The sequence below is a fragment of the Felis catus genome, chromosome E2, assembly GCF_018350175.1.
Source record: "Felis catus isolate Fca126 chromosome E2, F.catus_Fca126_mat1.0, whole genome shotgun sequence".
Lineage (NCBI taxonomy): Eukaryota > Metazoa > Chordata > Mammalia > Carnivora > Felidae > Felis > Felis catus.
The window spans coordinates 28,956,941-29,017,888 of record NC_058382.1 but is presented as its reverse complement, the minus strand read 5'-3'; the positions used below and the strand labels follow the sequence as shown (position 1 = coordinate 29,017,888).

General features: G+C 49.3%; 1 long non-coding RNA gene across 2 annotated transcripts; it reads right to left on the bottom strand.

Annotated features, from left to right (window-relative positions):
- Positions 1 to 11,499: 11,499 nt before the first annotated feature.
- LOC123382327 lies at positions 11,500 to 26,828 on the bottom strand. 2 transcript variants are annotated; one of them, XR_006590549.1, is made up of 5 exons: positions 26,768 to 26,828; positions 21,347 to 21,562; positions 19,199 to 19,293; positions 16,903 to 17,011; positions 11,500 to 16,457 (listed from the first exon to the last, which is right to left on the bottom strand). It is a non-coding gene; the product is annotated as an uncharacterized LOC123382327 (long non-coding RNA). The 2 variants fall into 2 exon arrangements; XR_006590548.1 differs by having other exon boundaries at positions 11,501 to 16,435.
- Between the last annotated feature and the right edge of the window lie 34,120 nt (positions 26,829 to 60,948).

Here is a 60,948-nt window from a genome sequence, read left to right as displayed (position 1 = left end):
CCGCTAGCCCAGTGCTCTTTCTAATGAACCGGCTCTTTCCGGGAGGTGTCCTTGCCCTCTGGCAAAGAGGCTCTCCCACCTCTGAGTTTGGAAGGTTCAATTCAGACCCAGCCACAGCACAGGCTAAAACAGGTTAGTTTTCCCCAGATCTACATGGAGTTATACACAGAGAGCGATCTCTAATGAACCACTTACCCTTAGCCTCCCTTCCTCTCCTCCCTCCCACCTTCTCTCGTTCCCTCCTTCATCAGATGGTCATTAAAGCTTATTAAACTACGAAGCACCTCTAAGTGCCAGGCAGTTTGGTGAGCCCCAGGATTGCCCTCTGGTGCTCACAGAGGAGTGTGGAAGCCCACGAGTGCAGTGAGGTGCTCTGGGAGCCGGCACGCAGGACAGCAGAGTCTGGCCGCAGTGGGAGGGGAGCTCGGAGAGGCCTTCCCAGGCGCCGGGAATGTGCCTGCTGCTGGGTTCATTCATTTACTCATTCATTCTGTCAGTCGGTCGGTCAGTCGGACAACATTCAGCGAACGCCTGCTCTGTGCTGGGCACTTGTTCTGGGTTCTGGGACACATCAGTGGCCAAAAGCAGAATGCATCTCTGCCTTCAGGTTGCTTGCACTCAGCCACTTTTCTAAAAGCTGTTGGACTACCCAAGTGGTATATTACCACGCCCTCACCACACCAACTGCCATAGAGATATTTGCACCCCGCATTACTAGGGCACAGAGAAAAGCAACAACCAGTGAGAGAGGGAGGCCAAACTGCCATTGGCTACGCCCTGAGTGACTGCATTTCCTGGGGCCTCTGCTTCCGGAAGCCCAGAGGACAGGAGAGCCCTCCCGCTAAAGAAGTCCTACAGGTGTTGGGGCGCCTGGGTGGCTCAGTCGGTTGAGCGCCTGACTTCAGCTCAGGTCATGATCTCGCGGTCTGTGAGTTCGAGCCCCGCGTCGGGCTCTGTGCTGACGGCTCAGAGCCCGGAGCCTGTTTGGAGCCTGTTTCGGATTCTGTGTCTCCCTCTCTCTCTGCCCCTCCCCACTCTCACTCGGTGTCTCTCTCTCAAAAATAAATAAACATTAAAAAAAAAAACTTAAGACGAAGCAAAGACCAAACGAAATCCAAAACTGTATTCGTTAGGAAAGTGTGCAAGACAGAGGAATTTTATGGGGTAAAAGAAGAACACGTAGATGTTCGCACGAAGTAAATGATACACGTAAAGTATTACGAAGCATCCCGGGGAAGAGAAAGAGGGAACACGAGAAAAGATTTATGATTGTCAAAAATTAATGACATCAGTTCTATTGATACGATAGTGTTTGTATTTCTTTGCCACACATATTTTTAAAAATATTTGTACAATACTAGTATATCATAATAAATATTTATGCTTGGTTGCTTTAAGAAAGAACCTTTCCGGGGCGCCTGGGTGGCGCAGTTGGTTAAGCGTCCGACTTTGGCTCAGGTCACGATCTCGCAGTCCATGAGTTCGGGCCCCGCATCGGGCTCTGGGCTAATAGCTCAGAGCCTGGAGCCTGTTTCCGACTCTGTGTCTCCCTCTCTCTCTGCCCCTCCCCCGTTCATGCTCTGTCTCTCTCTGTCTCAAAAATAAATAAACGTTAACAAAAAAAAAATTTTTTTTTTTAAAAGAAAGAACCTTTCCTCCCTTAAAAAAAAAATCCAGGGGCGCCTGGGTGGCGCAGTCGGTTAAGCGTCCGACTTCAGCCAGGTCACGATCTCGCGGTCCGGGAGTTCGAGCCCCGCATCAGGCTCTGGGCTGATGGCTCAGAGCCTGGAGCCTGTTTCCGATTCTGTGTCTCCCTCTCTCTCTGCCCCTCCCCCGTTCATGCTCTGTCTCTCTCTGTCCCAAAAATAAATAAAAACGTTGAGAAAAAAAAATTAAAAAAAAAAAAATCCAAACGGTAGGGACGCCTGGTTGGCTCAGTCAGTAGACCATGCGACTCAACCTCGGGGTTGTGAGTTTGAGCCCCACATCGGGTGTAGAGATTATTACTCAAAAATGAAATCTTAAAAAAATAATAAAATCTCTGAAATCAATAAATCTAAATGGTAGAATAATTTTCAGTGTGTCGATTGCTCAGTTAAGTGAACCTTTATAAAGCCAGCAAGTTCAGATTTCAGGGTTTCCTTCGTTCAGACACTACAGTTCACTCCAAAGAAGATTAACACAGGCAGAGCCTATGACAAACTTTTACTCTGACTTTTTCCCCGGGGCTTCCTAATCCCAGAGAAAAATGATGGTATGATCAGGTATTTTCTCTGTAGAAGGTTTATTACGATATATATGGCACTGGCTTAAATCAGTGCTCCTCAAACTGTCCCACGTATTCAGAGGGCTCGTTATGGTGTTGAACTGCACATTCAGATTCAGTGCATCTGAGGAAGGGCCTGAGAATGTGCATTTCTGAAAAGCTCTTCGGTGATGCTGATGTCGCTGGTTCATGGCCCACACTTTGGTACAAGGCTCGGAATTAGTTCCTCACGACCTCTGTCAGAATCGGTCCCACAATTGTTGAATAAAGTGAATACTTGAGAACCGCAGTTCTCAAAATGTCCAGTGCATCTAAATCACCGTGAAAACTTGCTGTGGGGACGCCTGGGTGGCTCAGTCGGTTGAGTGTCTGACTTCGGCTCGGGTCACGATCTCACAGTTCATGAGTTCAAGCCCCACACCGGGCTCTGTGCTGTCAGAGCAGAGCCTGCTTCGGATCTTCCGTCCGCCTCTTTCTGCCCCTCCCCTGCATGTGCACACATGCTCTCTCTCTCTCGCTCTGTCTCTCTCTCTCTCAAAAATAAACACTAAAAAAACTTGTTTTGAGTTGCGGATTCCAGGACTCCGGCCCCAAAGATTCTGATTCATTGCCTCCACCCCTCAGTGCACCTACACCTGAGCCTGGCTGTATAATCCAATACCAAGGCTGTGCAGTCAGGGTCCTGCCAACTTTCCAACCCAGGCTCCACCCGCTCCCCTCCTTGCTTGCGAAGCTCCAAGCTCAGTGGCCTTTCCTCTCTTCCTGGAATGTTCCATGCTTGTTCCATGTGTTTGGACATAAAAGTTCACGCTTAAAAAACTGCCCCTAGATCTTCCCATCTTCCCCATGACTCTCTTCTCTTGTCCTGCACTTCTCAGCTCAAATGTCACCTCCTCCGTGACGGCGTCCCTGATTGCCCTAAAGTAGGGCGGTCTAAAGTAGCCTGAAGGCGTGCTCTGCCCCATGTTCTTTTGCTTAAACACATCAACGGGTTGTAATGCCCTCACAGCTCCTATTACTATCGGTAAGGATCTTGTCCACGTATCTGTGTTTCGGTTTAGTGTCCGTCTGCCATGAAGCCAGGGACCTGCACCTACCTTGTTTCCCCCTGGATTCCCAGCACCTAGCCCAGTACCCGGGTACTGAATGAATGAATGAGTGAATAGATGAACCAGGTTGAGACACCCAGGCTGAGAAGCAAGGTATAAAGCAAAAATAACGATGCCACGAATTCTGGTCTTAGAGGCTTAGGACTACAGAGTCAAGCGGATGTGAGGGTTTAATGAGTAGAAGATCAGATAAGCAGAAAAGGAGTCACTACGCTCGCTTCAGGGTGTGGAAGAAAATGAAATTAAGAATACAGGATGGCAGTGTGTTTGCAGCTTTTTGTTCCCGTGCCTTTATAACACCAGATCCTTTGTCCTTCTTCTGGGTCTGCTTTAAAATGATAAAAATAGATGCTCATGGCCGGCAACTTGGGAAAACAGAAAACTTTAAAGAAAAAAATATATATATACCCACAAACAACAATGGTTTTCATTTTGTGCTTTTCCTTTTAGAATATTTTCGGTATTTTCAAATACATACATCTGACGGTATGTGGATACGGCCACAGACTCTTATATTAGTTATCATTATAGCCTAATATGCTTCACGCTTAGGAAGTGCCTTCAAAAAGATACTGTTAATGGTTGTTTAATATTCCATTAAACGGATGGAAACCCCTAATTCAGGCTCTTTGTTTCTTTATTTTGTTGTCCAGAGAAGCGCAATAACTTTGTGCCATCTGTCTCTTAAGTGGGCCAGAAATGTCTGATAAATGGCTTTTTCTTTGATGGGAGTAATAATTCTCAAGTGGGGACGATTTTGCCCCCGGGGGGCAATCCACCAGGTCGGGAGGCAGTTTTTGTTTGTCACAGCTAGGGGAACGGAGGAGGGCTAATAACATCGAGTGGGTAGAGGCCAGGGTGACTGCTGAACATTCTACAGCACCCAGGACGGTCCCCTACAACAAAGAATTGTCCAGCCAGAATGTCAATAGCGGTGAGGTTGAGACACTTGCTATCCGGAGCCGTGTCAGGGTTAATATTCAACCACCACTTAAAATTGGAATTAGCATTCTACCACTAAAGCACAGGACTTTGCCCTGGAACTCTGCTTTAGAATAATTAAAACTGCACTTACTAGAATCTGGAATAACTGAGCATTTACTTTCACAGTTTTTATTTTATTAGAAATGCTTAAATGACCACAAAGGACCGGGAGACGAGAGCTTCTATTTTAAAAATTCAGTCCCAAGGATGAACTTCTCGCTCCTGGTGCTGGTCGTCCTCTGGACCCATGCTCCCGTGTAGACACTGAGGCCCCGGGAGTGAACAATCCCGGGCTGTTAGACGGGCTCAGGAGAAAACATTGTCTAATGCAGAGACGTGATACGGCTGATACAGAAATAGAGTTTCCAAATTCCAAAGGGGGATTTGAGGAGCACTTAGTTAAATGCAGATACTGGGATCCTCTCCTCTGCTCCTTCCCTTGAATCGTGGTTTTTACTTCTTGACAGCTTTTGTAATATGTGAACTCATCGAGGACTTCCACATCTAATAAGCGCAACCACCGAAACCGCCCCCACTTCCCTTGTGTTGAGAAATGTGTGCATCCTTTCATCCCCGTTGCGATCTTTGGGACTTTACCCGCCCTTCGCAGAGACAATCGGTGTAGAGGCAGTGTGTTATGATGGATCCCCACGGATGATCCAAATACCACCGGTTCAGTGCAGAACAAAGGGAACGTTTGCCGTTCCTTTTCTCCTGCCCGCGTTGTCTCTGGGGTTGGTTGTGAATGGAAGAGAGGCCTGACCTGGAAGTGTTTGGAACTGTGTTCCGGATATTCGAAAGATGACACAGCAAGCCTTCCCACGCAGGTGCTCGGGGAGACATCTACAACAGCCGAGTCAGGAATCACTTTCTGAGCCGTAGCCATGGAAATGCGATCTTTAGTTAACAGGGACTCAGAATCTGGAGTGGGCGAGCCGGGACCAAGGTCAGTGATTCGCGCCTTGAGATCGATGAGTGCCCCTGACCTGGATCATTTCTGTGTGGCCATTTGTTGGCAGCTTTGCCTTCTGCAGTATTTCCTGTGGCTCACCCAGAGAGCCTCAGACCTGCGGCGGGGGGTGAGCGGAGCTTCACGTGCGGTCAGACCATGTTCCGAGAGGACATCCTCGCTTCTGCTCATCGCCTCCGCGCAGGGTTGGCTGAATCCAAGAATCAGCTCCAGGCTCTGAATCGGCGGCATTAGCTCACCGACAGACTGTATCATTTTAGGAGGCCTGGGAGAAAAGGCAGGGGTGGGGGAGGACCGGGCCTCGAAACCGGAAGAGATAATGTTGGCTTTAAAATAAGTACAGGAATAAAAGAGATGGGTGGGCAGTCAGTTCTTGGGTCTCTCCCTCTTCCAGGTGACGTACAGCCTTTCATTTTTCTGCTCTCGGTCGGCAACCTTTGGTTTCCGCATACTCCTTTTCTTTGTAATTTGCCATTAAAGTATCGCTTCAGCTGTTGAAAATATTGTACCAGCCGATGCTTCAAGACTCACAAGGCTGAAGGGAGGCACCCCTCCCCTAGCAGGAGATATGCCTCTGCAGACAGAAATGACACTCAGACACGCAGGTGGCCACACAGAATGCACATTCGCACACGCACGCGGTGAAGACGGCTGTACACGCAGGCCACGTGGCAAGTGGGATTTTTGCTCATCGTCAGCTGAATCCAGGGTTCAGATCGTTTGGCCCGAATCGTTTGGGTCTGGGGGCGGGGGACGGGGGTGAGGGGGGACAGGTGGTGAGACGGGCGGTGAAAAGGAACGAACTTCACCTTCCACTGCACAACCCCTCCCAACGTTCTCCAGCGCCAGTAAAAGCCGCAAGGTCAGGTGTTGATTTATCATTTCCATCAGTTTCATCTTTGAGTGAACACACGCTCGCACGTCCATCAGTTTCATCTTTGAGTGAACAAACACTCGCACGGCCTGCCAGATACCACGGCAATGCCCCTGAGTCCTGAGTAGGGTATCGGCGCTGCCCTGGAGAACGAGAATCCTGGTGGGGGAGAAGACGCTTTCACACAGAGTTCCAGCTTAAGTTACCATGCCCTGGTTCCGACGGACTTTTCTTTCTTTTTTGAATTACTTCATTAATTTTTTAGTAGGGACCTTTGCCCAAGGTGGGGCTGGAACTCCCGACCCCTAGATCACGAGCCAGCCAGGCACCCCTGACTTTTCAGGGGTGAGTGCATTAGCATTGGCAGCTAAGATTTCTTGTAAGCAATTCCCATCAATGCAGCTGGGCCTCCCGGTGGGCCAGGCGGTCAGGTTGTGGGGGACCCTGTGGCCCGTGGGACCTGTGAGTTGGATTCCTTGTTAAAACAAAGGGAGCTTCCTCATCAGTGGAGTTGCTAATACTGCAATGCTAGCGTTTTTAGCCCTAATTTTGCCTGACGCCACAGGAAACTGAGGCCCACAAAGGGCAAGTGATGTAACCCACAGCTCATTATGCGAAAGGGGTGGGAGTGGAGTACAGGGTTGCACGTTTTCTCCCCATGTTTCTATGTTCTTCCTTCAACGGCACGTTTTATTCGCGCCCAGGAAATCAAGTAAAACCAGGATCTTCGCTGTGTCAGGTGTGTGTGCCTGTACCTGTGTTCTGATCCAGGCAGGGAAAATGGAAGACAATTCCGTGACGAAAAATGATGTGGGTTACGCGTCTGGCTTCCGCTCAGGTCCTGATCTCGCCAGGTTCGTGAGTTCGAGCCCCGTGTCGGGCTCTGTGCTGGCAGCTCGGAGCCTGGAGCCTGGAGCCTGCTTCGGATTCTGTGTCTCCCTCTCTCTCTCTCTCTCTCTGCCCTTCCCCTGCCCGTGCTCTGTCTCTCTCTGTCTCTCAAAAATAAATAAATGTTTAAAAAAAATTTTTAAGAAGAAAAATGATGTAGCACAGGGCAAAGTGCATGTTCTCTGACAGCTCTAGGGACATGGGTGGCCGTCCTCATCACCGTCATCCTCCGTGTTTCTCTCATCATTTTCCGTGCCAGCCTCTACTTCGAACACCGGTCGATTTAGTTCTCAGGAAGATTCTTCACTTTACAAATGCATCTTCCATAGTTTTCATTTACATTTTTTACCTGCCCTCCAAAACATTTACACAAATTGGGTACATTATTATGCAGGGGAAGATCTGTTTACTCTCAACTTGAAAACATATTTGCATCACATAAGAAACGTTAAGTAGATTTTCACTTGTGCTGTCGACCAGACAGGGATAATAAAAGATGTTCATGGAGCCCGGAAATATAGATATTTATTAGTTGTTTTTAAGACTGAAGATGTTCTTGACCACATTATTTATATTTGCCTATGTTCCCATACTTTATGGACATCCTGTAGGTCATAAGCATAGTAAACAAGAATAAATCGCTTGCCATTTTGGAGAAATTCCTAATGTTTTGCGTGCTTGGCTTAAAAAAAACCATACATTTTTATGATGAAATCTATGTGTTTATAAACAAGACCCAAAAAAATTATAGAGAAAGAAATCATTGTGTCTTCCTTACTCAATAGTGGTTTCATAAACCATGACCAAATTATGGCAAATCCCAACTTGAAGGATGATTGAGTATTCTGTTTAAGTGAGTTCAATATGTTCAGGACTGGGCATTTTTTTTTTGTTGTTATTGTTGTTTTCCCTAAATTTTCATCCTTCTCTGAAGTTCTAAAATTCAATCATCAGGGTTAATTTCTCTTTGGCATTCTGAGCTCTACAATATGGAAAATTTTGCTATGCAGGATTTTTCTTTTAGTCTCATTCCCCAGGCACATGCTGGAAGTGAAAACAATTTCATTTTAAAAAACATTTTTTTAACCTAAAAACTACAGAACAGATTACTTTTGAGTTTGGTTCGTCAAATGGTCAGATTATCTGTAGCTATGAGGCTGAACAGAAAACATGACACCCCTTCTTGGTTTTCTGTGCCCAAATTACACTGGTTTTCAGGTTCTGCAGTGACAAAAATCATAGCCCGGGTGACCATCTGCCTGGTCGATAAGTGGCCAGCGTTGGCCTGAGTCAGCTAATTGTGCATAATTGGGATTATGTAGTAGAGATGACACTCCCCTCTCCAAACAAAGAAAATCACATTTGTGCTGTTTCATGTGACCACTGATCTTTTCTGGCCAGCAAAAGCAGAAACTTGGGTGGTTGGAAAGTCCGCGTCTGCAAATGGCCAAGATGGTAGGAATGATCAATTCTGGGACTCGCGCGAAAGCGCGAGACAATAGCGGTGGGGGGAGGGAGGAAAGGGAGCCCCGGGGACAGGGGAATGAGAACAAGATCGGGAAGAGATCTAGCGCTGGAAAAACTACAGCCACTCGCTTTCGGATTCTGAAATGTAGGCGCGTTCAGGGTCGAAGACCTGTATTCAGACTGCGGAGTCTGAAATGGTTATCCAAACAACTTCAGAAGCCAAGTGTGTCGTGGGGTCCCTGGTAGGGGCGAGGCGAGGGAGTTCGTGCGCGCGGAGGTGTTGGAGGTGTTGGGGCCTGTGTGAGGAGGGGGTTGGGTGTGCCTGGGGCGGGTGCGGAGTGCAGCAATGATGCCACTGATTGCAAGCTGGATGATTGATCGATGCAAGCCCTTCCGATGAGTCGGGTGCCTTGGAGGCCAGGCGGGAGCTGGGACAGCCAACCCTCAGTATGAGGGGGACTGGTTGGTGTGTTGGAAGAGGTCAGAAGGAGGGCTTGGGCTCCAGGGGCCCTGGAGCAAAGGCCCAGAGGTGTAGGGGCAGCATCATTGTGGGGACAATGGCTGTCGGGGGTTATAGGGTGGAGGGCCAGAATGAGGTCCTGTTTCCCAGCCATGATATCTATCAAGAGAGGGGCATGGGGTCTCCTGGTCCCCATCCCCCTTCTCCTAGAGAGAGTATCAAAGGCCCTGTGGTTCAAAGAGGGCAGCAGCACGATTAATCCTGGTAAGACAAAAAAAGCCTTGGGGCAGCCTTAGTCCAGAATGTCTTAGTCTCGGCACCATGGTCATTCGGGGTTGGGCAGTCCTGTGCCGTGGCCCCGTGCTGTGCACCACGGGCTACTTAGCAGCCCCCTTGGCCTCTACCTACTAGATGCCAGTGGCACCCAATCCTCCCCTCTCTGCCCAGGTGATGCCAACCAAACGTGCTTCCAAGACTGTATCAAATGTCCCCCCGGGGTGATGGGTGAGGGCAAAATCACCCCAGGTCGAGCACCGCTGTTCTGGGCCCTTCTGCCCGGCTCTGCTGGTACCTGCTGAGGCCGAGTGTCTTTCCCCAAACCCAGATGCTCTGAGGAGGTGTGGCTCACGCACCCGGCCGCCCGTGCACATTTGTTCAGGAGTGAGGCTTTGCGTGGACACGGGGCTGTCCGTGTTTCACTGACCCCCCTCCCCCCGAGAATGCTCTGGGAGTCAACCAGCCCTTGTTGTAACGGTCAGTCCAACTTCCACACGCTCGGGGCAAGGCCACGGGGCCACCTCTGTGGCTGAGTCCGGAGCCTGCAGCTCCAGGGCGGACCCCGAAGCGCAGATCGCTCACCGGATCCCCCTGTCCACGGTGCACCTGTTATGTGACAGGCTCTGAGCTCCGAAGACACAGAGGGAAGCAAGCCAGGCAAGGCCACGGTCCTTCAGGGGGCTTGCATTCCGGAAGGTGGAAGTATGGAAATACGTGGATCTGACGATTTCAGGGGGGGCCTGGCCTTTCTCTGGGTCAGACTTGCCCAGAAGCTGCGAGGGCCCCGTTGGGGGCTTCCGCCTCTCAAGCCCCTCCTCCAGGCCCAGGAGGGACCTCGGCAATGTGTTCCCATGTTTTTACAAAATTTGCAAAAAAGCGCGGTGGCTTTTCTTGACAAGGGCCCTCAAGTTGCATAACCTTCCAGGCCCCCACAAGACCTGCATCTAGCTCTGATTTTTAGCTTCCTGGACGTTCCGGAGCCCAGGTCCTCTTCTCAAAATCTATTAGGAAGGAGGAAAATGCATGCAGTTTTAATTCACGGACAGCAGGGGAAGAAAGAAAACAACATCCATTCGGAAAAAAAAAAAAAAAAACAAAGTAACGAGGAAAGAAAGGGTAGATCACCCATTGGCTGGTGCCCTGGGTTGCTACCTTCAGAGACTGGGGTCATCAGATTCACACACACCAGGGTGGAGGAAGCAGGGAAGCCAGGATGTCCCCACCCCGAGGCGGGTGGCGGGGAGCGAAGCTGCCATTGCTGGTGGGGCAGGGCTGAGCAGCTGGCCAAAGCCTCTTGCTAGAAGCTGACCACGGGGCTCGGGGCGGGAGCCCTCCCCCGCCCCAGCCGCGTTCTCCCGGCCATTGTGCGCCCGTATTGATCAGGCAGGGAGGCAATAGGGCTGGGGCAGCTGAAGCTCTGGGGTGGGCAGCATTGATCCGGCCCCCTCCCCAGGTTATTTATAGGATGCGCCGGCCTGGCAAGTAACCGGGAGAGCTTGTTTAACGAGGGTTCAGGGCGCTCTTCGCTAGCTGGTTAACTTTAAGTATTGGAAATGGGATTGATGCGCACATAATAATATTATGATTCATACAAACCACTTCGCCGGCAACTCAATATATTTCATTACCTCCTTTCTAGCGAATGTATTGATTTCTGTTTTGCGGTTTTATAACACAATTTCAAGGCTGTTGTGGGCTTAATGAGCCGTGTTCTTATGATGTTTAAAAAGATTTGAAGCTATTGTTGAAATAAATATTATGGATCACCCCCTCCCGAGGCACCCCCCCTCCCTGCCCCCGCCCTCCTCCTCGCCCCCACCCTCACCCCCACCCTCCCAGCCCGCTCCTCCCCTGCTCGGGCGGTGCCGCCAGCAGAAAGCAGGGGGGCTACAGCTCTGCGGCCCTTTGTGGCCCAGATCAAAGGACCCGAGCGCCACAAAGGCGGCCCCACTCGGGCCGCGCGGCCACACACAGCCGCACCTGCAGCGCGGCCAAATGTCTTTGTCGCTTCTGCGGGGCGAGCGCGGGGGACGCACCTCCGAGGCGGCAGATGACTCTAATAACGCTTGATGAGAATTGATGGGGAAGGAGGCGCGCAGTGCCCAGGGCTTTTTATTAGCTGCCCCGACTGCCCGAGCCCCAGCCCGAGCGCCTGCACCTGTGGACCCCCTTCCTCTCAGCCTTTATGGAAGTTGACAGATTTTATTAACTTTAAGGAAGAACTTTCCAGCGTGTGGAGGGCCGCAGTTTATTTTGTATTCATGCGAAACGGAAACCGAAAAAGCCATGTTTACATATTTACCGGGCCCACTGACTTCCCTCTGGGGCTCCATAAGTCACGTTCCAGATTAATTTTGTCATAAAATTGACTAGTGTGCTAAGGGATCTTGGGAGTTTGGGGGCTGTCGTTGGATGTGTGAATTTTTTTTTTCAATGGGAGAAAGCTATATTCAATTATCTAATATCTCCGAGGAACCCCCAAAGACTTCCCAAATCGTGCAGAAATTGGAATTCTTTTTCAAAGCGTTTGCTCCTGGGGAGAGAGCATTTGCAAGAACCGGAGCAGCTTTTGCTCACAGCGAGGCTTCCCAAATCTTTTTGATAAACTAGAAACAAAGGCAAAGACCAGAGGCATCTTCAAACTTTGTTAAGAGTGGCTCTCTTTGGGGGCTTTAGGGTGAGGGGCTCATTAACGGGCTGTGCTCCAGCACTGGAGGCTAAGCCCCAACACATTTGGAAGAACAGATTTTAGTTTTAGCAAAATGATACGGTTGGTGGGGGAAATGTTGGTACATAAGCCAACACGGTTTTACACGTCGACACTATTAGAAAGATCCTAACGGGAGGGGGGGGGTCAAAGCAGTAGAATTTTGCTTATATTCCTGGTTGTCCCCTGCTCTCAGGATATTTTGAGGGTTTATGTCTCATGACAAATGGAAGTCTCCGACTATGAAAATTCATGTTATATTAATGGCCCAGTGTTGAAAATTCAGCCACAGAGTCAGCTGGGTATATTGCTTATTAGCTTAAAAGCATAAAGCTTTCTAGAGCTTCCTTTTGTGTGCCAAATAAACTTCAAATGAACCGAGGATCATTTTGCAGGAAACTCTTAAGTTGAACGATAATACAAAGTAGTTAGTAGAATATTACACTTTTCATTTGGGCAAACAGATGGGATGCCTGCTTTTAGATTTAATCAGGGGCTGACAGACAGGTAGGACGCCGGCATATTTTAGTTGGAGTCTCTTTCTTTTCAGGAAAGAATGAGACTACTTAATATTCAGTATATCCTCCCCCCCCCCCATGCCCCGTGATCTCTAATGCCTAACTTTTCCTCATTTCTGATGACATTACAAAGTACAAAGGGCATCTAACTGCAAGTGAATCCGTTTATTAACACATCTTTTACTCTATTCTTCCCTTGCAAAAAAAAAAAAAAGTTATGAGTGTGTGTGTGTGTGTGTGTGTGTGTGTTAAAAAAAATAAAGGCTGTTTAAATCACCGAGAGCACACCCAAATCTCCATTTACATAGACACAGACGTAAATAAATGATTTAACAATTTGGGAGTCATGAGTCTCTGACCTCATGCTTTCTCAACTAACCTTTTTAAAAGATTTTGATATCAATTGTTTCTCTTTTTTCCCCAGAAGCATAATACGTGGTAACCTTAGCATGCGCAATCTGTTTCAACAGAAGCATACAGACGAGTGCAGCCAGTGGCGGATTTTAATATCGTGCTAGAGCTTGTATTACCTTGCTGGAAACCAAATATCCCCCCTCCTTCAAATGCAAGTCCCTGGACACCCCCATCGGAGATCATTTGTTATGCAGAGTTTTGTGAGGCAATCAAAATTAATTCACAGTGATCTTTTCACCCAGAACCTCCAGCCTCGAATAATGGTCCTTCTCAACAGGTGTTCATTGTGGCCGTCTGACTCCAAATTGCCAGACTAAAGGTTTTATTCTGTCATCATTTCTTTTTTAATCTCAAACTTGTAATTTACTAACCTGTAGCAGCTGCCAAGAAGGGCCCAGCTGCTTTGCGAAGAGGGGAAGTAGCTCCAAGAAGGAGGCCAGGGAGAGGGGAGAACTTCACCTCTGGACAACCAGGAGGGCAAACTTGAAATTCACAGGCTGGGCGGAGCCCGGACAGGGGCTCAGTGGCACCTTCCTTCCTTTGAGGCTGACCTAAAATGGGTGATACCTGACTGGTGAGAGCCGACCCCTCCAGAAAGCCTTCAGAGACGTTGTGGGTTTTGCGCAAGTGAGTAGAGGATCTTGACGGCGGCAACACCAATCGCCAGAAAAATACCATGCAGAGAGAAAAGATTTTGAAAACTTGCATATTTCAGTTCAGCCAGGCTAGCATACTGTCTTCGTCAGCTTTCACATCTGCCTCCTTTTAAGGTAACCCTAGAGTGGGGAGGGAGGAATTAAGTTTTACTGCGAAGATTCTTGGACTTCATGGCTCATCATCAGAATCAAGCTGGCTGAGTGTGTGTGAGAAAGCAAGAGACCAGACTCGCCACTTCCAGATTGCTACAACTATAAGTGCCAGGGTTCCGGCCCTAGAGATTCTGATGTAGTAGGTTGGCACCGGGCCTGGGATTATACATTTTAACAAGTATCAAGGGCTTCCGACGCTAGGGGCCTTGAATCCCTTTCATCACGGCTAGCTAGCTGTTTCACTGCCTCAAGTAATCTGATCTCTACAATGGGCTCCCCCTCTTCAGTCTCCACAATCACTTGGTTCCCACCACATGGTTCCACCTCGGAGCAGGTACCCCTGGGGGCCACCGTTCTGCCTAACAGGTGTCTTCTTCCTAAGGAGATGACATCCTGGAAGAACATAGGCCAGGTTGTCAAGCAGCAACCAACTTGGCCGTGTTGCCAATTCTTGGCCTCCTGGGTTTTTTGGTAGATGATGGCTGCAGCTTGTTTATGACCCCTGGGCTGACGTCTTAGAGGATGCAGCCTCGGCTGAAGTGGGTGCTTTGTGCAAAGACCGGAACTGGAGGCAAATCCTCCCTGACGTGGGGGGGACGGAGGCTCACCGAGGGTTAAGAGGACCTCGGGAGGGATCAGTTGCGACTCTCCGCTTGGGTTTTGTCGTAGCCTACGAGTCAGCATCCTGCAAGGGTCGGAAAGGAGGCAGGGTGACCGGCACTGCTCTGTCTGGCCCCAGACTTACAGGAAGGGGATTTGGATTCCTTTGGAATGTGCTGGAAGGAGTGGACACAGACCCAGGCGACTTCAGAGAGGCAAACCAGAAGGCTCATGAGTCCCGAGGCCATGCCTCCGTGGAAGAATCCCCAGTTCGGAAGCAGGACGCGCCTTCCTTTCCGGAGACAATTCTCCTTAGCATTTTAGCTTGGTTCTTCGCGAAGGTTCCCCTGGATCCATTCAAAACTTAATTATGGCTGTAAAAACTGCGAGGGGCGAAGCCGGGTTGACGAGTTTGTTGCACCGTGTCCCCTCCGGTACATTTGTCCGCACGGAAGGCAGCGTAGCCGCTCTGCGCACTGATGGGCATCGATTTTGTAATACACGAGCAGCTCTGTTCTGCTCTCGGGAGCCTCTTTCGTTTCATGGCGGCGTGGAGGGGTTTCTTGGGCCCTGGACGCCAGGGAGCCCCCTCCCTCACCACGAGCCTACGGGTGAAAAATCGTGTCTCCCAGCCTCATTTCTGGATTGCACAAGGCACCATTTCAAGTGAGAAGAGACACCCAGTAGACTCTTTAAGAAAATGTGCTGTGTTTTTTCTTGGCCTCACTGTAGGCCATTGCGGAAAGGCACCCCAAAGAGGTTTCTAAGTGGGAACTGAGATCTCAGGTGCGTTAGGCCGCTTTGGTGACAGACACATGCAAAGCTGCTGGAGATGTACAACCGGGATGGTATTGTGCTCTAATTGTCTGTCCAGCATAAGTCTTATAATGAGTATTTATAAAACACGTAAGTGCAGGGCGCGTGGGTGGCTCAGTCGGTTAAGTGTCTGACCCTTGAGTTCAATTCAGGTCGTGATCTCACGGTTTGTGGGCTCAAGCCCCCCCCGCATCAGGCTCTACACTGGGATTCTCTCTCTCCTCTCCCTCTGCCCAGCACCCCCTCTGTCTCAAAATAAATGAACTTTAAAAAAATACATAAAGGCATACTTCGGTGTAGCCTTACCCCCCATATGGAAGCTCCCAGAAGTGATTGCCTTCATTTGAGAAAGTCAAGGCCCAGAGAGGGAAAGACTCCTGCTTGAGGTCACACAGCCAGTTTGAGACAGGGCATATAGCTCAGAGGGTAGGAGCCGTCTTTTGGCCAGCCAGTCAGAGATTTCAATCTGTTGAATCTGAATCACCCGCTGGTTACGAGAACATCGTACTTTTTTTTTTTTTTGGTTTGGGGCCTAATGTTTCCCACGTGCTTGTATTTATGTTACTGTTTGGTCACCTGAACCATTCACTCGTTCATTCGGTCGCTCAACAAATGTTATTGAGCATCTGGCAAGAGCCAAGCATAGGAGCTGGAGATACAATGGTGAGCGAGGCAGACCTGGTTGAGGCCCTCATGGAACTTTTGGCCTCGTGGGGGAAACAGACATTACGCAGATTGATACACATAAGTAAGAGATCGCCGCCACAATAAGTGATCTGGAAGGAAAGTTCATGGTATCAGACGGAGACCTGACCAAGTGTGGGAGTAAAGCTGGGTGTGTCAGCCCGGTCAGGTTATGTTTTGCTGTGGAACAAAGAGCCCCCGCAAACTCAGGGGTTAACGAGGCATATGGGCTTCTCTCTCACGCGGGCCTTGACCCTGTGCTCGCTCAGGAACTGGCCCACAGAGGCTCCATCTCGACCCGGCTCCCACGATCACAGGAGAAAGAAATGCACTTCCGCGTTCCTTCCCAGAGGCCGCCATGTTACCTCTGCTCACCTTTCATCGGCCAGTTCAAGTCCCAAGGCCACACGCAACTTGAAAGAGGGTGGGAGGGAATCCACCCTGCGTGCAGAAGGAGATCCAGAGTGCCTACCGCCTAGGGTTAGGGACTGCTTCTCTGGTTTTTCCCGAGGATCTGAATCGCGAGCGAGTGTCAACCAGGGAAAGGTTAACATAATGGAAGCTCGAAAGTGCCATCAGCGCGTCTGCAGGCCCTGAGGTAGGGAGAATCGCAGCCTGTGTGAGCAACGGAAAGAAGTAGCTGGAACCCAGTGGGCAAGGGGGACGCGGTTCCCAGGCAAACAGGACATGTGGGGACTTAACCACCGACGGAAGACTGTTAGCCCATACCGGAGAGAGAGGAGGGTGCAGGTAGGTAGAGAGAAGGGTCTCAGGGACTGGGTGCTCATACATCACCACACACCTGTTAGGTAGCAGAGCACCCATTGTGTTGGAAGGAAATCGTGGCCCAGAGAGATTGAGTTGCTTGGCCTAATGGTTGCAGCTCGTAAGCACTAGAACCAAGATTCAAAGCCTCTCCCTTAGACTTGGACCCTCCCTGGTCCCCACTGCCCACAGGGGCCTCCCCCTGATGCTGGAAGAATCCACAACGTGTTACGTCCCCGCCCCCCCCCCCCCAGCCCCTTGTGGGGTAGCGCCTACACTTGCAAGTCTCACGCACGTGTTACGGAGCAGAATTTCTGGTCAAAGCGAATTCCGACGTTCGTATTTCCACTCGCTAAGGAGCTCCTCCGTGTCACGCTTCTGAGAAAACTTCCAAAGGACGGTATCTGCGTATCAACGAGAATGAGACGTTGGAGACGTCAAGGAGAAGTTTCAGCAGTGGCTGCTGGGGGAAGCAGGGAAGCCTTCTCCAAGCTGAGCCCCCATCTCCCAATTAGCATACGGAAACATTTTTAAAGGAAATAACCTTCACGAATAAAATGCTATAATCTCAATAAGACATTTCAGCAGGGGAATTATTAGATATTAATTCATGCCCAGTTGCACTGACAGCTCTCGGCCGTCAATGCAGGCCTAATAGCACACTAGGTGAGAATTAATATACCATAATTCACGCTCTGTCATGCATTATTGCTTAAATAAGATACATGAAGAATAACCTATTCTGGCGAAAGAACTGGGATTCTCAGAGTTCTCCCGGCCAAGTTATAAATAGTTACGTTAGGACCCAGAATTTTTTTGTATTACTAAATTTGAAATAAATTGCATATATGTATCCTCATCTGTAATTACTGTGAACAGTTTTCGTAAGTACTGACATTAAGTTCAGTCATATTCCATGTTTTAAAATTGAACTGAAGCAAAATCACATAATTTTCTTGAGACCAAAATAGAAATTTCTCTCCTCCATATATAATTGTATCTGGTGCTACAGCACGCGTGACGGAGCGTATCCGGACGTGGCTTAGGGACGACGAAATGGGTCTGACCTGGGGGTACAAAATAGAAAGAGTGGGGGTCTGGGGGGGCCTACGGGATATTCTAGTTATGTTTGTGAAGAGTTTGAGTCTCGCCGGACAGTGACCATTACTCGTGATGCCTTGTTTTCCTAACAAGGGAATGCAGTAGGAAGCAATCCCTGTCTTCTGGAAACTTCCAGCCTCCTGAGAGAATCAGTATCGACCCAGGTGATAAACTAACCTTGTCCTCACGGGATAGCACCCAAGAAAATGCCAAGGTGTGAAGAGGAAGGCCATGGAATCCTTTGCAAGGGCTCTGTTGGCAGAGTGGTAGGATCCCAGAGTTATTTTTTTTAATGTTTATTTTTGAGAGGCGAGGGGCAGAGACAGAGGGAGAGAGAGAATCCCAAGCAGGCTCCGTGCTGTCCGCGCGGAGCCCTATGTGGTACTCGAACTCACGAACCAAACCATGAGATCACGAATGGAACCGAAATCAAGCGTCGGATGCTTAACCGACTGAGCCATCCAGGCTCAGTCCCAGGCTCCCAGAGTTATACGATGAATCACTAATAAACCATTCATGTGTTTATCATACGGTTCTCGGGCACCGTACTCTATGCCAGGCCCTGGGACGGACATCGAGCCCACCAAGAAGCTGGCAGCCTGGGGAGGGAGCGGGCACTTAGAGATAACCACAATGTCAGGCGACAACAGCAAAAACCAGGGTAACACAAGGGCTCAGAAGCAAGCAGTGCCTGTCTCAGACCGGCAGAGGGGAATTTGACCACGGAAGGCTTCAAGGAAGAGGTGACCCCTGCAATGAGTCTTCAAAGAGAGGAATTTCGGGCACCTGGGTGGCTCCGTTGGTTGGGCGACTGACTCTGGATTTCGGCTCAGGTCAGGATGCCAGGATGGTGACTTCGAGTCCTGCGTTCGGCTCTGCACTGAGCACGGGGCCTGCTTGGAATTCTCTCTCTCTCCTCTCTCTCTGCCCCTCCCCCTGCTCACGCACTCTCTCTCTCTCTCTCTCTCTCTCAGAAGTAAATAAACTTAAAAATATTTATTTAAAGAGAGAGAGGGAGAGGAATTAGATAACATATTGAGAGGTGTGGGCAAGGGTGAGCCGAAAGGAGATGGAGGTAAATGCAGGGAGAGCTGGCAGAGGGCGGTGAGGGGCTCGTGTGCTGCCCTGACATGACTCGATCTTACTTTGAGACCCAGCCATCAGCGGGATCTGTGAAGTCTGTACCCAGGAAGACACGTGGGGAAGCAAGGAGACCAGGTAGGAAGCTGCTGTTTCAGTTTAGGGGAGAGGGGGTGAGGGCCAGGACGGGAGAAGACAGAGGGGCGGTGCAGGTGGGACAGGCAGGAAGCAGAGGGGACACGTAGAGACTAAAGGGAAAGAGGATGAGTTTAATCGTGGACGTGGTGCGTTCTAGGCCTTGAGCTCGTGAGGGAGAAGTCTGGGCTGCAGGTCAGGTCTTGGGGGGTCCCCCACATCGGTAAACCTGGACCATCAGAGCCGAAAGAGTCACTGGAGAGCATCTTACCCACCCGTTTCAAAGATGGGGCAGCCCGGTTCCAGAAAGGGGAAGGACCTTGTCAAGATCACAACAGACCTCTGAATCCTTTTCCAGATGGATTACTCCCTGCAACAGAGAGTTTTCCACTTTAATCGGCAAGTGACAGAACTGACTAAAAGCAGGGGACAGAAATCACGAGTGGAACGATGGCTTACGACAGAGTGCCCTAAACTTTGGTCATCCGCAAACAGCACTCAGAAATTGCACCATGTCAGTTACCTAGTATTTTATTTATTTTTTAACGTTTATTTATATTGAGAGAAAGACAGAGCATGAACCTGGGAGGGACAGAGAGAGGAGGAGACACAGAATCCAAAGCAGGCTCCAGGCTCCGAGCTGTCAGCACAGAGCCTGACGGGGGGCTCGAACTCCTGAACCGCGAGACCATGACCTGAGCTGAAGTCGGACGCTTAACCGATTCAAGGTTATGAAGTCATGTGACCCCGTATTTCCTAAAACATGGCATACCTTGGGAAATACCGGGCTAGAGGAAAAAAAAAAAAAAGAAACAATATAAGGTATCGTTTCCACATGGTCCGAAGATGGGCTGTTTTATGATTTATCAGAGTGAAAGAGGGGCACCTGGGTGGCTCAGTGGGTTGAGCTCCTGACTCTGGCTTTTGATTCAGGTCATGACCTCGTGACCCCACATCCGACCCCGTGCTGTCAGCACAGAGCCTTCCTGGAATTCTCTCTCTGTCTCTCACCCTCTCTCTGCCCCTCCCCCACTCACACATGTGCTCACTCTCAAAAGAAATAAACATTAAAAAGATAAAAAGTAGGGGCGCCTGGGTGGCTCAGTTGGTTAAGCATCCGACTTCAGCCAGGTCACGATCTCGCGGTCCGTGAGTTCGAGCCCCACGTCGGGCTCTGGGCTGGTGGCTCAGAGCCTGGAGCCTGCTTCCGATTCTGTGTCTCCCTCTCTCTCTGCCCCTCCCCCGTTCATGCTCTGTCTCTCTCTGTCTCAAAAATAAATAAACGTTAAGAAAAAAAAGATAAAAAGTAAAAAGCAAAAAAAAAAAAAAAAAAAATGAGAAAATGCCGAGCCGCCATGCATGCGCTCGATTTTATCAGAGATGCTGTAAACCTATTTCGAAGAACTCTCTGGTGCAAACGCTTTGGTCTTGCCACTTTGGGTCAAACAAGGGGGATTCCCTGTCCTGCCCCTGCCTCCTGGTATAGTCACAGCCCAAATGAGAAGGTCGTACACCCAAGAGCTGTCCTTGTGCCCATGAACTTCCCACAAAGACGTCCAGATCATTCCTGGAGGCCACCCCCACCGCAGGAAGGAAGCAAGGACACAACCATTGGAACAACACCTTCTGGGGAGTTAAGCGTTGCCCGCTGTGTGGGGTCTGCAGAGGGCACAGCACACAGCCTGGCTTCGTCTGGGGCAAACGAGGCGTCTGTTGGTTCTCAAACGTATGTCCTGGGACCCGCTCCCCATCTTTTGGTTTCTCATGCTTCTTACCTTTGGGTCCCCACCCCCCCCCCCCACCCACCCAAAGCACAGCCTGAGAAAAGGACCTGGGTGCCGAGAGTTTATTTGAAAAATGCTCCAGAAGCCGCGAGTTGAAGGAGCAGGGAGAGTGAAAGAAGAAAGGAATAAAAGCCAGAGAAAGCGATCGAGCTGGTCACTGCTGGGGGCCTGTCTGGGAACCGGGCGGGACGCACTTGGCAATGTCCGGCTCACAGGACAAAGTTGGGGTAGCTATCGTCTCCCACCCCACAGGCGGAGGGTCGGCCCTGGCTGTGCCTGCACCTGAGTTGAGCGCTGTTCTTGCTTCCAGGCACACTGAGGCCGAAAAGAGGAGAGGTGGCCCAGGCACGTGGGCATCGGACGTCGCACTGTCCACTACCCCTGCGCTGAAATTAGCGGGGCCACGCGGCTGTGGCTCGGGCCCCCCAAAGGCTAAATCCCACACCGCGTCCTCCCCAGCGCTGAGAAACGTGGCTCGTGTGGAAGCCACTGGAAGGGTGCACCCCAAAGAGTGACGTGCTGTACCTCTCCCCCGCGTGGTGTGAGGGAAGGTGGCCGAGGAGAGGGGCAGAGCCCTGCCTTGAACCCCGCCCCCACGTCTCCCCACGCACCCCACCTTTCTCAAGGAAGCCGCCTCACCTTGTCTTCTGGGAAATGTTCCAGGTTGGAGAAACCCTGCTTGGGCACCCCCCCACCCCCACCTTCCCAGAGCTCCGCTGTCGGTTTCAAGTTGACCTCGATTTTTCGTTCCCTTTGCGGTACTGCTGGCTGGAGGGGGCTTTTCAGGGCCACCGGCTTTCAGGGCTCAGTGGCCTCTTCCTGGGTGTAGTTTGTGGTTTCCACAAGCCGATCTTGCTGCAAGGGAGAAGAGGAGCAGGAGGGGGAACAGACTCAGGGAAGAAATGCGTGAACGTCAGCCTCGGCGGGCCCGTGCCTTTGACCCTCCCCCAGACTGTGGCCAGGTGACCTCTCCACCTTGCTGAAATGGAGGCACAGGTGGAAACTGCAGGGGAGGGGGGAGGGTGAGTTCCCCACCAAGCCTCCCTGCCCAGCTTGTCTGAAAGGACCGCAGAAATGTCGATGGTCTCCTAGCTGTTACTTTGCTAACCCGATCAATCCATATGAAAAGAACAGATTAAATGGACTGATCCTCATATATTTAATGATTGCTGCTGTTTGGTCAGGATGGGTTTCTCAGGAAGCGCTTGTCACAAGCCATTGATAAGAGTCTTTTAATCCCGCCTTGCTGCAGGTTGAAGCTTTCTGGCTCCCCAAGATGGCCAGTCTGGGGCGACTCCTGAGCTCACCCCACAAAAAAATGAGATGGCTCCTCTTTACTACTGGGCGATTGGGTTATTTATTTTTGAGAGAGAGAGAGAGAGAGAGCAGAAGCAGGGGAGGGGTAGAGAGAGAGGGAGACACAGAATCGGAAGGAGGCTCCAGGCTCTGAGCCTTCGGCACAGAGCCTGATGCGGGGCTCAAACTCATGAACCGTGAGATCATGACCTGAGCCGAAGCCGGACGCTTAACCAACTGAGCCACCCAGGTGCCCCTGGAACTTTCAGTTGAACACACATACTGATTGCCCACGTTTTAAAGACCTGTTTTGTATATTCACCAAACAACCATTTACCAAGGACCTACCATATGCCAGCCACTATGCTAAGAAAAAGAAAATGACACGGTTCCTGCTCTCAGGAAATGAAGTCTCATTTCTGCAAGTGCGTAAAGACACATGCAAAGGTAGTCTAAGCCCCGTGACGGGCACTTGGGGTCCTGCGGTGGCCCAGAGGCAGCGTGGGCTGCAGGCTCGGAAGTCTTCATGAAGGAGGTGGCATCTGTGCTAAGCCTTGAAGAGTATGTGGCAATAGCCAGTTGGAAGAGGGCTTGCATTCAAGGATGATTTGGGAGGTTTTTTGAAAGTTTGGCTTTCACTTTCGCTGCGTAGCATTGGTTGGTTGGCACATGGTGGCAGGGCCTGGCAGGGGGACGGGCAAAGATGTACTAGAAAATGAGACCGGAAGGGTCAAGCAAGTTTCACTTCCATCCAGGCATTGGGCTCCGTGGAAGGATTCTAAGCATCCCAGGGATGGGAATCTTACAGCTTGTAGCATAGAGTCTGACCTCAGGCATCCGGGCTGTGGTTCAAGTTCAACTCTCACTTAAAAGCCACGTGGCCTTGGGCTACCGTATGTTTCACCTCCCAGTCCTTGCCAAGTAATACCCATCTCGGAGGGGAGCTGCGAGGCCTCAAGGAGAGGGGCGGGCGGGGCGGGGCGTGTGGGTGAAGTGCTTGTTGAAGAGCCAGGCACATAGTAAGTGCTAAATAAACAGCTGCTTTTGTGGGCCGAGGTGCATTTTATTTTATTTTATTTTATTTTATTTTATTTTTAAGATATTTTTAAAGTGTGTTTATTTGTTTTTGAGAGAGAGAGCAAGCAGGGGAGGGACAGAGAGAGAGAGAGAGAGAGAGAGAGAGAGAGAGAATCCCAAGCGGTCTCCTCACTGTCTGCACAGAGCGCTCTGCGGGGCTCGAACACACGGTGAGATCACGACCCGAAATCAAAAGTGGATGACTAAGGGGCGCCTGGGTGGCTCAGTTGGTTAAGCGTCCGACTTCAGCTCAGGTCATGATCTCACGGTTCACGAGTCAGACCCGCATCAGGCTCTGTGCTGATGGCTCAGAACCCGGAGCCTGCTTCGGATTCTGTGTCTCCCTCTCTCTCTGTCCCTCCCCAGCTCATGCTCGCACTCTGTCTCTGTCAAAACTAAATAAACCTAAAAAAAATAATAACTTTAGGAAAAAAAAAAGTGGATGATTGACTGACTGAGCCACCCAGGCTCCCCCCCTGATTTGCATTTTGGACGGCTCCTTCAGGGAGGGGACTTCAGGCTCCTGTGTGGAGATCACTGATAGGGTCCTGCGGCCAGAAATGCCAGGTGCCTGAGCGAACACTGCCTGTGGCAGGAGATGGGGACGCCAAGGGGCAGGTACTAAGGAGCAGGGATGTTAAAGAGGTCAGATCAGCAGTCAGCAATTAGCAGTGGACGAGGGAGCCCGAGGTTTGCTGACGGGGTAGACAGCGGTGTCACTCTCAGGGACAGTTATTACAGGAGATGTCACAGGCTTGGGAGGGAGTGGAGAGGTGTTGGGTTTGAGGGGCTGAGGGCCCCTCACTGACGCTGCCTTAGAAGGTTCTTGGACTGGCGGGGTCTGGACTCCTGGCAAGGTCCTCCTCTCCAAAGGATTGAGAGCGCCTCACAGCCTGGGGCAGAATTTGTTCTTTTGTATCTTCCAGAGAAAGGCCCTCCGGTCAGGGTTTAGAGAGCCCTGTCCGTCTCCTAAGGATTCCCCCAGAACAGATGATCACCACTTTCTAGAAGCTTCTCACACCACCCCCAGCCCAGAGCTCTCTCTCCTCTTAATTCTTACAGCATTATTACTTTTTTTTTGGGGGGGGGGTCATTTTATAATTGCTGCTACATACTTAACAAATATGTGCCTTGCCTCAGCTAGATGACAGACTCCTAGGTGGGGGACGACCCCTTTCCTGCCACCCGCCCATGCCTGGCTCACGACTGGGGTCTATTGCCAGCTCACTGCTGGATGAGAGAATTCTGCCCCCTGAGAAAGCTCTGGGGCTTTCTGCTTTGTCCTCTGTGTCTGCAAAAATGGGGACCTTGCTCAGCCCGCTCGGAAGGGGACATCTGACCAGGGAGGCAAGGCTTTGCGGGGGCCCCGAGATGTCTGCTTGGAGCTCACAGGGCCGGCTTATGATGTCAGGGAAGCTGGCTTTGGGGGAGCCCCTACCTCCCTCCACAGGGCTTTCAGGGGCTGATGCGTTTTTAGCTCACCCCAACTCCTGGTTTGTAAACACAGCGTCAGAGACCCATGCTCTGAGAAGGTGGAACCCACATAGGGGCCGACTCCTTTTATGGTTTTCACCACCCCTCTTCCCCAGCCATCCTGACCTCCCGTATTTCATTCTTGACTCTCTCCCGCCCCACCACATTCCTGAGCATTTGATCTATGGTCTATAAGTAGATGTAATAAAATGCCAAGTTTCTTTAAAAAGAAAATCACACCCCCCCCCAAAGATTTAACCTGGGGATCGTCCAATGACAAACAACAACGCTCGGCTCACTGGGGTTGGGCTGGGGCCTGTCGCCTGCCTGTAGTCTCAGAGTCCCCGAGTCCCTGCCTGCGGCTCGGGTTTTGCTACTCATTTCTCTCTTAACCTGTATTTATTTTCAGTTTGCTAAAGGAAGCCACAAATAATTCCAGAGTCACATGAAAAGCCTGAGCTAAAAGGCTCTCGTCTCTCCCCTAGCAACTCCTGCTTCAGCAAAGAGACAGATCTGGAGGGGAGTTGGTCCCTTCTGGCTTGTGAGCGTGACCTGTCCAGGTAGCATAGGACAACTCTGGTCCTTTACTTTGGGGGAAGGTGGGTGGGCACGTGGCCCAGGCTCCCCATCAGCCTAGACTGTCTGCCCCTTTCTTTAAAAAAAAAAAAGTTTATTAATTTATTTTGAGAGAGAGAGAGACAGAAAGAGAATCTCAAGTAGGTTCCATGTTCAGCATGGAGCCCAACATGGGGCTCGAACTCATGAATCGTGATGTCATGACCTGAGCTGAAATCAAGAGTCAGACGCTTAATGGACTGAGCCACCCAGGCTCCCCGTCTGCCCCTTTCTAATCAGGGACTTTAACGTCCTTCATTACCAGAGGGCTACTCAGTGATCTTATAGTCTAGTCCCTTGTCAGACCTCAGCCTCTCCTTCTAGAAAGCGATGCATTGGAATAGGATTCCTATCAGAAGGGTGTGCATATATTAGGGACGCCTGGGTGGCTCAGCCGGTTAAGCATCCAGCTCTTGATTTCCGCTCAGGTCATGATCTCACGGTTCGTGAGTTCGAACCCCACCTCGGGCTCCGGGCTGAACTTGGAGTCTGCTTGGGATTCTCTCTCCCTCATCCTCCCCTACTCATGCTCTCTCTCTCTCTCTCTCTCTCTCTCTCTCTCAAAATAAATAATTAAATAAAGAGAAGGGTACGCATCTCTGAGTGGACGAGAGAGAGAGAGGGGTAGTGGGCATCCAGAGCCCTCGTTCTTCTGGCCTGATTCAGAGGGGACTCCAGGTGTTAAGGCTGTGCACTGCTCTGTGGTTTTCCACCCTTTCCGCAAGGACTGCCCAGACCATCGGCCCAGGGCCTCCCTTCACCCACTCTTTGCCCCCACAATTAATTCTATATACGATTCTTTGTCTATAACGGAGCTTCTCACACCTGTGCGCTGTTGACATTTTGAACCAAAGAATTCTTGATTCTTTGCCTAATTCCTTGTGCCTCGTGGGATGCTTAGCAACCTTGCCCTCTATGCACTGGGTGGCCGGGAGCACCTCCCCCGAGTTGCGACAACCCAAAAGCTCTCCAGACATGACCCGGTAGGCAAGGGAAGATGAGCCGTGAATAAATGGACACGTGAGCAAGATAATTTCCAGCAACAGTCAGCTCTATAAGGAGAATGGTTAAAGGGCCAAAGACAGTGCAGAGAGCAGACTTGGGGGGGGGGGATAGGGTGACCTCTCGAAGTACTTCTATAAAGTATTCATCTTTGCTTTTTCATCTGCCTCCTCGCGTTTGGCACTTAGTAGGTACACAATAAATATTTATCGGTAGAGCGAATGCTCTCTCCTCTCCATGCAGAGACAGCCAGGGTTGCAAACACTCACCACCCTTCGCGTTCTAACGGGCAGTTCCGGAATTATCAGCCAGTGAATTAGGATGTGAGCGCAACAACGTTTGTGGACAAAGTCTGAATCAACCCCCGAATCATCCCGTCTCCCCCCCGGTTCTATTTTTTACAAAGCGAGTTTCTCTAAAATAGACTAGACTGTAATCTCCCCACCAAATCGATCATTTAATCGCATATCCATCATCATCATCGTCACTGAAAACCTGAAACCACATCTATACAGTCTGGCCATTTCCCAGCCCAGGTGTGAACCCCAGGACCGACCGCAGGGGGGGAAAATAGGCGAGCTTCCCACCCAGATCTACCTTGCCGATCAAATGTGCTCCGAGGACAGGGTAACATTACCATTGTGCCCGGATAAGAAGGTCCCCATTCCGGCCCCCACCCCGCAGCAGGGGGGAAGGAAAAAGAGCTTAATCATTAATAACACTAACTTGCATTTCTAGAGCCTTGAAAATGAGAATTTTGCCCTTTTTTCCCTGGGAGTAAATTGGGTCAGAGTGTTCCCAGAATTTACATTTCAATTAAAAATACAATAATAACACATTGTGCTAATAGTGAATGATTCCGACTCAGGGGAAGATGACACCGCCCGCTACTTTGTTAATGAAAAGCCCCCTTCATTCGGACGGGCCACACATCAGCGGTCACAAATCTCCTGTCTTGTTCTGGGTCTGGCGGGTGGAATGGGCAGGGAGGGGTGCGGCTGGGGGAGGTGAGTGAGGCATCGCGGGCCCGCTGGGGCTTTCAGGGGAGGCTGTCTGTCCGGCAGGGCAGCACGGCCCCGGAGCTGGGGCGTCCGTCCTTCCACCTGTCAAAACCAAACCTTGACTTTGCCTTTAAATCAAGCCTTTAAAAGCAGGGTTGTTTGTTTCTTTTCTTTTCTTTTCTTTTCTTTTCTTTTCTTTCTTTTCTTTTCTTTTCTTTCTTTCTTTTTTTTTGGTTTCTGTTGTTTGGTTGGTTTTATGTATTTTTTTTGTTGTTGTTTTGCTTTCCTAGGCAATCGTGGTGGCACCAGCAAGTTTGCCACAGACAACCCCCCACCCCAAGGCCTTTGGGAGTGGATTTGACTTTAAAAATATCCCCCATCAGCCTCTGGAGTTGGAATCCGAAAGAGACTTCAGCTCGCTGAGGCTCAGAGCAAAAGCGATCTGTCGGTCAAGGGGCTGCGGGCTGCGGAAGGATCACCACGGCTGTCTTTGAGAAGGCCCTCTGCCTCAGTGAGCTTCAGACTTGGTCTGAAAATCCCCCAGACGTGTCCCTTGATCTAGATGCAGGACACCCGAGGAAGGGAAGGGGGATGTTGCCCTGGCAGGTGCGGGCCTGGGGGGCCTGCTCCCAGGACACAGCAAGGGGGGGGGGTCTGCTTCCCAGACACAGACTGGAGGTGTTCGCTCACAGATTGTTTCTGAAAATAAATAACCCGGCTCAATCCTGTTTTCATCAGAAAACGACCTTTACGTGTGGGGGAAGAGTCGCACTCCGCACCCTTTCTACCGGAGTGGGGGCACCTTCCAAAGCAGGCATGGGAGCGGGGAGGGGGCAGGCGGCAGTTGGGAACCACGGCTATGTGGACACAGAACCCCAACTGGGAGTTTTCAATGGGCCCCTTGTGGGCTCAGCGACTCCCATCTGTGCTAGGCCAGGTAGGGTGAATACTAAGCACATATGCACATGTGGCTTTTTGCCTGGCATTGCATGTTCTTCAAAATCTTTTAGTGGATTAAATATATGATATAATGGGCGCTTGGGTGGCTCAGTCTGTTGGGCGTCCGACTTCGGCTCAGGTCATGATCTTGCGGTGTGTGGGTTCGAGCCCCGCGTCGGGCTCTGTGCTGATAAGCTCGGAGCCTGGAGCCTGCTTCGGGTTCTGTCTCTCCTCCTCTCTCTGCCCCTCCCCTGCTCGTGCTCTGTCTCTGTCTCTCTGTCTCTCTCTCTCAAAACTAAACAGTAAAAAAAATTTTTTAACAGGCAGGCCACGAGGTGATGGGACTTGGTCTCAAGCTAGCAACCCCCACATCTGTGAGGTAACTGCCATGCCCTTGACAGCCCTGAGGCTGGGCCTCTCTCTCCCTCTCTCTCTCTCTCTCTCTCCTGTTTCTGAATCACTGAAGGAAGACAAAGACCATGGAGGTTCAGGCCCGCAAGTGGTGAGTTCCGATAATTACCAAGAGTGTAATTAACATTCCTGATAATAACACTTCGTTCACTGTGATACTCGTTTTATCCCAAAATGTGGGCCAAGGAACGTTGGGTACAGTTAATACACAAAAGTGGCATTCATCATTATTGGTCAGTCATTCCTTTCTCGTTTTAAGAACTCAAACCATCTTCCAACACTCCGCCTGACGCTGAGAACAAGTCACACTCTCCTACCCAAGTGAACGTGACTTTGCCATTCACGGCCTCCATTGGCCTACGTTCCAAGACCGTCCCACGCAGGCAAAGGGTTTGAATGTTCGTCACTTCCCCGAGGACCCATCAGCTCCGGTGAAAGCACACAGTTTGTGCCCTAGGATTCTTTTGACTCTGACCTCTCAATGTCCTTGCTTTGCTGTTTCCACCAATGCCGAATTGAAGTCTCAGTGGATTCTAGCCCCACTTTCCGTGCTCAGAGACACCACCAGAACTGTGCCAAAGGGATCATCTCCTTTGCTGCGGTAACAACGAACTCAGAGTTGTCTGAGCACCAGGTTGTCTGGGTCATGTTTTGGGAGCCCAATCTCCTTTTTACAATAGAGCGTCGGCCTTGAGGGGCAGAGCTCTTTGAACTGGTTTGAATGTGCTCTCTAGTGAAAATGTTATTTTGTTTTAGTTGTGTTCGTTTTTTGATTCATTTAAAAAGTTGTGTCAGAATCATACATCAATATTCCTTAATACATAGACGCAGGGCATAAGGCTTATAATGAACCGCAGACCCCTTGGTCCATCCCCACCCCCCGCCGCAGCCCCAAAATTCAAGATCTCTGAAGCAACCTCTGTCAATTCTTATGGGAATTTCTTCTGGGTTTTTTTTCTCTCTGTACTTTTATTTTTATTTTTTTAAGTTTATTCATTTTTGAGAGAGAGAGAGAGAGAGAGAGAGCAGGGGAGGGGTAGAGAGAGAGGGAGACACAGGATCCGAAGCAGGGTCCAGGCTCTGAGCTGTCAGCACAGAGCCTGACATGGGGCTCGAACCCACGAACCGTGAGATCATGACCTGAGCTGAAGTTGGACGCTGAACTGACTGAGCCACCCAGCTGCCCCTCTCTCTGTACTTTTAAATAGCACAAATGTGCTATTGGCTCCTGGTTTTTCTCACATATCAGGTAGTTATTAATTTCCAAATATGAGCTATGAGCAGTCTCTTAGACCACTTCTTACTCACATGTATTTCCTTTTCCTTCCAACTTCCCGCCATGGGTCTGTTGTATTTTTTTTTTTAATTGAATCCAGATTTAGTGTTTTCATTATGATGAATGGGTAAATATTATTCACAGCTTAGTCGGGTAGTGTCTTAGGATGTCATTCTCCCCTGGCCTTTGCTTCCTTTGGCTTGGCTTTCTTTGAATGTCTGGGTGACTCTTCCCACACCCTCCAGTAGCTCTGTACAAAGGCCCTCAATCCAATTTTACACCCGGCCACACCTGTCAGTTAATCTGTCAGTTCCATTTTTTCCTGGAGACATCCCTCCTGGAGCCATCCCTCCTCCTGCCCCATCTGATCCCGTTGCTCCCCAGGCCTACAGCACAGCTGTCACCTGGGACTTCCCTTGCTGTTGTCCTGTGCAAGAGCCCCTGTGCCCTGGGTCTCATGTCTTCATCTTTCTTGATTTACTCCCTTGTTTTGGTGGAGCACACCCTCTGATATATTGCTGAGAAAGGGTGCATATTTTTGACACCATATGTACCTTTAAAAAAAAGCATTTATTATCTGCCCCAACTTTGGGTTGATAGTTTGGCTGTGTATAAAATTTAAGCGTTGAAGTTATTTTCCTTCGGAATTGTAAAGGTACTATTCCACTGGTTTCTAATGTTGCTGCCAAAGTCTGTTGCTTGTTAAGAAAGCCTGTTGTTCATGAAAAACAAAGAATTCTTAATTCTTTATATATGTGACCCGGTTATGGTGTTGTTTTGTTTCATTTTTTTCTCTCCGGAATGTTTCAGGCTCTTCTATTTCTGGTGCTCTGAAATGTCATGATGATTTCCCTTGGTGAGGTTGTCTGTCCATTCCTTCTGTTGGGTTTGCTGTGGGGCCATTCAATCAGAAAATCAAAGTCTTTAGTTTCTGGGAGATTTTCTTGTATTATTTCTTTGATACTTTCTCCCTTCTGTGTCCTCTGGGATTTTTGTTTGTTTTTTTGTTTTTGTTTTTGTTTTGTTTTGTTTTGTTTTGCTTTTTTGCCTCTATTATTTGCCTCTAAAAATCATTTGCCTCTAAAAATGTCTATTATTTATTTTTTTTAATGTTTATTTATTTTTGAGAGACGGAGAGACAGAGCACAAGTCGGGGAGGGGCAGAGAGAGAAGGAGACATGCATCCGAAGCAGGCTCCAGGCTCTGAGCTGTCCGCACAGAGGCCGACACGGGGCTCGAACCCACGAACTGTGAGATCATGACCTGAGCCGAAGTCGGACACTTAACCGAGTGAGCCACCCGGGCGTCCCTGGAATGTCTATTATTTAAGTGGCAGACCTGAAACAATGCACTTGTTTTCTTATCCTTATTTTCTTTTTTTTTTTTAACCTTTTCCCTCTTCCCTGAGTGTTCCTTCTTACAATTCTGTGTTTCTATGTCGTGGACATAATATCTTTTCTTACCTGAGGACAGCGGAAGCCGCAGTGCCCACAGTGTCCCCACGAGTCTTACCATTTTAGTTCACGCAGCCCCAATACCTAACGATGGTGTACCATACAGGTAGTAAAACACTAAGGGTTTGTTTACGTTGTTAGTTGCATTTTTCAACTTTTAGAATACGTGCCTTTTAATGAATGGAAGGGCTGATTTTATCATCAGCCTTCCCAAATAATAAGCTTTCCATCTTCCCCTGGGATGGGGAGGAGTGGTCCCTGGCAGGACGTTGGTGGGAGAGGGAATCTAGGGCTCTGAGAGACCATTTCATTTACAGAGACCATTCTATTCATTTTACTGGCTTTAGCCCTTCCGCCTTTCCAGGAGACTTTCCAAGGCACTACCGGTCAGAACAGATTATCTCTTTGCGTCCTTTATCACAGGCCTAATTAACCTATTTTCTCACTAGTCTCTAAAATTTGGTTGACATCTGTCATTTGCTGCCTACTCTTCTATTCCGTTTCTGGTCCTGTGGATATATGCCTTTTTTTTTGTTTTCTTATCACTCAACTGCCATTTTATCAGGGTTTTAGCGACGAGCAGAATAAAACGTTCGTGTTCAATCCACCATGAACTCCATTGTGCTTATTTTTATAGTCACAGTCTATTTATGGCGTGCAGTATTGGTTTTCCAGTTTGGGCAGGGATAAAAAGTGTTCCTTCAAAAATAAATATGCTTTTCTTTTCCTACAAAAGTGAGGCGAGTTAAAGAAAAATAAATAAATAAGATGCGGGGCATGGCCCAAATCGCGATGGTAATTTGAAAATGACAGAAATTTGAGATTTACAGGAACTCGTGGGTCTGTTGCAGCAGATAAGACAGACTTATCTGCGGGGCTCTCTTCCTGGCCACCCCAGGAGGGAACACTGACATGATGCCGAGGTGCTTATTGGATTCATAGTCTGATGACACCACTGCCCCATAAGTCAAGGTGGAGGTCGGTACGGGAATGTGTGTCCCCTGGAATTTTCCCTGAGACCAACTTCGGAATGGGTCCGTGGGGAAGTGAGTCGGAGTTGGGAACACAACCAAAGTGAGAGAAGGTGGTTCCTGGCCACTTCCCATGGATCCCTCCCTGGTCATTTAGCCCAAGGTTCGGCATGGTTCCTGTCCCACTGGGATGCATTCACTGGGAAAAGGAGGGCTGTGTCTAGGGCCCTGCTAGCAATTGTCCCCAGTCACATTCACAGGGTAGACTCTAGAGACTGGTGTAGGGGCTACTTCCGGGTAGACCTGATATTTCTGCATGCACCACGCGCCGGCTCCAGACAGCTGACCGGTGGCGATGGAAGATGACCCCCATGGTTTCTCACGGAATATCCAACTCCCAAGCTGCCCTTCATGCGTCATGCCCCGCCCCCACCAATCGCAGCACATTGGACTGTATCCACTCTCTTACCCAGCGGAGAGCCCTAGCTGCGGGCAGTGGGGCTGGTCTCCTCTCCTGATTCTCGCCCTTCCACCCTCCAGGGGGGTGAAAAAGGAGGGCTGTACCCCGACTCTGTGCGGAGTAGATGGCCGGGGATGTGAGCGTGCTGTTTGGGCACGTGGTGTGGCGATTAAGGGGCATTGATTCGTCTTTGCGTCTAGTGAAAGGAAATCGTTCCTGCAGCCGCTGAGGTTCTGGCGGCTGATTGCCTGGGGGTTATTTGTTTATTTAAGTGAACAAAGTAATGGGCAGTGGAGATGTCTGAAAATTGCCTGGGTTTGTTCCCTTTTTGCTTACCTGTCCCTCCCGGGTACCATTCCTCTCAAGCACCTATTGCGAGGGTGATTTCGCTAATCTATCTGTGTTGGGTTAAATCAATCCGCTCACAGGCTGGGTAATGGGAGTGGCAGCAGAAGGGGGCCGATTTCATCTTTAGGCACAAGTTGAGGAGCCACGAAGGAGGCCCAGTCCTCCCTGGGACCCGGGTTCTACCTGGAAGGCTTGCAGTTGTCAGGGCAGGGAAGGTTCCAGCTGGAAAGGAGTGTAGTGCCTCAGTGAGGAAAGAGGAAGCTAAACGGACAGGGTTTGGGGCGTCTTTATTCCAAGGTAACAGCTTCACTGTCACCCGTTCTCTATTTTGAGTTTCTGGAAAAGATTTGTTAGATAAAAGCTGCTGCTACGCATACCGGCCTGACCCCACTGGCTCACGGTACAGACAGGGCCACCATGCCTCTGAGCGATGAATATTGTCATCCCTTCAGCCTGGGTTTTGGTTTCGGCGGGTACAGGCTGTGGGCAATTGTGCTTTCCAAACGTGGCCGTGGTCATATTTCAGGCTTCCGTATGCTTTTTCCAAATGTTTCTGGTCGCCGTCAGTATGTGGGGTCTATTTCCCCTCCCCTCGATCCTGGGCCTTTGACTGCCTCAGGGAACGGACCGTGGTGGAGACCCTGCCGCAGAACTGCCGAGGCTAGGACAGAAAAGGTGGGAAGGCTTCCTTCCGGCTCGCTTGCTCCTTTTCTCCACCTCTTTAGACACGTGCCTTTAAAGGCCTGTGCGGTCACGTGAGAAGTCCGTCTACCCTTAAGCCTCCACGCTGGAGAGATCTCAAGGAGAGAACACCTCGAGAGATGGTCTAGTGACCCCAGCTTTTCCAGGTCCCCAGCTGGTCACGCTCATGCACAGGACACATGAGTGAAGAAGCCTTGCAGATGACTCCGGCTCAGTCACGGCTTGACTGCGACTAACGCCACCCTCACCTCCCATGCCAAAACTGCCCAGTTGAGCCCAGGAACCCCCCAGGACTGGGAGAGATAATGAGAAATCATTGCCATTGCTTTAAGCACAATTTTGTGGCCGATTGCTACGCAGCTATAGATAGCCAGAACGTGTTACACCCATTGCAAAAGAGGATGATCAGACATCTTCACCCCTTGAAGGAAAGCTCTAGTATTTTCCCTCTTCGCCATTTTCTCCTCTCACGTCTGTCTGCCCTATTGAGGACAGCTGAGTCTGCAGCCTTGGAGTTTCTGAATAAATTCCTTCTATGCCTTCACTTGCTCCAAAGGAGAGGATTCTAGCTGGGCTTCACATTGGTCTTTTCTTGAGGTGTGGGCATATTTCAACAGGGAGTGTGCATGCGGGTTAGAGACCCGCTTACTTTTCAGGCTGTACGCTTTCTTGAAAGACCTACTTCATCTGTTTGAATGACCCTTGCTAGTCGCTGTGCTGTCTACCCCAGACACGGTGAGGCAGGCGGAGTTCAAGCCCTACCTTCAAGGGGCTTTTAATCTCCCAGGGGACACGGAGATCACAATGACTAACTTCGGGAGGTGATGCGACGCGACAGGTGCCAAAGAGAAATGCAAGCAAGGTGATGTGCAAAGGTGGAGTCAATGAGAAAGATCTGGGTGAGGACTGGCCTGGCGGAGTGCACAGGGAGAGGGCATACCAGATAGAGAGAAAACGGAAGTAGGACTCAGATGTGGAATTAAGTTGTGGGGGATTAGGGGGAAAATATCTAGAGGAGTTAAAAGTGACAGGTGAGATTAGTAGGGAAGAGAAGAGGACTACCGTAACAGGGAGGAATGTATTTACGACATCAAAATTAAGCATTTTGGTTTGCTGAAAGTCACTGAAGATAGTCAGGAGGGGGTGACAGACTAGGAAAATGATGACTGGCTAAACCACGATGGGTAACGTGCCTACGGAGAAGTTCTCAACCTTCTAGCAATCGGCAAAATAAAAAGCAAAACACATAGGCAACGTTTCCTAACCATCGAGATTGGTTAAAGAAAATTGAATAGACGTTTTTTTCCAAAGAAGACATCCGGATGGCCAACAGACACATGCAGAGATTCCCAACATGACTCATCATCAGGGACATACAAATCAACACCACGGTGAGATACCACCTCATGCCTGCCAGTGGAATGGCTAAAACCAAAAACACAAAAAGATGACAAGTGTTGGCGAGGACGTGGAGAAAGAGAAACGCTTGCCCACTGCTGCTGGGAAGGCACCCTGGTGCAACCACTGTGGAAAACAGTTGGAAGACTTCTCAAAAAATTAGGAATAGAATCACCATGATCCAATAATTCCACTGCACCGAGCAATGTATAGAAATGTTGAACGATTATATTGTATGCCTGAAACTAACATAACACCGCATGTTAATTATCCCTCAATTAACCAAAAGAAAAACTGAACAATGTCTAGCATCGGGAATGATGTGGGCACACAGGACTCCTCCGGGACTGCCAGGGCCATGTAAACTGACATGGCTACTTTGGAGAGGAAGCTGGGAGCACTTCTGAAACGGAGCATGCAGGTATAGACAGACCTCAGGCTGGTGTCGTCTCAGCCCTGGCCTCACTCCCAGAGAAACTGTCAAGGGGAGGGGCGTAAGGATGACCTTTGCTGTGCAGTTTCTGAGGCAGGGAGGTCGAAGTGACCTGGCTGCCCATCCCTAGAGCAATCCCGTCGATCCAACGTGGATGCGTGTGGAACACGAGGCAGCGTTCAGAAGCGGGCTAGGTCGCTCTTAAAGACACGGAGTTTGGTGGAAAAACGTAGGTAACACAAAGAATTCCCTAACACCACACCATTTATACCGTCGTGAAAGACTACGTATCCAACAGGTGAGTAGGGATGCCTCAGGGGAGGTGAGGGACAGGTAGGGGGCTCAGAGACTTGAACAAACACAAGACCCCTGATACAGTCAGCCACTTCCCGAAGAGTAAACTATCTCAATTCTTTGTACTTGAATTTAGAAAGAACAACAGGAAGGAAGCAATAAAAAAACGACACCTCGTGGAAGTCGGGGGTCAATGGATGGGTTTTCAATGGGCGGAGGCTGCCACCCCGGGGGCGGGTAGCTTCAGGGCCACTGTCATTTTAGAGACCTATGGGGTGATCTGCGTCCCTCAAAGGAAGGTGAAGCCAATTCGCTGCGTGCTCACGTGGAGGTTTCTGGAGGCTTGCGGTCCCTTTGGGGAAGATTTCCGTGGTTAAAATGGCCTGGTGCCTCTAGGGGGAAGCAAGCGTTATCTGAAAAAGTCACTTCTGTGAAACTGGCTCTGCCTCTGACAGGGGCGGATAAATGAAGCCTTCCTGTAATTGTATGTAAATTGGGCTTCTAAAGTGCTTGAAAAGTTTGGTGTCTGGAGCTGGCTAAATGTCACCCCCTGCAAGTTTCTTCACCCTCTTAATTTGCCTAGTAAATCCCTTTTTTTCAGAGTGTGAATTACAGTAAAAGAGGTTTATCTCCCCGGCAATCTGTCAACCAGGCCTGGGGGGGGGGGGGTGCCGTGCGGGACCAGAGAAATGATAATGGATGTCGCTGCTGGTGACCCCCTCCTCCTTGCCGCAGGCTTCTGAGTCATCTAAGAAAGTTGAAATGAATTTCTGCGGAGTCTTAGCATTAAGTAGACAGGACAGAAACCAAGCCTTTGAACGTTGGCCTTGTGTGGGTGGTGGTGCGTGTTCAGTCGGGGATTCGGTTTGCCCGAATGCCCGTCCCCGCTGCCACGGGCTCAGGAGCGGTTCTGACGCGTGGAACCTGCCGCTGCGACGTTCCAGCTCATGGAACTTTCCTGAGTGCTGTCTTCTGATACCCCGGGACCGTGACAGGCCTGGATGTAAGAGTGCCGGTGACTTCCGCCGTGGCTCTCTGGTAGCCCTCGCTCTTGGGAGCCAACCACCACCTGAGGGAGCCCAAGCTGGCATCACCGCCACGTGGGGAGAGAGAAGGCCCAGGCCACCTGCCGTCTTTGCTCAGGACCCAGGCACGGGAGAGAAGCTCTCTAAGGTGACGCGCGCCCAGTCACCACTTGGCCGAATCCGTGTGAGGGATCCCAGGCCAGGACGACGCCACCAACTCAACTCCATTTAGCTAGCTTTTGTGGTTATTTTTTTATTTAAAAACTTTCATGGTGTTGGGGCATCTGGGTGGCTCGGTCGGTGAAGCATCCAACTCTTTGGCTTGCGTTCTGATCTCACGGTTCATGAGTTCGAGCCCCGCGCCGGGCTCCGCGCACGCAGACAGTGCAGAGCCTGCTTGGGCTTCTCTCTTTCTCCCTCTGTCTTTCTCTGCCCCTCCCCTGCTCGCACTTGTGCTCTCTCAGTCTCTAAATAAATATACAGACTTGAAAAAAATGTTTTTGTTGTGTTAAAATACACACGACATAAAATTTATCGTTTTGACCATTTTTGGAGACACGCAGTTCGGTGGCATTAAGGGCATTCACGTTTTTGTACAACTGTCACCAGCAATCATCTCCAGAACTTTTTCATCTTCCCAGACTGAAACTCTGTCCCCGTTAAATAATAGATTCCCATTCCCTCTCCCTCCCGCCCCTGGTAACCGCAATTCTATTTTCCCTCTGTGGATCTCACTACTCTGGGTACCTCATGTAAGTGGAATAATCCTCGTGGGTTTTGCTTTTATGTTTTATAAAACCTCTTACCCACTGTGATGGTTAATTTCATGTGTCACCTTGATTGGCCCAGACAGCTGGTCAAACATTATTCCAGGTGTTTCTGTGAAGATGTTTTTGGATGAGATTAACATTTAAATTGGTAAGCTGAGTAAAGCAGACTCCCCTTCACAATGCAGGTGGGCCTCATCCAATCAGTGGAAGGTCTGAATAGAACAAAACGCTGACCCTCCTCCCAGGAAGAGAGAGTTCTCCTGCCCGATGACCTTCAAATTGCAATATCAGTCCTTCCTGCTTGATGGTTTTCAAACTGGGACATCAGCTTTTCCTGGTTCTGGAACAGCTTCCAGCCTTTGGACTCAAACTGAGATAGGGGTTCTGCAAAGTTTGGACTCACCGAGCCTCCATAATTTGTGAACCAGTTCCTTGTAATTATCTGTGTGTGTGTGTGTGCGTGTGTGCGTGTGTGTGTGTGTGCGTCCAATAACTTCTATTTCTCCTGAGAACCATGATTAATACATTCACAATGGCCCGAATTGAGATTTTTGCTGCAACAGAGACTATTTGGAAACCAAGTTGGGTGTAATGTCTCTAATTCACATGTGATATATTTAGCCGTAGATGTCTCCTGGGGGCTTCCTTGCTGGGAAAAAAGAAGCCGTGTTTCCTAGGAGGCGCCTAAGGAAAGACTATGGATGTTGTCCCGTTTCCAACTGAAATGTCTGTCTCCCAGGTATGACTTCAAATCCTCCTTATTCAGGCCTGTTGTCAGTTCAACAGGAACAGACACCCAGAGAAAGGGAAAGCGAGGGTCAGGGGCCCAAGAGGTTCAGATTTAGAATTACTACATTTTTTTTAAGTTTATTTATTTATTTTGAGAGAGAGACAGAGGGAGAGTGGGAGGGAGGGAGCGAGTGGGGGAGGGGCAAAGAGAGAGGGAGACAGAGAACCCCGAGCAGGCTGTGCACTGTGTGTGCACAGCCCGATGCTGGGCTCAAACTCGGGAACCGTGAGATCGTGACCTGAGCCGAAGTCAGATGCTTACCCGGACACCCCTAGAATTACTACACTTGTCTGACTGCGGTCAACAGGCTTGTGTCAAGCCTTGCTGCCCTTTGTAGTGCATTAAAGAAGCCTTGAGGGGCACCTGGGTGGCTCAGTCGGTTGAGCGTCCGACTTTGGCTCAGGTCAAGATCTCACAGCTCATGAGTTCGAGCCCTGCATCGGGGTCTGTACTGACAGCTCAGAGCCTGGAGCTTGCTTTGGAGTCTGTCTCCCTCTCTCTGCCTCTCCCCCGCCCATGCACTGTCTGTCTCTCTCTCTCTCAAAAATAAAGAAACACTTAAAAAAATTTTTTAATAAAAGAAAAGAAAAGAAAGAAAGAAAGAAGCCGTGAGTCCGGTACAGATTCTATGGGGGTTCTACCCATCATTCTCACCCTTCAAGAAAGTGGAAGACGCTGCTTCCTGAAATACACTGAAATATTTTATCTTCATATCTGCCTACACATGCGCTGTATTCTCCCTGCCTGAATTCCTCTTTGGTGAAGTCCTGCTTTGCCACATGAGAAGTGAACTCAACAAACATAATCGGCTCCGTGCCATTCTAACTGTGCCTGCTCTTGTGTTTTTCTTAAGTGGTCTCAGGTGTTCTCATCTCCGTATTGGTCAGACCAGAAAGGCAGAGTCTAGTCTAAGTATTATAAACAGTAAGAATTTAGTGTAGGGGTTTGGTTTGCACGGGTGATGGAAGAGGTGAGAAGCCCAGAGGGCCAGAGGAACAATCTGAGATTAGAAATTGCAGGAATCCGGGGCGCCTGGGTGGCTCAGTCGGTTGACCGTCCGACTTCAGTCAGGTCATGATCTCGCGGTTTGTGAGTTCGAGCCCCGCGTCGGGCCATGTGCTGACAGCTCAGAGCCCGGAGCCTGTTTCGGATTCTGTGTCTCCCTCTCTCTCTGCTCCTCCCCCATTCACACTCTGTCTCTCTCTCAAAAAGAAATAAATGTAAAAAAAAAAAAAATTAAAAAAAAAAAAAGAAATTGCAGGAATCCACCGCCACCTCTAAGAGTGGGGGAGGGTTGTCAAAGGGAGGAGATGGACTGCTGGAATCCAAGGTAGAAGCTGTTGGGTAGATTCTGGAACCACCCGGGGCACCTCCATTGGCTGAATGCAGCCAGAAACCAAGAGATGGGGGAGTCTGGGGTGCGTCCTGCGGGGGGGGGGGGCAGTCTTCCAGCCATCGGGAGCAGAGCGGAGGACAGGAGGGGTGAGGGAGGGCCCTGAGAGCACGCAGCCTCCTAAATTAAGACCGAGCCCCAAACAGGTACCCTAATCACACAGGACCAAACACCAAACAACAAGAACAGAACCTTTTTTTTTTTTTTTTTTTTTTTAACATCAGCATTTCAGCGAAGATTCACAGAAGGACCAGACCTGGCGAGTCACCTCTGGCTTCCTCATCTGCTGGCTGTGTGACATGGGGTGAATTTTTCCATCTCTCTGAATCCCAGTTGTAAATGAGGATAATTACGGTACATTTCTCCAAACACGTCAGGAGATCTTGCAGGGGAAAAGACCAGACTTGAAGTGTGGCTTCTCACCTTCACGCAGAACGTGCAGGCGGGAATAAAGGGCCCCAGGGTGAGCTGGGGGGCTTCCTTACCCCCGTGGACACGTGCCTTCCATTGGCTCTCTAATGCGAATAAACGCACGCATTTGCACCTACTATTTACTCCCTGATACAGGCACTTACCCATCAATAACAGTGATTTGAGACATAAAGACGATACATAAATATGATATCCTCTTACCTCCACCCCCCTTACCAGCTTCCAGAAAATGCTCTGGAATTCAGAAAAGAAGGTCCTTACACTCCCAAGAAAACCAACTTCAAAAGGCTATTACATTTGAAAAGACATTCAAGTATACATTTTGAAAATAAAGGGAGTCACGGTAAACGAGGTCAGATATACATTTGAAAAGAAATTCAAATGTCCCTTTAGAAAAAAAAGGAGGCCCTGGCTTCCTTCAGAAGAAGAAAGGAAGCGAAACCTGGAAGGTTTGTAAGGGGTCCTAGGGGTTGTTCTAGGAGGTGCAAGTGGAAGCATACTTTTTGTTTTTTTAAATGTTTCAATTTTCTAATGTGTGACAGGAAGTTTTGTTCATTTTGAAGGGGCTGATTTTAATATCAGAGGGTTAAATGGGATCGTGTAAAAAGTACAGGGTCTGGGAGGGGGAAAAGTGCTTAAAAATGCTAAAGCAGCATCATTATCCTGTGTGTGTGTGTGCGCGCGCGCGCGCGCGCGCGCGCGCGCGCTCTCATGCGCGTGTGATTTTAAGGAGTGTGAATCAGTGGCTTTTCTCCTCTGCGGCCGTTCTTTTCGGGATGTCTAAGGTGATAGGAGAATTGGGGCAGCACGGGTAGGAGGGAGCAAATGCGTGGCTACAAAATTTTTGGCAGCCCGGGAGCGAGACATATTTTCTGTGGCAATCAGTCGGAGGTGTGAGACAAGCGCGTTTGGCTTGTTTTTAAACTTCAGCAGTTAACATGCCAACGTTTGCTATTAATTCTCACACACCAGAGCTAGTCAAGTCTGTGCACACGCAGGTGCCACTCACTTGCATGCTGTGGGCTTCGTGGAACCATGCCTGGTTCACCCAAGGTCGGACGTCACTCATGGAAAATCATTCGTGTTTCTGGGGATGTTGGTTGCCGTGAATGTTCCAGGCACCAGGCTGGGAGCCCTGAGTGTCAATGTTACAAAATAACTTTGGGGCTTGTCTCCAATGCCTTTTTCTCACTTTCAAGATAACTCGCAGCTCAGCTCAGAGGGCTCTAGACTCATTTTCTTGGCCAAGGTCTGGCAAGATTTTCCAGGGAGCTGACTTACTCTCTTTGCCAAGGGAAAGTGAGGTAGGAAGGGACCAGAGATACTTAGGCCCTCTTGTGATCGACAGATAAATCCTCCCTTGTGAGTTTTCTCCCCTTGGGGTAGCTGGGTAACCCAAACCCATCCTCCAAACTCGAGTCTGGCCAACCAGTGTCCAAAGGCTCAAGTCAACGCCAGCTCCAGCTCCTGGGTGTAGATGAGGACTAGAACATTCCAGGCTTGGCCCTCACAGATGTCTTTGATGGCCATCAATTCTTGCCAGGTCCAGCTCTGGGAACCCTACGCAAACAGCTGCCATTGAAATTCGCCTGTTGTTTTCATTTATTCATGTATTGCTTTTTAAAGCAGCAAAACCTTGGAGTGCCCGGGGGGCTCAGTGGGTTAAGCGTCTGACTTCGGCTCAGCTCATGAACTCACAGCTCATGAGCTCAAGCCCCACATCGCGCTTTGGACTGACAGCTCAGAGCCTGGAGTTTGCTTCTGATTCTGGGTCTTTCTCTCTCTCTGCTCCTCCCCCGCTTGTGCGCTCTCTCTCTCTCTCTCTCTCTCTCTCAAAAATAAATAAACATTAAAAAAAATTAAAGCGGAAAAGCTTTTCTCTGAGCATCTCATCACTCTTTGGTGCCTGTTACCCAGCATGGCTTAAAGGCTCAAGGAGGGAAAATGAAAAACCTTGTCAAGAGAAGAAAGGGATACTCAAAGTTGCAAGATTTTAGCTGAAGAAAGGCAATCCCACGTTCCCTGGTGAAAGAATCTAGAACTTAGAAGAACCGGCTTTATGTCTCATTTTGGTTCACAACATTCATCCCCCTGGGTGGCTTAAGTCATCTCGCATAGGTCATTTGTCTTCCCCACCTGTTTCTTCATCTGTCACACGTGAATAATCATAGCACGGCTCCCACCAACCACGCGCGGGGGGGCGGGGGGGGGCACAGCAAGGATTTGGTGAGAATTTCAACCGTGCTTTGTCAACTTGAAAGTGTGGCCACATGAAAGGGATTATTATCTTGTAATTAGTATTATTAGGCATTGTTCCTGCCCAGGTTGTTTTCACTGTAGTTGGGGAGATAAGACAGCCAGTGAAATGGTGAGGCCCAAGACGGCATCTGATTAATTGCAGGTTAGTTTGGTGCCCGCTGTATACAAGAATAAGACCTAGAAGAATATTCGAGGGAAGCTTCAAGAAAGTGGCAGTCCGGTCTGTAGGGTCCTCGGTCTTCGAGGTGACCAGAGGAGTGGGAACTGGCTGGGATATAAAGTCTGGAATGGTGGGGGAAATGATTGCTGCTGAATGATTTTCTCCAAGGGTAACGGTCATGGGGATCCTGGGGCCACGTCCGCGATGCTCCGCCTTCCAAACTTGTGCACCTCTCCCTGACCTTGCACATCCTGGGGGATTCTGAGGGAGTTTCCAAGATTCCCTCTGATTCATACTGTGGTTTCGCTGGGGGCAGCCAGGCCTGGCGAAGTTATCTTGTGGCCACCAAAGACGTGGACGCAAGTGTGAGTTTTGTTTGCCCCCCAGACATGTGACTTTAAGCAAATTTTTCATTCCCTGACCTTGAGAAGCAAGCTCCCGTAGACCCCTTCTGTCAGGTTGGTCTCAGTCAGATTCTGACACTTCTGCTCATCCTTTGGGTCCACGTAGCCACGGAAAATGAGGTTAATTTTGGTTCTCTTGGGTAGAGAAGGCATGATTCCAGAGAGTCACAAATGAAGAAGCCCACCCAATGCTACGATCCAAGCTGAAAATAAGACAACGTTGTTTCTCTTCCATATCTTTTGCCTGGTAGTTCTTAGACTCTCAGCTCAAAGAACTCCCAAGTTATCTAGTCATTGTTTGTCTTTGTTTTTCTTTTATGCAACAAATATCACTGAGTTCTTGCTATACGCCAGGCTCTGGGCTAAGTGCCGTAGATTTCATGATAGTTAAAGTTGACCATACCCTTGCCTTCCTGTAATTTATACTCTAGGGAGGGACAGAGACAACACTTAACTGAATACATACTTAATATTTCAGGTGGCTAAAGGGTCTTTGAAAGAAATAAACTGGGAATATCTTAGACTTGAAGGTTGCTTTTGGACGAATCGTTCGGAAGACTTCCATGAGGCAGAGGCGTTTGAGCTGAGAGCTAAAGTCTAAGGAGGAAAACTTAGGTGAAGAATTGGGAGAGAGAAGCATGGAGAACGACACGTGTAAAGGCCCGGAGGCAGCCAAGGGTTTGGAATGTTTAAAGAGTTAGGAGAAATCTGTGTGGCTAAAGAGGGAGATAGGAAGGTGGGAGGAGGAAGCAGGGCCAGGTCATCATGGAAACTGAGGTGTGGACCGTGTTCCATAGCTACTGGGAAGTCAGTCAAGGGTTTCAGGTATAGACGTGATATGAAGTTCAGGTTGGAAGTTTCTTCCTTAGGGCTTCCAACATCCCCTGTAAGTCCCGCATCGTAACACTCACGGGCACTTAGCATAACTGCCTGGTTCCTGGGCTCCCCCACACCCTGACCCACTAGAATGTGCGTTTCTCGAAGGCAAGCTCTGTGACCCTTTCCTTGCTGAGTCTCTAGCAACTAGTCCAATGCTATTCAAGAATATTGATTGAATTGAACCAAACTGGAAAAGATGACTAAAATGCTCAGGGAGCAGACGGCAGACGCCAAAGGAATCCTATGCTCAGCGTTGAAGGGGTTCAAAGCAGAAGCCCATCGCTTCCAGTCAGAGTAGTCAGGGGAGGCTGCCTGGGAGAGGGGGCCTTGAGCCAGAGATCTAAAAGATGAGGGGGATGTAGGTAGGGGCAAGGGAGGAGAATCTAGGCAGATAACGCCATGCGTCCAAAGATTGCCAGCCTCTTAAAGAATTAAAACCCGGAGCATGCTAATTTCACCAAGCTTCCAAAGCTACAGGGACTGAAATATACACAGCAGACGATTCTGGGAGAACTGCAGGAGCACAGGCTACCTCCAAGCGCATAGATCCACCCTCCGGGTTCATGCAGTTGATTGCGCAAGCCCTGGGTGGGAGGGGGAGGGTTCAAAAAAGAGTCTCCCGTTCCATCATCGGGTAAATCTCATCCTCAGCCTTGACAGCAAAACCACCAACCAGTCCCATCCCTCAAAACGTCCCAATATTTCTTGATAGACACTTTTGTTGTCTTATGTGCAATAGAATTGTAATCACCTGTATTTAAAACTAATGGATTTGAAATAACCTGCAGGCTTCCACTTTAATGAGAGTTAGATTAATGAAAAAGGACCTTTTGCCTCAGATTGCATGACAACATTTTCAAATTACATTCCTGGAACAGAGAATTCACTTATTCAGAGTAATTGGATGCTGACTTGGGTTAATACGTACAATGTCCTTAAATGAAAATGTTCTATTGTAAGTGGAACTGTATGATACCTGAGGCTTTCTCAATAGATTTGGTTGGGCTCTGAGTTAATTATACTGCATGCTATTTTTTGAATGAATTCAAGCATGAATTCTACACGGTAGAGATTGGGATAATTATATTCAATTCTGTTCGGTGCCCCGCTGAAAGAATTGACCTTTTAGATAAAACGAGTCTCCTGAGCAAGAAACCTGAAGAAAGTCTACACAAAGCCGGGGACGGAAGAGCAGAGAAAGTCTTAAGTAAGAGGGGAAATGGGGGCGGGGTGGGGGAGGCGAGCTCAAGGGCCAGTAGCATCAGCAAGATTGATTTTTTGTCACGGGAAAGTATTTCTGTTTTGTAGCTTGTTTTGTATCCTCGGTACATAAAGGTATAATTTAAAACCATTGATTTTACTAAGCTGTTTTCTCATCAGTAACACGGCTAAAAAGTAGCAGCATGAAGAATGAGAAGCGGACAAAAAGCAATTTCTGGAAGATCTCCGGTGCGAGGCCCCCAGGAAGGAGCGGGGGGGGGGCCCAGCACAGTCCTGACCGCTAGGCTCTCCTGCCTCGCACCGTGCCTTGGGGCCGAGTGTGGCCTTAGACGTCAGACCGCCGGGGCTCTAAGTCTGGCCCTCCTGCATGCTAGCTGTGTGGCTTCAGACTCCATGCTTACCTTCTCTGGGCCTCGGTTTCCTCATCTGCCAAATGGGGGTGAACCTCGCAGCGTGGCAAGGAGGATTAAACAGCTATAAAACGCTTTGCATGGCGTGAGTGCCCAGGAACTATTCATACCCTTCTGCTTGGTTGTGAAATCTCTCTCCCCGAGGATGAGGGAAAAAAAGACAACCCATTAAGAGGATTAAACGCATGAGGAGGATTAAAAATACTTCGCCCCTTGGGGAGAGGAGGAAACTGGAAGGAGGGGGACCTTCTGGACACCAGGTGTCAAAGAGGTGTCCTTTGAAGGCCTGCCACAGGACGGGGTGAGATAACCCAGCTCCCTTGGCCATGCTAGTCAGAGGGCAGCCCGGCGCTCCCAGCCAAAGGGAGGCTCCTCACTCCAGCAGATTTCTTGAAAGGAGGGGAGGCAACCGTGTGTTGCCTCTTTGGTCCAAGCTCCCCAGTTAATAAACCTCACTATTCCAGGTGTAGGAGCCAGCCTCATAACCCACGCGGTACCCGTCTTTAAGCAAGTCCCGGGCCCTGACCACCGGCGGGGGCAGAAAAATGACTTCATCCTTCGATGGGATTCTTTCCGTGCTGGTGAAACTCGCTTTCCTGACAGTGTGGCCACGCTCCCCGGCCTGGCCGTGTCTATAGTCCCCCTTCCCGGTGAGGGTTTGGCGACCCCCTTCTATCCATAACCTAACCATCCTGCTGCGGATTATCTGTTTCTCTCACACCGTCCTCATCAGCTTCCTGGCACTGCTCTAACAAATTGCCACCGACTTGGTGGCTTAAAACAAAAGATACGTATCCTCGCAGCTCACGGGCCCGAAGTCTGAATCGCCGTCGTCGGTCATCACGCGGCGTTGGCCGCGGTCCCTCCGGAGACTTTAAGAGACAAACCGTCTCTTGCCTCTTCCAGCTTGTGGTGGGTGCCTGCCTTCCTTGGCTTGTAGCTGCCTCCCCCCGACCTCTGCCTCTGTGTCTGGGTCCAATCTCCTTCTGCCTCTCTCTTAAAGGATGCTTGTGAGGCCATTCAGAGCCCCCTGGGGTAACCAGAGAGGGAGACGGAGGATCCCAAGTGGGCTCTGCGCTGACGGGCTGACAGCAGGGAGCCCGACACCGGGCCCAAACCCACAAACCGTGAGATCGTGACCTGAGCGGAAGTCAGACACTCAACCGACTGAGCCACCCGGGCGGCCCTCATCTCAAGATTCTTAATCACATCTGCAAAATTGTTCCCATGTAAGATAGCATGCATAGGTTCCAGGGATTAGGACCTGGCATCTGTAAGGGCCACCATTCAGCCCACTACACCAGCTCCCAATTTTGCTACAGTCTCTCTCTTCTGTTTCTCAGGAGACGTGAACCTGGTCAGTACCCAGCTTTCTCGTCTTGGGCCGGGAAGCATTCATTGGCCAGTGAGTTGGTAGGGGCTTCATAGACCCTCACCCCTGCCCACCATTTCTTCTCGGGGAGTTATTCTTCTAACCACTTCTGAGGGTTCTTCAGGAAGGTCCCAAGTTCTCCCTTTCCCCCCTGGGTAACACCTGTGGTTTGCAGTTGCAAAAGCCTGGTTTTCCTTTGGGGAAACCAGCGCCCTGTGCCGTGGAATGTAGCTCTATCCATGCGGTTTGAAAGGGATTAGCCTTCCCCGGCTCAACCCCAACGTGCCCTGAAAAATACTACTTACAACTTGCTGGTGACTTGGTAAGTCTTGGCCAGAATATATGGTGACTGATGTGAGATCCATCGTGGCCAATCAGAGCGCTGCATTCCCCCTGCCCAGGGTGAGTACTTCTGGGGTGGGTGGGTGACCCAAGCCCCATTGAGACTCAGACCTGGACTTCGGCCGGAACTGGTGAAAGAGGGGACTCTCGTTCTCTCTGATGGACTTGAAGCTGGGGGCACGTAAGCCCACGGTGCCAGGTGCTGCTCCGTGGGGGGATGTGCCCCCAAAATGGAGCCAGCTGGAGGAAAGAAGAACTGAAATATGGAGGACAAATCTGAGATCCAATGACCGACTTGCGACCTCCTGGATCCAGCCATGCCTGAAATCCTGTCTATCCTGGACTTTTTAGTTGTGTGAACCACACATCACCAACCCCCGCCCCCTTTATTTTTAGCTGAAGTTAGTCGGAGTTGGGTTTCCGTCACTGACGACTGGGAGAATTCTCGCTGACACGTTTACTAGTAGTCAACTGCTTGAGTCTAAGCAGGAGACACTCAACATCACCCGGGTCTAATGCCCCCCTGTTCTGTGCTCAGTACTACGTCGGGGCCTCACACAGGAAAAGAGAGAGACTCCATTTCTCCTATCGCGCGCTTTTTCCTTGAATTAGGGTGCCCAAGGACTCAGGAAATAAGTGAGGTCATGCCTCTGGCTGATCTAATTTATGTTGGTTTTCCTTATAGCTTTAGGAGCCTCTTTACTCTGACCTGCACATCTTTTTTTATTGTGCATGAGATACCAAGCCCTACCTTAGCCCTTCTAACACAGTTGGATTTTTCCTCTGTAGGTCTGGGGGTTCAACATTAAAATTTTTTTTCATGTTTATTTTATTTTTGAAAGAGAGGGAGTGGGAGAGGGGCAGAGAGAGAGGGAGACACAGAATCGGAAGCAGGCTCCAGGCTCCCAGCCGTCAGCACAGAGCCCGACGTGGGGCTCGAACCCACGAACCGTGAGATCCTGACCTGAGCCAAGGTCGGACGCTCAACCGACTAAGCCACCCAGGCGCCCTGAGAGGGGTTCAGCATTGCAACAATCTCTCCGATTGATTGAAATCAGTGGGGCGTCACTCATGGCCTAAAGAGGGCTGGCTTTGGCCTGAAGAAGCTTGGGACCCATGAGGATCTACTTCTTCTCTGCTAGTGTCATACAAATATGAACTATATTCTTCCTTTTGCTTTTTAGAATGGTCACAATTGCCGTAGGACATACTGGGGAGCTGTGAGGGGTGTTTCGTGAAAAGTCTCAGCTCCTTGTATTCTCTTCCCAGTTCTGAGCATTAACCACCTTCTGACTTTGGGCACTTTTGGCCCTCACCTTTTGGGCTTTGACTCCATTTTTATAAAGTAATCTCCGGGGCGCCCGGATGGCTCAGTCGGTTAAGCTTCCGACTTCGTCTCAGGTCATGATCCCATGGTTCGTGGGTTCAAAACCCGCCCCGGGTTCTCTGCTGTCAGCACAGAGCCCGCCTTTGACCCTCTATCTCCCCTCTGTCTCTGCCCCCCCCCCCCCCACTCGTGTGCATGTGCTCTCTTGCTCTGTCTCTCTCTCAAGAATAAATAAACATTAAAAAAAATAAAGCAATCTGTGTTCCCAATGTGGGTCTCCAACTCACAAACCCGATACACGAGTCACATGCCCTACCGACTGAGCCAGCCAGGCACCCCTGGCTCCTCATTTCCTAAACGAAGCCTTTGAACTTGGTCAGGTTTGGCATCATCTATGTCTTACTGGTCCCCGTGTCCGTGCCACACATCTCCGGTTCGTCGCTGCTCTTTCTGGTTGACCCCGAACACAGCCTCAGCATCCTTCTCCACACTGAGCTAGATGATCTTAAAGTTTCTTCTAAACCTTACTTGCATGATCCTAAGGCTGTTTGGACCCCTTTCACTGTACGTAGTTTTTAAATCTTGAGTTGGCAACTTGCCCCTTTTTCATCAATAACGGTGGTGGTTCATTAGTCCAGAGACGTGGGGTGGGGATAGAGACCCCGTGTCCTCTTTCTGGATCCCGGAGTGTCATCCGCATAGCTCAGTAGTGACAGGGTGGCTCTCTAACAGCAGAAGAACCCTATTCCCATAGCTCTGCGGAGTTCTGGAGGCAAAAACCTCCAGCAATTAACTTCATCACACACTTAACATAATTAGTCGGGTTTACGTATAAGGACCCACATTTGTGACTCAAATATTTCCATCGTTTTCCCTCTTCCTCCAAAGGTTCCAGTCCCTTAAATTTGTACATTATCTGCAACTGATATGTCATTTATCTAGAGAATACAGTTGTCATTCACTTCATTTAATTAGTTTATGGGTTCTAAATTATCTGCTACCATAAAATGTGATTTTATACTGCAGATTACACAAGTTTTCAGAAATTTAATATGCCACTTTTAATTGGTGAAGAGTACCCTAAAGGATTCATAATATATATTTTTTTACTGCACTTGCATTTAGGCTCAAGAGAGAGAGACAGACTGAAGATGTTTAGTAAGAAATAGGATTTGGGTCAGTGAGATTGGTGATGATTTATTTGGAAGAAGGCAAATCCGAAAGGATGCAGTTGTAAATAGAGCCATCAGAGGATTGCGTTTGAGCCGTGAGACCAGTGAGTTGAAAACTGCATATCTTTTGGTTTTCATCCCACAGTTCGTCATTTTGATGGGCTAACAACATATTTATGGCGCATGGCTCCAAGTTTGCAGTGATGACGAAGAATAACCTACTTTCTGCTCTGTTTTTCCGACCATTAAATCCATAATCTTCTGTGTATATGGTATTACCACACCTTCCCTAAATACATTCTTGGCCTTATTGATGCTTCGGCTCAGTTGTACAGCTGGGCGGCCGTTTGTTCGGCCAAAGCAAACGGCTTCTGTTTGATCCTTCGACTATGGAAATGCCGTAGACGGTGAGGTTACGGTCATAATAAAGGGACTGGGTTATTGGGAGCAACTTCAAGGATTTCCACGCTCATCTGTCTTAATGTATTGCAAGTAAAAGTATATAAAACATGACAATGGGCATAAAAAGTCAAGAGCCTTAAAGAGAAGGTTTGGAAAGAGTCAAAGGTCAGGGAATGTGGGTGAAGCTGTGAGGTCCCCATGCCCCTCCGAGATCCTGTCCCTCTCTCTCTCTCTCTCTCTTTCTCACCAGGTCCTGATTATCCTATAAAATCTGCAAGGTACAGAGCCCACACTCACATTATGACCCACTCTTCTGAGTTAAGGCATTGAAAGTCTCTGTCAGAAGCAAATGTCGAGCTAGGGTTAACTCTTAGTACTTTCATGGTAATTAATTTTATTGGCTAAGCTTGGCCATGAGAAACAGACTCCAGCCTGAAAGGTTTTCCTGGGGGAAGAGACAAAAGAGCAGACTTTGTTGGTGGGATGGGGCAAGACCGGGACTTGAGAAGCCCAAGCTGGGAGTCTGAAAGAAGGGAGGTGTGCAAAATAAGAATCCTAACGCTATTAGGAATAGGTCACAATGCGTAATCACAGTGCTAATCCCAAACACAACGTTTTATTGAGTACCTGCTATGTGCCAGGCACCGTGCTGGGCTCTTGGTTCTATCAGCCCCTAAATCCGAGGTCGCTGATGCTCTCCCCGGTCATTCCCTCCCTGATGGAACATCCCCTCCCTGGAGCCTGATCCTGGTATGCAAGAGGGAGGCAGAAGGGAGTAAGAAAGACACAGATTGTGTTGCAGGCAGGTGGCAGGGAATCTCTTTCCGGGCTTCGTATTCTAGCTCCTTCTGATTCTCCTCCTCTAGAATATACCCACCCTTTGTTTTCAATAGGTGTACGTGGAGCGTGAATCCTCAACAGCCCACTTTCTTTTCCAACCTTAAAATATTTTTGCCTTTTCTAATGAAAAGTCAATGTATGGCCTCATTTTATTTATTTTTAATTTTAAAAAATGTTCATTTATTTATTTTTGAGAGAGAGAGAGCGTGAGTAGAGAAGGGCAGAGAGAGGGGGGGACAGAGGACCCCAAGCAGCCTCGGCGCTGTCAGCGCAGAGCCCACCAACCGCGCGTGGGGCTCGAACCCACCAACCGTGCGATGGTGACCTGCGCGGAAACTAGGAGTCGGGCGCTTAGCGGAATGAGCTAAGGTGCCCCATGTATGGCCTCACTTTAGAAAAACTAAACAGAGAGACAAGCAAAAGAAAACAATAAAGATGATTCTTGAGCCCACGACACAAAGGTAGAAAACAGCGACGTACGTGTTGGCGCATACGTGCACGAGCGTATACACACGCGTTCATGTGCAAACGAGTTATATTCGCTTTCACACTTAGCAGGAGGGGAAATACCGATGCAGTGGTTTCATCTCAACCTCTCTGACCCTCAGATTTCTCGCTGAGTAAAGGGGGCCAGATCACAGTGCCTTCCTCACGTAATTTTTGTGACGAAGGAGGCTGGTAAGGAATTCAGCAGAAAAGGGCCGCAAGTAACCGTGTCTAATAAATGTTATCCACAATTGTTATTATTATTAAAACTGTAACACGAACAGCCTTCGGTGTTATCGTATGTCTGTGCACAGCATCTCTTTACAACAATTTTATTGTTTTTGCATTATCCAAGTAAATATGCTTGTTTATAAAAGTAGAGATAAAAATGATAAGCCAGAAAACCTGCCATGATCCCATTGATGAAGAGATGACTGTTGTCTTACTTTGCATATTTGCAAGTTCATTTAATCTATATACACATCTGAGCCTGTGCAGCACACGGTCATTTTAAACCCTGCTTTTTCCCCTTTAAAAAATTAGGTTGTAGGCGCGCCTGGGTGGCTTAGTCGGTTAAGCGTCCGACTTCAGCCAGGTCATGATCTCGCGGTCCGTGAGTTCGAGCCCCGCGTCGGGCTCTGTGCTGACCGCTCAGAGCCTGGACCCTGCTTCAGATTCTGTGTCTCCCTCTCTCTCTGCCTCCCCCTGCCCACGCTTGCACTCTGTCTTTCTCTCTCTCAAAAAATAAACATAAAAAAAATTTAAAAATAGGTTGTGGACATTATCTCATGCGATTATGGGATTTGCTGCACACAGAAAATCCCAACGGCTGAACCACAGTCCACAGACAAGATTTAACGTAATCTACTGAGCCAATCCTCTATCACAAACATTTAGTCTTTTCCCCCAATTTTGCTTTTGTACACAGTGTTGCCATGAGCAGCCCTGTAAACAAATCCTTGGGTCTTACTAGAATACATTCCTGGGGGCGCCCTGGTGGCCCAGTCTGTTAGGCGTGCAATTCTTGGTTTCAGCCCACGTCGTCGTTCGTGACTTCGAGCCCCGCGTTGGTCTCTGCCACGACCATGTGGAGCCTGCTTGGGATTCTCTCTCTCCCTCTCTCTCTCTCTGCCCCCCTCTGTTCTCTCTCTCTCTCTAGCTCAAAATAAATAAGTAAACTTAAAAAAAATTTTTTTTAAAGAATACATTCCTAGGATTGGGATTTCTGGGTCAAAGGGTTTGCAGGTCTTCAAGGCTCTTGATGAACGGTTCCCACACGCTCTTGCGGCTGCGGGGCAGAAACACAAGGCAGCCCTGTTATGTAAGACAACAGGGTTTCTTGGACAAATTTTGAGTCGCAGCCTGGTGACTGTATTATGCACCGTGCCTATGGGCCACCAACCCTCACGGTCAGTTGAAGAACAGGCAGCAAATGCCTGTTCCCCTTTGTGGGTGTGTGTTAGCCGAAGGATAGCAGAAGGCATACTTAAAAGAAATAAATGATTAGGTTCGACAATGGAAAGGTAAACAGAATCATAATTCATGAGATTTCCCATTGTTCTTTCCTGACTTTAGTTCTGTAGCCATAAGGCGGCCATAACCTATTCAATTCAACAGACCTTTATTGAACACTTACTTTGTACAAAGCTGGGAGGTAGGTGCAAAAAATAATACTGAGTATTTGTACAGTGTTCACACTTGACAAAGTGCTTTCATACGCTTTAGAAAAAAACCCCGAGCCAGGACTCAGGAGACCTGATTTCTAGAGTTGCTTCCACCGTTTAATTGAAGTATGACCTCAGGCTGAATGTCTCTGCTCCTTGTGTAAATACCAGGCTAAGAAGCCAAGCCTTTCTGCCTTAGAGGGCTTGTGTGGTGCTCATGTGAGAGGCCGTGAGTGTTCCACGGATTTACGAATTGCAGCAAATTACCAAAATGGACGGCGGTATTAAAATATTTTTTAACTAGGGGCGCCTGGGTGGCTCCGTCGGTTGAGCGTCCGACTTCGGCTCAGGTCATGATCTCGCGGTCCGTGAGTTCGAGCCCCGCGTCGGGCTCGGTGCTGACAGCTCAGAGCCTGGAACCTGCTTCGGATTCTGTGTCTCCCTCTCTCTCTGCCCCTCCCCTGCTCGTGCTCTGCCTCTCTCTGTGTCAAAAATAAATAAACATTAAAAAAAAAAATAAAATATCTTTTAACTAGACCTGAATTGAAAACAACCTTGGAGATCATTTAGGACGCTGACTTTTCCAGCTGTATTCCAGGGATCCCGAAGTTTTCGTGGGGCCACTGTGGGGACAGAGGGGAAGGTGAATCAAGGGCTTGGTTCCGTGCTGACTACCCTAACTCCTAACTTCAGGCTCTGGAATCCTACTGCTCATGTGGGACCCTGGGCAAGTTACTCAAACTCCTTTGGAACCTCATCAGTTTCCTCATCTGTAAAATGGGCATCTGGGTCGCTGTGAAGTTTAAGAAGTTAATAAGTCTACAAGTTTATGGTCCACCGTGGGGGTCCTCCTAGGGTCAGATTTCACTGAAAAGAGCATTTGGAAAAAAATCACTGGCTTCTCCAACGTTTTCATTTTGCAGATGGAAAATTTACAGCCCAGAGAAGCCAGAGTTAATAGGCTTTTGGAGACTGATACACGTGAACATGTATCTTGAACATGGACCCACAGTCCATCAGCCAAAGCCCTGTCCCAGCCCCTGGTGTCTGCTCACTCACCTGCCGATGAATGAGAGGGCGCTTCCTCAGCAAATCTCGCCATCCCAGCTCTTCTCGCTGAGAAACCAAGAACCTCTGTGCCAGGACCAGTGTCTCCAAATTCCCAGCAGACACGGATCTTTGGGAGCTGGGAGTGAGAAACTGGAAATCCTGAAATCGTAAGTTAGTCTTAAACCACTTTGAACAGTCTTCATGGACATCTAAAGACATTGCCTGATAAAGAAGAAACAGTCATTTAACAGTATTTATAAAGAGCGTTGCAGAAAATGCATGAAGGATGCTTGCCTCTCGCAAATATCCACGTCCTAGAAAGTGCCAGTGAACACTCCTGGGTAATGTATGAATCACGTCACATTCAGATCTCCCAGCAAGAGTGAAGGAACCACAAAGAGTCAAGAAATTGCCAAAGGACTTATTTTACTTCCAGCCGTGTTATTTCTTGGAGCTCTGCTTGTAGGATTTGAGTGAAGGGTACGATGCACATAAACACCAACATTTATTTTACTCGCAAGAATGGCACACTGTTGGCAAGATACAGGGTCACAAACACACAACAGCCGGCATGACTAAGCCAGGAGACTAAGACCGATGCTCTTACGTATGCTGGTTCTCACCCTTCTGGTCCACACGGCAGTTCCCCCCCACCCCACCCCCCCGCTGTCCTCTTGATGTTGTCGAGATCCTTCAAACGAGTAACGTCAGCATGCTGATTGCTAAGCTTTCGTCCTCATGGAAGAATTATAATACTTTTTTTTCCCCTCATTTTTCCAAGTTTTTGGATGATTTTTTCCCCCAGGAGTTGGGAAAACATAAATTTCCTACAAAATGCTAGGCAACGAAACACAAACATGAGAGACCTCAAAGAGAGTAAGGGAGAGCGAGATTTCAAGGTCGTGTGCTTGGTACTGACCACAGACGCGGTGAGTATTTGGAGGGGAAGGGGATTTTCGAGGAGCCAGCGTAGCTTCTAGAGGGAGGCGGGAACGGAACTGGGGTTTGCAGGATGTGTGGGACTGGAGAAGACAGCAGGGGAGAGACGGGGCGTCACAAGATGAGGAGCAGCCTGACAAAGCTGGGAAGGAGGACAGAACGCACAGAAGAGTGAATTTCAGGGAAGAAGAGAATCAGGTCAAGGAAAACCCAAGAAACCTGGTGTTGGGAATGGATAGTAATGGGGCGCCTGGGTGGCTCAGTTGGTTAAGCGTCTGACTCTTGATTTCGGCTCTGGTCATGAACTCCAGTTAGTGGGTTGCAGCCCCGCGGGGGGCTTTGCACTGACAGTCTGGAGCCTGCCTGGGGTTCTCCCTCTCTCTCTGCCCCTCCCCCGCGCGCATGGGCCCTCTCTCTCTCACAATAAATAAATAAACAAAAAATGTCTTTAAATTTTTTTTTTCAACGTTTATTTATTTTTGGGACAGAGAGAGACAGAGCATGAACGGGGGAGGGGCAGAGAGAGAGGGAGACACGGAATCGGAAACAGGCTCCAGGCTCTGAGCCATCAGCCCAGAGCCTGACGCGGGGCTTGAACTCACAGACCGCGAGATCGTGACCTGGCTGAAGTCGGACGCTCAACCGACTGCGCCACCCAGGCGCCCCAGCCTTTTTCTTTTTAAACGAATGGAGCCACACCAAGCATTTGTTGCTGTATGCTCTTTTAACAAAGGCAGTAATTGACGCTTTTTTAAAATGTAGACCTTTTTCTATTTCTTTTTTATGTTTATTTATTTTTGAGAGACAGAGAGAGACACAGAGCACAAGCAGGGGAGGGGCAGAGGGAGAGGGAGACCCAGAGTCCGAAGCAGGCTCCAGGCTCTGAGCTGTCAGCACAGAGCCGGACGCGGGGCTCGAACTCACGATCTGTGAGATCAGGACCTGAGCGGTCAGCACAAGAACCCAACCAGGGCTCGAACTCGCGAGATCGCGACCTGAGCCGAAGTCAGACACTTAACCGACTGAGCCACCCAGGCGCCCCCCCTGCAACGGCTTTTTTGATCTTCTGTGGTGACTCCCTTTTGCAGATACGTTGTGGGATTTAGATCTGGAAGTGGAGTGGTTAGGAATCACCGGAGTTGTGCCCTTCAGATTTTGCCAGTTAGCAACGAGTGACCCTCCAAAAAGATTGCACCAGGTTTCCATTCCGTGCATGGTGTGTGAGAATGTTTCTCTCCATCCACGGAAAGGACACTGGCTGAGAGACTCGGCTCTGGAGTTGGTGAGCCTGAAATGAATCCGCTTTCTACCATCTCATCGCTGTGCGACCTTTGAAAAGTCATTTAACCAAGCACTTTGTGTCTCTGCTCATTGGAAAGTGGGGATCAAAGTACAATCTGTATCATGAGATGGTTCTAGTATTAGATGATGAGACATACACACACCTGCTTAGTGGTGCCCTGCACACCGTGAGAACTGAACACGCGTCACCTTCTACAGCTGAACCTGTCGCTGCCCTGACCTTGCACCCCTTCACCCTTATCACTTGGGTGCCTGCTGCCCCGACCGCCTCCTGCGTTTTCTTCGCCTCAGGCTTTGTTGGCTGCCTGGGGCCGCTTTGCTCAGGCAGGCTCGCCATTGGCCAGAAGGGCTGGGGAAGGAAGCACCAGCCGCTCTTAGCAACCTTTGACCCGTGTCCAGTGGGAGTGGGGCCCTCACCTCTTGGTCAAGGTAACTCTGAGGGCCCCCTCTGCCTCCCACTCCGCCCCGCACTCCCTCAGTGGCATCCAGGCACCAGGGCAACACGCTTCCCCGTGGAGGTCCCAACGCCTCTGCTCCCCAAGACCCCTCCCAAATCAACTACTTGTACTCAAGCAAGTGTCTCAGGGTCTGCTTCGGGGAGTTCCGAATTAGGATAAGTTTTAAGCCTTGCCAACCTTTTTCTTTCTTTCTTTCTTTCTTTCTTTCTTTCTTTCTTTCTTTCTTTCTTTCTTCCAACAATGTTTTATTTTTCTTTCATTATGAGTGAGATTGACCTTCTTTTCATGTAACTGGCCAAATACCTTGCTTTTCTCTGCTATCAGCCTGTTCTTGTACTTTGCTCATGTATCTATTGGGCTGTTTGTCTTTTCCTTATTGATTTGTAAGAGCTCTTTGTAAATAATAAAAATTAGCCCTTTGTCTATTATGTGATTCTGTTTCCCACATTGTCGCTTAGATTTGACTTTGTTTAGGACCCGTTTTTGTTTGTTTCTTTTCTTCTTCTTCTCTTTCTCTCTTTTTTCTTTCTCCCCCCCCCTTTTTTTTTTTTGGCCATATACATGTTTAAAATTTTAATGTAATCGTTGAGAAGCACAGACTTAAAATCACTGGTTCTTTCTACCCATTTTCTACTTTGGTTTTGGTTCTTCCCATAAAAGAGGTAAATATGATGGATGGCACTTTCGGGCAAGAAGAAAATTTTTCTATATACAGATGAGTAAATAGATATACATATGTATATATATATATGTATATATATAGTCATAAATTATAATAAAATTATATATATTATGTTCTACACACACAGAATAGAGTTCTAGCATTAATTTCTAATCTCTCCCCTAGGGAAATTATCCATATGTGACTGCAGAATTCTGTGTTCTATGAGGATTTCTCTCTTGTTTTTCTTTTTAAATGTTTTTATTTATTTTTGACAGAGAGAGAGAGAGAGAGAGACAGAGCACGAGTGGGGGAGGGGCAGAGAGAGACGGAGACCGAATCTGAAGCAGGCTCCAGGCTCCGAGCTGTCAGCACAGAGCCTGATGGGGGCCTTGAACTCATGAACCGTGAGATCATGACCTGCGCCGAAGTCTGATGCTTTACCGACTGAGCCACCCAGGCGCCCCTCTCTCTTGTTTTTTAAGCCAAGTTTATGACACCAACTCGCTTCTCTGTGATCCAGGCTGGCCTAGGGAGAAGTCACTTCCCACTTTTCACACCCGTTGCAGAGAATTCTTGATTTCTCCGTGTGCAACTTCGCTACGTGTCGACAATTATAATTGCATGTTTATTTTTTTTAACTTTCTTTATTTATTTTGAGAGAGAAAGCATGCCAGATGAGGAGGAGGGGAAAGCGGCAGAGAGAGAGGAAGACAGAGAATCCCAAGCAGGCTCCGCCCGGCCAGCACGGAGCCTGACGCACGGCTGGAACTCACAAACTGTGAGGTCACGACCGGAGCCCAAATCAAGAGCCTGACGCTTAACCGACTGAGCCACCCGGACGCGCCTATAACTGCATGTTTAAAGTTCCATCGAGCTCTCTTTATACACTGAGATTTAAGGTTTGTTTGGTTGTTTTCCACGTGCTTCCACTGCTCCCTGCAAACTGCCTGCACCCCAGGGCTGGGCTCTTTGCCTGGGCTACACCTGCCTCGCTCTGATTTAACCGTGTCAACTTCAGCGGGGAAGCTCAGTGGAGGTTCAGGCGTGGAGTCCCGGACGTTGCCCCTGTTCTGTTATTAAACGCCTCCTTGGTGGCAGACACTGGTGGTGGCGGTTTGGGGGGGGGGGGTGCCGGGGGGCAGGTGCTGTTTAACCATTTACGACTCACTTCAGAGGCTGCGACACAAGCCCATTGGTGGTGCAAGTGGAGGCTCCAGATATTTTTTCCCACTTCTCTAGGTCACCAAATGACACCCAGAAACGTGAAAGCGTTTCTTTCTGTTCCTTAAGGATGTTCAGCTCATTCGCCCCCAGGGCATGTCTGCGTGTTCTTCTCCTTCCTGCGTTCCTTAAGTCTCTGCTCAAACGTTCTGCCCCGCCCACCCCGTCTGGGAAACCATCTCTCCCGACGGTGCCCTGTCAACCTTCTGCAAAACACTGATTTCTACCTGGAGTTGAGTTATTTATGGGTTTGCTTGCTTGTTACAGTCTCCCTGACAGAAGGTACCCTCCGTGAGGGCAGGGACTTTGTCTGGGATTCCTGGCACCTGACGGACACACACAGTAGGTACTCCAGGTGATGGCCAACATGATTCCTTCTGTGAAGGGAGGGATCCAGGCCACTCAGGGGAGGGAATACGGACTGGCACCCTCGGAGGGGTGCATCTTGAGACCTTCTCATTGGCTTCATGGTCATGGTGCCCACGGAACAGATGCCTCCTAGTTTGCAGAGAGGACAGAGCACTCCGTTCAGACTCTGTCCGCGGCATCACTTGTGTTTAAAGTCCCCAGAGGGATGTGACTCACCCTGCGATGTCAAGTGGAACTTGGGGTCGGCTCTAGAAGAACAGGAGAGTTCTAGAAGGAGAGTTTCTAGAAGAAAGGAGACCAGAGCCTAAGAAGCTACTGTAGGGTGGGGGGCGGAGGGGGGGCAGGGGTGGAGGGGAAGGACATCTCCGCCTCGGTGGGGGCCCCAGAAATCCCAAGAAGGAGTAAACGTCCTTGCACTCACCAGCGAACTTTTCAGCACCTGGGCCTGCAGACACGGGACAAGGAGACGGCCGGTCAAGAAAACCGGTTCAAGAGTATAACGCGTGATTTCAAAGGCAGCACAGAGAAGCAAAGCTCACTGTGTCCTTCTCAGCCTCTCCCTCTGCACTTCTCTGTCTTTCTCTGCCCCCGCCCCATCTGTCTGTCTCCCTCTCCCTCTCGATCTCTCTTTCATGCTCCCTGTGTGTGTTCAGATGTCTGTATCTCTCTCCCTCCGTGCTCCTTTTATGGCGCATGTGTAAACGGATGGCTTTGCATGTGAGCTCATCGGCAGTCATTTGAACGGATTCCATAAAAACTTTCTGAAACCAAATCAAATGAAAACCAACCCATAAACCGGGTAGAACAAAAGGGCTCTTTCGACTTGAAAAGGTTAGAGAAGACTGCAGGGGCCGCACACACCGTTCGATCGTGTTCGAAGCTGGGGTTTTAATTTAGTTTTCCTATTTCCCCCGTAGAAGTTCCTCACTGCTCAGCTGCTAATGCATTTCCAACTGAAATTTTGTAAATTATATTGGGAAACATTCTCAGCTAGAGTAGATTGTGCAAGCTCTCATAATGGCTTCCCGCTGCTGCTTTTGGCAATATGGGCTCTTCCGGAGCACCGCGTGTGTGTGTGTGTGTGTGTGTGTGTGTGTCCTTAAGAACCTTCTCCACCTTACCCTCATGGCCCGCGGCTGGGAGCAGACCAGACTGTCCATCAGCACGAAAAGCTGGGCCTTGGCGTGTCCCCTGCCATCTTGCGAAGGCATCGCCTAAACCCTTCTTGTTCGTCTTGAAAAAACTTGTTCCCCACCCTCCCAAATCTATGCAAGGACATGACTTTTCTCGAATATAGTTCACCCTGACCGTGCCGTTCCTTGGCTTTAAAATCACCTGCAAAATAAAAGCTCTCTCTCTCTCTTTTTTTTTTTTAGCCAGGACTGTAAGGTTAGCCAAAGTTTTGACCCCCATTCATTTTCTTTTTTTTTTAAGTTTATTTATTTATTTGGAGAGAGAGAGGGTGCGTAAGTGGGGGAGGGACAGAGAGGGAAGGAGAGAGAATCCCAAGTAGGCTCTGTTATTTGCTGTGCCCTCTGCCTGGAGCCCTCTTCCCTTAGTGCATGGCTGGTGACCTTAATTCATTTAGACGCAAATGTCATCTCACGAGGTCATCTGACTTATGCTACTGAAGTACTTATTAATCACTGTCTGTCTTTGCGTGGCAGAGTGCCCCACAATCCATCCTTCTCCTCCCCCTTTTAGTACTAAAATCCCCAAGTTTTATTTGGGCAGAGGGCC